Source organism: Miscanthus floridulus, chromosome 13 (assembly GCF_019320115.1).
Source record: "Miscanthus floridulus cultivar M001 chromosome 13, ASM1932011v1, whole genome shotgun sequence".
Lineage (NCBI taxonomy): Eukaryota > Viridiplantae > Streptophyta > Magnoliopsida > Poales > Poaceae > Miscanthus > Miscanthus floridulus.
The window spans coordinates 21,054,931-21,127,019 of NC_089592.1; the positions used below are offsets into that span (position 1 = coordinate 21,054,931).

The 72,089-nt window shown below is 45.4% G+C and overlaps 2 protein-coding genes and 1 long non-coding RNA gene across 5 annotated transcripts; all 3 read left to right on the forward strand.

Moving 5' to 3' along the window:
• Positions 1 to 22,271: 22,271 nt before the first annotated feature.
• Positions 22,272 to 34,043, forward strand: LOC136501373 (disease resistance protein RGA5-like). 3 transcript variants are annotated; one of them, XR_010770244.1, is made up of 6 exons: positions 22,272 to 23,113; positions 24,798 to 26,847; positions 32,702 to 32,815; positions 32,907 to 33,026; positions 33,391 to 33,554; positions 33,844 to 34,043. XR_010770244.1 is itself a non-coding variant. In XM_066496888.1 (5 exons), the coding sequence occupies exons 1-4, from the start codon at positions 22,296 to 22,298 to the stop codon at positions 33,003 to 33,005; spliced, it is 3,081 nt and encodes a 1,026-aa protein (XP_066352985.1). In that variant the 5' UTR covers positions 22,272 to 22,295; the 3' UTR covers positions 33,006 to 33,026; positions 33,391 to 34,043. The 3 variants fall into 3 exon arrangements, 2 of the variants coding, with proteins under 2 accessions (XP_066352985.1, XP_066352984.1); XM_066496888.1 differs by having other exon boundaries at positions 33,391 to 34,043; XM_066496887.1 differs by lacking the exons at positions 33,391 to 33,554; positions 33,844 to 34,043 and having other exon boundaries at positions 32,907 to 33,312.
• Positions 34,044 to 34,061: 18 nt separating this feature from the next.
• Positions 34,062 to 35,212, forward strand: LOC136501374 (uncharacterized). The gene is made up of 3 exons (XM_066496889.1): positions 34,062 to 34,175; positions 34,291 to 34,621; positions 35,068 to 35,212. Exons 1-3 carry the CDS (start codon positions 34,087 to 34,089, stop codon positions 35,167 to 35,169), a joined length of 522 nt encoding a protein of 173 aa, XP_066352986.1. The 5' UTR covers positions 34,062 to 34,086; the 3' UTR covers positions 35,170 to 35,212.
• Positions 35,213 to 46,044: 10,832 nt separating this feature from the next.
• LOC136501377 (uncharacterized) lies at positions 46,045 to 46,577 on the forward strand. The gene is made up of 3 exons (XR_010770245.1): positions 46,045 to 46,119; positions 46,211 to 46,310; positions 46,425 to 46,577. It is a non-coding gene; the product is annotated as an uncharacterized lncRNA (long non-coding RNA).
• The last annotated feature ends 25,512 nt before the right edge of the window (positions 46,578 to 72,089 follow it).

Sequence of the window (72,089 nt, forward strand, 5' to 3'; positions counted from 1 at the left end):
ACCAAGCCTCAACTCCCCACCACCAAAGTTGCTTGCCAGCAGCCGCCACCTGCAGCCATTCCCCGTTCTCCTTAGTATTCAGAGATTTGCATGTCGTTTTGTATTCTGCTTTGTAGTTTGAGTAATGCACTATGGTTTCTAGTCCACTGCCTTCCAGCAATCATCCAACCACTATACTCTACTTCCAACTTGCATGAATAGACAGAATAAATTAACAGAAACTTATTACCGACCAAAAAAAAAAACGGTATTATCTTCCAGCATCTCTGACCAATTAAGCTGAACTGGTTTATTTACCGATCAAAATCAACACTCTCCGTGTATACCACGAGCTTCCTAAATTGCCGCCTCTTCGATTTGTTAATTAGCTTGCTGACAATGCATGATTAGCTTTCGAACAAGTTTCTAGGAAATATGATTAACGGGAACACATTAGTTGTGGTAGGTACGGATTAACTATGTACGGTTTACATGAGTAGGCAAGCGATTAAGATGGATGCATACAAAATAGTGTTTTATGACTGATCTTGGCTACATACATAGCATTAAACAGTTTGTACATAGTAAATTAGTCTTTCCATTGTACGATCTGTCATTTTAGCTGTCTATACACCCCATTCAATGCTCTTACAGAAGACACTCCTTATGTGGGTTGTACATGCCCTAAAGAAAGATTGCTCCTGTTTAACAAATGTTTCTTTTTTGCTGAGAGCAAGTATAATAAGAGGTTGTAAGCAGGCTGAATGCTGAGGTGGAAGAGAGAGGAGAAGCGGGCTGTAAGCTTATAGCCGGCTTAGATACAAGAACCAATCAATCTGTGAGAGAGTTAAGTGGACCATGTATTAATAATGAAGAGCTAACCACTATATGGGTGGGCTGAGAGATAACCTGCACAGATCCTTGCAGCCAGCAGCTGACTATATTATTAGCCTTGCTCCGAAACTTGTGCTATATTAGCATATATGAACTACGCACCCCGGTGTCAGTGTCGGTGTGGACATAACGGATAGGCCCGTTTGAACTAGAAGTATTACATCGTGAATGCCGCCTCTTCCATTTGTTAATTAGCTTGCTGACAATGCGTGATTAGCTTTGGAATAAGGAAATATGATTAATGGGAACACATAAGTTGTGGTAGGTACGGTATTCACGCCAGCGTGCGGTGTATGCAGTGGTTAGCTTAATTAGCTGTTTACACGCTTCGACAATACCCTGGCGAGTTGCCAGTGATTTAATTTAGTAATCATTCTTACACAACTGAGGTTGAAGAAACAAGGAAATGAAGGAAACGAACAAAGCCTCAACTCCCCACCTCCAAAGTTGCTTGCCAAGAGCCGCCAGCTGCAGCCATTCCCCATTCTCCTTAGTATTCAGAGATTGGCATGTCGTTTTGTATTCTGCTTTGCAGTTTGAGTAATGCGCTATGGTCTCTGGTCCACTGCCTTCCAGCAACCAGCCAACCACTATAATGCTCTACTTCCAACTTGCATGAATAGACAGAATAAATTAACAGAAAATTACCGACCGAAAAAATGGTATTATCTTCCAGCGTCTCTGACAAATTAAGCTGAACTAGTTTATTTACCGATCAAAATCAACACTCTCTATGGCATTACCACGAAGCTTTTTGAATGTCGCCTCTTCAATTTGTTAATTAGCTTGCTGACAATGCGTGATTATGTGGGGTCACTCCTAGCCTCTCACCCTCGCCGTTAAGCACGGGGGGAGAGGCCGAGGGTTTCCCACAGGGAGATGACCGGGCTGTGTCGTAGGAACGAGTAAGCGAAGGTACCGGAGGGCTAGGATAATAGAAAACGAGGTGATGGAAAATGCGGATTAAATGCTCATTAACTTGTCGGAAAAGTTTTCAACCTCTTTCTTACACGAGCACTCCGGGTATTTATAGACCATACCTAGAAACGTGGTGAAATTACATTAGGGTTAGACCATAGCGGGTAAGCGCTATACAAGAGCCAGGGGTACGGCGGTAATCTCCTTCCCTTAGCCAACCTCTCCTCGGCCCAGTTGCTGATCGGATGGTCCCTTCCCGTGGCCGGGCGCGACCTTCGCGCGCTACCAGCGAGGGTTCGCTCGTCGTCATCATCCTTGCCTTCTTCTGGCCACACTTTCCCGTCCCGTTTGACCTCCGGGTGCATCACTTGAACACAAGAGGAAAACACCGTGGACAAGAGACCCTCGCCGCGAGGGTTGATACTTGTAGTGAGGTACGTTAGACTAGCTAGCTTTGGGTCGAGGGCTAGGGGGGAGCGGTGTCGGGGGAGTCTCCCCCAACAGATTAGCTTGCCAACAAGTCGCTAGGAAATATCTTACTATTTCTAATTAGAGGCCCCAACTGAGGCACCACGTTAATTCTCATAAGACGCGCTATGAAAAAAGATAAATCATAGAAATTCTCACAATAATCAGAAACATCTGCCCTTTGATTTGGTACACTCTAATCATCATCACCGATCTATTATAGTTTATTAAAAAAAATTACCCAAAACTGCCATTATGAACAATACATAAAGTAACCCCTAATTTTGCATATAAATTACCCACATCTACCATTACAAAAAATAATTCAAAATAACCCCGATATTTGTATATAAATTATCCACATCTGCCATTGTTATGAAAAATAATTCAAAATACCCCCCTAAATTTACATCTAATTACCCACCATGGCCACTATGAAACATAATTTAAAGTAACCCCCTAACGTTGCGCCTAAATTACTCAGCTTTGTCATTATGAAAGATAATTTAAAATAATCCTGTAACTTTATATCTAAATTACTCACATCACTATTGTGGAAGATAATTAAAATACCGCCTAATGTTTTTATAAATTATCCACCTTTATCATTATGAAAGATAATACAAAGTAATATTCTAAGTTTGCATTTGATCTATCCATATATGTCATTGCAAAATATAATATAAGGTATTACCTTTATATTTGTATGTACCTGGATATTATAAAAAATAAACAAAAAAGCTTTGAAATCTACATGTGTATAATAATACATATTATTCCAATGAAATAAATTAATATTTCTAAATACGGACTTCTATAATCATGAAATAAAATAACTATAATGCTATGTTCCACCATGTATATAGGATAATTATTTATTTTAAGAACTTATAAAACATGGAAAATGTTCACTTAACAAACCACGTAGTGATAACACTTTATATTAATACTCTATGATAATAAATTTTATAAGCTATTATTTTAAATAAGTTTATACATTTTTATTAAAACATTATGCCATATCAATATTATTAATTTAGTTGAACACACTCTATGATATATAAATAATACTACACATATAATCCTGAGGTATAACAAATTCAAAATGTTTAGTGTCGGGATGCAAGCGGAGTGTCAACTTATGTGGAAAACAATGCTACTTGGACCTAGACTCTTTTTAATAAAAAAAGGTCGAATAAAAGATAAAAAATACTAGAATTTCAAGTTAACATGTGAGAAGCCAAAAAAAAGGGTTGTATCAAGAGTTTATATATATTAAGACTAAATTCAACTAAATACATATCACACTAGAAAAAAAATACTAGAAATTCTAACTAGAGGTCCCCACTAGAGCTTGCATGTTAATCCTCTCAAGAGTTGACAGGAAAACAAAAATTTTCATAAAAAACAGAAAAATCTTACCATCAATAAGGTATAACATAATCACCATTGATAATAATAATAGCTATTGGATCTATTCTATTTTCTAAATAATTATCCACTTTTGATATTGTGTAAAACAATATAAGCTAACTCGTGACTCTAATTTATATTCCCCACATTTGTGGTTAAAAAACATGATCTAATTGACGTCCTCTTATTATGATCGATAATTTACATAACTCAATTTTCATCCCATTATTAGAAAAATTAAATACAACCACAAATCTACATCTAAATTATCAACATCTCCTACTACATAAAATTTGTTTAGATAGCGAATAGAGCATGCGTATGTTTCAACATTACCCCACTTCTATCAATATTAATATAGTTAGATTTAATTAAAGTAAATATATACGTCGTGCCAACATGCATGAGCAATAAAATACATATATTATGTTTCATCATATAAAAGATATTTTCTTAACAACTCATATACTAATGATACTAACAAATTATTTAAAACCATATTAGTAACCATAACATATAATTTATATAGATTGCTACGTTAGATATATTGATGTATTTTAACTAAAACTAAATCTAACATACAAATAAACTGCACCAGGTTCACAGATACACATAATCAAATTGGCTTCATTAACCTGAGCACAGAATCATGTCCAATTGTTTCCATCAATCATGGTAGCCAGAGTTCATGTTTATATTTTTGCATGTATCTCGTGCATTACGTATTAATAACTCGTCCTATACCAGCCGTTGTTTTGGCATTTTGCTATTACAAGAGAGTCAGTAGGTGCCGAGGACCCCAAGAAGCCTTATTGAGGATCATGAGCCAGTAACTCTGGTAAAGATGCAAGATGATATGCAGGGAGGAGACTGAGCCAAGACATGCTTTTAATATGTTGGGCATGTCACAATAACTAAAAAAAAACAACTCCAGCAACCTAAGACACTGAGGATGACTGGATGAGAAATTAAAGGTTCAGTAAATAGATAGTATAGGTTGTACTGTTTGATTTTCCTACAATATTTTTTGGTAAGCTACTAAGGCAGCAGTCACAATATTTATCAGGTCAACTGATATGTCTTATTGTCTGGTTACAATCAAAATGTGCTCTCAAACAAGCATATGAAATTATGAATTCAAATTTGAAGAATCAAAACTCTTCCTGAATGTACCAATTTTCTTCCCCAATAAGAGGTACCCATGAACGTGCAGTAAGTTGCAAAGACAACACGGGAACAAAACAATATCTCTGTTACCAAACGAAATCGTATGACCCATTCCCCCGGAGCACAATTCGCATGCAGCAGAATGGAAGAATGGAAACTGTACACAGCCTCGCACTCACCTTGGCAACAAACCAAGGCAGGAGCTTGCACTCGGCGATGCCTTCCCCAGTCTGTGCCAGTGGAGGCCAGCACAACAGCAGCATCAACGAGATGTATATAGAGAGAAATCAATCGGGGACGAAAGGAGCACATGAACCTTTGCCGTGGAGCCACGGCGACCGAACCTGCGCTTCCTCACATGAATTCACACGCTGGATCCGCGTGATGCTGCGTTTTTGGCATCCGACGTCACAACTTGCTCGAAACCTTCACAATTTTTTACCACAGTCTCCACATGCGATAACACAATGTCTTGGCAAGTTTCGTGATTTTCGGACTTCGTTTGCATTTTATATAATTTAAAATCACATTTCCGGCAAGTACCTCGACATGTTACGTCAACGAGATGCTCGAGATTTCACGTGAGTTCCTGGATACGGCCTAAACATACCCTAAATATCATGAGTATCAATTTTTGGATGACCAAAGTCCATTATTCCATGTACCTGCAGTTCAAATTTGAAATATCCCGAAAAATTCGACGAAACGAAATAAACTAATGAAATATATCAAAAAAGTCAAAATTGCCCCAAATTTTAAAATAGAGTTTGAAATACTGTCACAAGGCCCGAGAAAAAAATTTGGGCCCAAAATAAAAAAAAAATATTTTGCCGAGTGCCACGGGGGACACTCGGCAAAGTGGGCTTTGCCGAGTGCCGGCCCAGGGGGCACTCGGCAAAGTTGATTTTCAAAAAAAAAATGGGCACTAAAAGCCCACCGGCCCAACCCCCGCGCGGCCCAACCCTAACCACGCCCTCAGCCACGCCCTCCCCCGCGCCCACCCCAGCCGCCGCTGCGCCCACCCCCGCCGCTGCCGCGCCCTCGCCGGCGAATCGCCGCCGCCGGCGAGCCCCGCCCTCGCGCCCGCGTGCGCCCACACCCGCGCCTGCGCCCTCTGTTGGCCTCGCCCGTGACCGCGCCCTCGGCACGCCCAACCTCCCCTGCCGTTCTTGGCTCACCGGTCGTCCTCTCCCCCACCGTTCTCCATTTCCACGCCCTCCTCTCCCCCGCCGTTCTCCACTCCTCCGCCCTCCTCTGCCGCGTCCCCTCCTCCGTCCTCATCTGCCCCCAGCCCCATGCAACGGCGTTTGGGATCCACCAACGGCGGCATGAGCTCCCCCAAGTGGTGGCGCGAGATCCCACTACGCCGGGCACCGACGAGCACCCCCAACGCCAGTGGCATGAGCCCTCCCAAGCGGTGGCGCGAGATCCCCAAGGGGTGGCGCGAGATCCCCGGCGGTGGCGCGAGATCCCCAAGCGGCAATGCGAGATCCCCGGCAGCGGCGCGAGCTCCCCCAAGCGGCGGCACGAGATCCCCCGGTAACACGAGCTCCCCTGGCGGTATGTTAAAGTAAGCACCCTTTCTCCGCCCTTCCTGCTGTGCCAAGCCGAGCACCAAACGAACCCTAGCTTAATCTATTTCGCAATTTGTATTTTGATCTGATCTAATCACAAGCGTATGCACCCTTTCCCCTCCCTATTCTAGCACACTCGCATGTCACCAGGATCTGAATGTTCTGTGTTTCATATGGATTTGTTGTCCTTGCATCATGGATGGAACAATATATGCAAGGGCAGTCCAGAGATTTAATTTATAAAAAGCATACACAAAACTAGTGAGTTTCATTCCCTTCCAATCTTGTTTGCATTCTTGGTATTCCATATTTTGCAGATTTATTTAATAAATTTATGTTAATATTTATCCTTACAATGTGTGGTGTTTATTTCCCCATGGAATTTTGTTCAGCTAGCTCCATGATTTTGCTAACTCCTTTTAGCAAGCTATCCTATTCATTGCTTGTCACTACTAGCTATCTTATTGAGATAAATACTAGTTATACATAGATCTGGCTTTGGCACTGAATTTTTTAGATTGCCCTTCAACATAGTGCTAGAGCATTGAACAATAGACACTGAAAATATTATGATTTGACTTATCAAAATGTTTGTTTACAGCATTGAGGGTACAAGGCTTCAGAGAGACCCTGCCGCAGCCCCTCGATGCGTTCCATCACAAATTGGTTTTTCAACCTAGAAAACACAGAATGAAAGATGTCGAGTTTCTTTCCATATTTTCAGAGAAACAAGATTGAAGCAGCCGCCCTGCTCATCCAGGTAAGAGCAATTGCATAATAAAATCTGCACCTGTGCAACTGGGCTATCCACCTAGATTGATCCAATTTATAACAGCGAATACACTGGTAGTGCGTGGAGACGCAATGACAGCTGCTGCAACATACTGAAGTGTATTGTGAACACACACAATCTATCTGGTTGACTGCCCAAGGGAAGTCCCATTTGATTTTAGAAATAGCAGTGTATGAAGTCATCATTAGAGTGTATTAGAACTAAAAAATGCCCAGATTAGGTGCAATAGAAGTGTGCATAAGGAACCAATACTTATTTTCACTAATGAACAGATGAGTCAAGTCCATCGTCTTATGTCCTTTTTTTTCTTTGTTGTCCATGCAGTTCTATCCGACTCTAGATACATTACATCCACTACCCTAGACCAATTTTCTCCCTACGGCCTTGAGTACTCCCGTCGGTCCCACTCTCCTGTCACGGGCGCTGCGCGTCCTTGGGATCCGGTTAGGCAAGCCCCCTTGTTCTCCCTCTCTCTATCCCCTCTCACGGCTTCTCCCTCCGCTTCCCACACAGTGTCGGTCATGGGCGAGGATTCCGGACGTGGCAGATCCAGCAGCCATGAGCCGGCGAGATTCCAAGGAAGGGTGGCCCAACGCAGGCACGGTCAACACTGCCTTCGCTTCCTCGAGATCCAGCGAGTTGCTTCGCTTCCCTGAGATCCAGCGAGGCGAGCCCCTGCTCCTCCCCATGGAGGTCCATGGTGTTGCGGCCACCCCAAAGGTACTTGACGCCCATGGAGGAAGAAGCCAGGATCTGGCAGATCCATGACCTGGAGGCACCACGCGTCCACGACCCTGGCGAGATCCATCTTCACACTACTAGAGAACACTTTAAAACGATGTCCCAATTTGGTATTAGCCTCGGCATTTTTTGCCCTCGGGACTAAAGGACCCTTTAGTCCCGGTTCGTAATACCAACCGGGACTAAAGGTCCCTACCCAACGGTCGTCCGCGGGGCAGAGATCTTTAGTCCCGGTTTGGGTGATACCCCGAGAATAAATATTAATCTTTAGTCCCGGTTTGGCCACCTAACCGGGACTAATTATGCCAGCCTATACACCGGCTCATTTCTTCCTCCCCGAGCCCGAGCCATTTCATTCAAACTCACTGCCTCTGTTCTTCAGCTTGCTGTTGTTCTTGCTCTCTCCCCCTCCATTGGTGTTGCTCTTCGATTTTAGAGGTAACAAACTTAATCCTCTTATGTTTTATCAGTAGCTTATCTCATTTTGCGATGTAGATGCATGTGTAACTTTATATGTTGGACTTTATTTATTGAAACAACGGTAGATGCATTTTGCGATGTAAATGATCACGTAAGCAAGGTCAACTAGTACGGATGGTTATTTATTGAAACATGTTTTTGAGCTATAATTTGATGGATATTTGATAACTTCAGACCTACAAATGTCATCTACAAATGTTACTATCCTCGGCAACCTAAACGTCCGCGAGCTCGCCGATATCGAGCAGGTCACTTAGAATTATTTTTTCCATAAAATGAAATACTTAGAACTCATGCCTTTTATTTTTTAGAATTAAATTTTTCATGAAATGAAAAACTTAGAAAATAGTTAGAAAATTATAGAAAATCCGTACTAGTTGAACTTGCGGACCGTGTTCATCTCGGCGAGCATGTTCTCTGCCGAGCGGTAACGGACGTCAAGGAGGAGCTTTGATTCTACGAGGGAGAGCGGCAACGGTCGTGGAAGACCGTGTTTCCTTCCTCGTAGAATCGGAGCTCTTCCTTGGCCAAGTACGGTGCCGTCCGGTGGAGAAATGCTCGCCGAGATGATCACGTAAGCAAGGTCAACTAGTACGGATGGTTATTTATTGAAACATGTTTTTGAGCTATGTGATTTCTATGTCATTTTTAGCTCAAAATCACATGATGATTTACAATTGTAAAATCACTTGATAGTTTGGTATTTTACTATTATACATAGTACATATTTCATGGTTTAGTTAGATAAATAAATAATTTTAGTTGTGTTTAAATATATTATTTTAGAAAATGTCAATTTTTTATTTCATGATTTCTATGTCAATTTTTTATTTATTTTTAAATGAATATATATATATATGTATTAATACTTTTCCTTATATTTTAAATGCAAGACTGAATGGTTGAAACGAAGGGTCATGCAAAAAGACCATCTGAAAGCAGTTCAAGAGTCAATAGCAGGATATCTTCTAGAAAAAGTGCTAAATCCCAACGGCGAGTTCTACTTTGATCCTAAGGAACTAATGATGTAAATTAAATGTTTATTGATATCGTTATTTTTGAGAACAAGATTATGAAAGTGTTGTATATATACATATATATCTATAATATATATAGTTTCATACTTTATTTGAATATAATAATGCTCGAGATGAGAATTAGATGTAATTATATGCGTGCGTGTATTTATATTAGCAGCATAGAATACGTACATAAAAATATATTATATATTAAACAAATATGTGTAACTGAACTGAAAACAAATTAAACAAAAAAAAAAGAAAAAGAAAAGGAACCTTTAGTCCCGGTTGGGGTTACCAACCGGGACTAAAGGGTGCGGCCAGGTTTGCTCGGCTGGAGGGCCTTTAGTCCCGGTTGGTAACATCAACCGGGACTAAAGGTCCCTCTTTAGTCCTGGCAAGATGACCCGGGACTGAAGATTCCACCTTTAGTCCCGGGATCGTTGTCCCGGCGCGGTAACCGGGACTAAAGGCCGTTACCGCCCGGGACAACAAGTCCATTCTGTAGTAGTGTCAATGTTCCCCATTCAACAGTTAAGTATATGGCCATATACCTGAGTGAAAAGAGTTCTGTTTAATGATGTCGTAGGCTAGATCGAATTGATTTAGGTTAATACCTTTCTATAGAATGCTAGTACACTGAATTTGGTTTGAATAATCTTGCATGTAACTAGCTTCGTTGCTGTAACATTATCACAGAAAAAGGATGCTGATTATTTTTGTCTAACATAGAAGAGCATGTTTCTTATTCTGAAAAATGAGCATATCCATAAGTGTTTTAGATTGTCCAAACTATTGCAGATGTTTCTTTCTTGGTTTTGTTTAGCTATGATACAGTAGAGAGAAAAGCAGAAGCAGGAGCAGATACAGTAGAACTTTTTCTGAAAAATGGACCCGGCAGCAAGGAAACAATTCAGTGTTGTTTGAAAATCTATCCTGTGAATATTACATAGCAATGCAGCCATTTATATTGGTTTAACATACGAGCAGTTTTGTTTTCTACAGTCTAAACACTTAGGACATTTGAAAAATAGAATCTGGTTCTGCAAACATGGAAGATGCAAAAATAAAAATGACTTCAGAGGTATATCTCATATATTTTGCTTGAAAGTTGGATACCAATATTTTTTTACCATGTGCTACAGACATTTTTGCCTGAGGTAAGTCGTGTGGACCAGTTGTAGAGGGGAAATCATGGTCTGATGTTTGATTGAACTTGCTTCGTCAACTTAACTCTGTTCCAGTGCTAAACCGCTTTCTGTGTTGAGAAATAACTTGAGTGCCTATACAAAAGTTGGTGCCATTTATAGTGTTTGCACAAGTATCAGATTGTCTATACTAAGATTGGTGCCACAATAAATACTGAACTTTTTTGGAATAGTTTTGTTTCAGTGAATAGAATTGGGACGCGAATACTGAAACACATCTAACTTTTTTGTACAGCTGTTATTTAAAATGAGCAGCTTTCTGATGTTCTCATGGGGATTAAATCTGAACATATATCTTGGGATTCTTTTACTCATGTTCTGTGGTGGCTGGGGTCTGCAATTTGTATTTGCCTTCTGGTTATATTTGCCTTCTGGTTATATTTGCCTTCCGGTTATATTTGCCTTCACCATATATAGATATAAGGGAATCCTTTGTTGCAGGTGAAAAGGATCAAACTGCTTCTGCTGGACAAGACACTTTTCAGCTAGATTAGGTAATATTCATCAATCTCAGATTTGTACTGTCAACCTCAGATTTGGAGATTATTGTAGTGTTCATTTATTCTGTACAGCATAAATGAACCCTAATACAGTATTAGGTTGCTTTTCTTTGACCGATGGTTTATTCGTGAATGGAAGTAAATAATCAGATTTGCTTTAGTTACTATATTCCTGGTTTTATAGATATAGCAGGTTAGCTCTTGCTTTCTCAACTTTATTGTCATCATGTGTGGTCATCCCTGCTTGTAGTGCTCTCTATGGTCAATATTTTAATTTGAAGGTTCTGCATGCTTCATGCCTTAAATAAATCTCTGATAACTGTGAAGATGTTATTTCCCTAGAAAATGACTTTGCTATCAATTTTTTTTGGGTACTAGAAGACTAAATTTGAACAATAAATGCCGAACTTTTTTTAATCGTTTTGTTGGTGAATGCCTGATGAGGTGTGAATACTGAAACTAGTATCTAATCTTTAGTTTACTCTTGAACAGAAGTAAATAACCAGATCTGCTTTAGTTAGCTCATCTATGATACAATGTCAATCAGTTTTGCTTAAAGTCCCATGACATATGATGATCTCATAAATGGTTCCATTTATCTTGTTTTGAATGTAGAGAGGGACCAGAGATGTGCAGTAGCTGCTGCATTGCCATCACAGGGCCTGTTAGGTAGTAGTAGTTACTTCTATTTCTTACATTTGTAGCACTGCAGCTTCGCTCTTTGTTCTGACTTTGTTTTTCAAGGCAACTAGAATGTAGAACATTGTACTATATTATGTATGTACAATTTTAAGATATATATGATTATATGTACCAAGACTACTAAGTGTAACATTTACCACTTGTGTGGATGCATGATTAAATGATGATTATTAAAATATATGTAATAAGACTACCGAGTGTGACATGTAGTTCGGGGGCCACACCTGCAGTCTCCGTCGCCGCAGTAGGGATGTTGAACTTTGTGATGTTGAACTTGTAATAATAAACTTGTGATGTTGAACTTTGGTGCATTTGTGATGGATTTTCGATGGATTTATTAAATATGCGTGTGCTTGTGATATATAATGCATGTTGGTGATATAGATGTGATGATTGATGTGTGTGTGTGTGTGTGTGTGTGTATATATATATATATATATATATATATATATATATATTGTCTGTTACAATGGAATGTAAATTTTTTTTTGCAATTCTCGGGGTCTTTGCTGAGTGCCATGGGCAAGGCACTCGGCAAAGATTTTTCAAAAAAGTATATATATAATTTCTTTGCCGAGTGCCTCGCCGCGGTACTCGGCAAAGTATTTTTTTTAAAAAAATTCAGAAATTCTTTGCCGAGTGCCTAAACAGGGGCACTCGGCAAAGAAATTATTTAAAAAAAATAAAAAAAACGTTGCCGAGTGCCTGGGCAGGGGCACTCGGCAAAGTAATTTTTTTAAAAAAATAAAAAACCTTTGCCGAGTGCCTGGGCAGGGGCACTCGGCAAAGTACTTTTTTAAAAAAAATAAAAAAAAACTTTGCTGAGTGCCTGGGCTGGGGCACTCGGCAAAGCAATTTTTTTAAAAAATAAATATTTTTTTTGCCGAGTGCTGGGTCGGGCACTCGGCAAAATAACCGTTAACGGCCGGCGCCGCAACGGCCGAAAATATTTTACCGAGTGCCGCCCCAAGTACTCGGCAATTTTTTTTTATTTTGCCGAGTGCCCCGATAAAAAAGCACTCGACAAAGACCCTTTGCCGAGAAAAATTTTGCCAAGCGGACTTTGCCGAGTGCTACACTCGGCAAAGCCTTTGCCGAGTGCAAAGGGCTCTTTGCCTAGTGTAAAAACACTCGGCAAAGCCGCGGCCTCCAGTAGTGTTGCAATACCCCCTCAATGTAACTGAACATTTGTTCATTTGTTTAGTGGGTTAGGTCCTGATTTGTGCAATTCAGAGAGCATAGCCCAAAGCGATAGATAATTGGGGCCCATCCACCTAACATTCGAGTGCTTAATCATACATCTGCAATTGTCACAATACTTGAATTGTGTGTTATCTTGTTCTTGCTTGAATTCTTTGATTCACAGCAAGGATTAACCTTCTTGGCAAGGTCAATCAGATTGTGACACGGTTGATAAGCAGAGGAGACATGGTGCTAAGATTGTAGGCTTTGGGTCTTTGATCTAAACTCGGATCTGTGTGTCACTCTCCGACCAAATCGTTGTTTATCTTGAACCTAACGGAAGATCGAGAACCCATCCCCATCAAGTGGTATTCAGAGCTTCAAGTATATCATCAGGTTCGCATCTATCCCCTAGTTTAAGTGTTTTGTCTTTGTCCCATAGTCTACCGCCATATTTGTTTCCTGTCCTTGAACCGTCCGCACCATAGCCTTTGCATAATTCGGTTTTAGAGTCCGCTGTGTTGACTTTGTGTCCTAGATCAAGATCTTGTTGCTGGTTTAGATCGTGTTCTATTCTAATTTGTGTTGATCCATCCACCCACTGTCATCCCGTATCACCATCAGTTTGCATCTTTTGTCCATATAAAACCCTGATTCGGACTGCCTACCTTAAAACAATAATAACTTTTGCATCCGAATTCGAAACAGGGCGAATTTTATATCTACAGAGAACCAAAAATTTTTAGATCCATTTCATCCTAGCATAGCTGGGTTCACAAAAATTAGATTTGTAAAATTTGATCAGAAAAATCAAGTTTCCAGGCCCACAAGTTTTGGTATGCTTTTTGGAGCACAGTGCTGATTTTCTATGGACCACATCTTTTATCCAATTGAGCTCAAACTTTTTGTGGTTTGTTCTTGTGTGCTCCTTGTTGAAAAAAACATATCAAAAGGTCAAAAGCAAAACAAGTTTGGATAAAAAAAAAGAAAAGAAAAAAATAACAGTAAAAGAGAAGAAAAGAGAAGAGAAAGGAGCACATAAGGAACACCCAAAAGCTCTATTATTTGTGTTGTCTTTTTCCTTGATCTTGTTTCCATTGCTACCTTTCATACTTGTTTCACTTCTTTTTTTGTCACAACTGGTGCTAGGATCATGTATAGGCCAGCAACTAGGACAAGTGCTCTGGACATTTATTCAATATTGCTATCTGTAACTGACTTGTATGCCACATATAAAATATTTTTCTTTGTGTGCCTTCCAAGCTCCACATATACTTCAGATCGGTACAGAAAGATATCCTTGCAATCTTGGTGTCACGTCCTCATAGGTATCACGAACTAGCCATTGCTTCGCATTGGTAACAACTTTGTAAGCACTTGGTAAGACGTGTGAGAGTGTGATTACACCAACCCGTAAATAGTTGATAGGGCCTTTATTTTGATTGCAAACAATGCCAAACAAAGAGTTTCTTTTTAAGAGTGAAATGCAGGACATCATGGACTGGCTATCTACAAGGATGGATGAAATAATTATAAAAGTTGGCACTAGAGCGTGCACACAATCATCCTCTTCCACTGCTACAACGACGTCATCACTGCCACTTCCCGCATGTACTACGGAGTTTGCACAGCGAGTGCTCAGTTCTCAAATGGAGAAGGTGGAGCAAAACCAGTTCAACAACTTGTTCCAAATATACTTTGTTGTGAAGAAATGGCGTTGTCGTGTTATGATTGAAGGCAAGGCTTGCAACAACCTTGCAAGCTTAGAGATGGTTGAGAAGCTTGGTCTGACCACAAAGCCACATCCACATCCATACTATGTCCAATGGGTAAATTCCTGAGATAAGATAATGGTAACATGCACGCATTGAGTTTTCCCTTGGTCCTTATAAGGATAGCGCTGAATTTGATATAGTACATCAGTTGTTAATTGGTAAACCATGGATACCTGAAAATAATGTTGTGCACAATACGGTTGCTAATAAATATTTGTTTAAATATAATGGTACGAAAATTATACTTATACCTATGACTAGTGCTCAAATTTTAAGAGAAGATCTCATAAGGGCCGAGAGGAGAAAGAATGAGCCTTTTAGAAAAGAATGGGTTATATCAAATGTTACAATACCTTCATCTAAATCTAAATTTTTACAAAATGAAGATATTACTTTGCCTCTGGTTGAAACTAATATTTTGCGGCATGTATCCAAAAAAGAGGACAAGGTAACTGAGAAAGAACAGGTAAATGTATCAGGTAAGAGCTCTCTTGATGTGCTGAATTTTCCCTCCAATGATGCTAATAATTCTATACTAGATCCTTCTATTAATTAACCTTTGTCACATGATGAATGTTCTATTGATCTTTGTGATAAAGAAGAGTTGTGTGATAGTGGTATGAATATTTATGTGCCACAACCAGTGAATGAGAATGATTCTTTTGTTCTAGAACAAAATACTTGTGCTAAAAATAAGAAATTGATTCCCATTAATGCTGAAAAAGATGAGCTAAAATTATTGTCTTCTCTTAGTACTTTGGGTTATATTGAGTTTGATACTCTGTGTGCTCTAAGTAGTTTGAGGGAGAAATTTTTATGCGCTGAATTGCCATGGTTGTCTAGATGTACATATCACTTTGTTGGCAAATATAATTGTAATGGGAAGTATATGGTACATCGGGTTTATATTTGTTCAAATCTAAAATTTCCTTTTGTTGTGCAACAATATGATCAATCAGAGGGCTGCAATAGATATGATCATGTCATGTCGAGATCTCCAAGTTTTGTTATAAAAAAACATGTTAAATTTCAAGAAGGGGAGCAATGTTGGCTACTACCTACAACCTGCCCTCCGACAAAGCTCAAACCGAGGATGGTTTGTTGTCAAGAAGGGGAGGATGATGAGAATATGACACCTTCGGATAAGACCATTGATTATAAGGTGTGCTAGAACTTTCTTGAGTTTAGCTCTAGTCCTCCTGATTAATGCTTTTGGATCTTCAATGTACTTTGTCGGAAGGTCAAAACCGGTCATACATTACCCTGCATAAGATACACAAGTAGACAAAACAAGGATAAGCCTGTTTGAGCAGAGGTCAATGGTTTTCCTCGATCACATCAATAAGTATAAGTTTATCAATACTTCCTTTGCTTAGCTACCTTCCCCGACAATATTGCCAGAAATGCTTGTTGGTATTTAATAACTTGTCACTTGTTTAGTAGCCACTTATTATAAACCTATATCTCCTAACATTACTTTACTAGGTTATCATCCCTAGTGATGATGCCAGAGATGGTTGTTGGTACTACATAGCATTACGACTAGAATAATACTAAGTAGTTCTTTATTAATTTATGTGACTAGGAAGAATATATAAATATATGCATGAAAAAGATAAGATATACTATTGATGGAGAAGTAAACCATAACTAATATTCTACTCATAACAGGGGTAAGTCATAGGAGAAGATATATATATGATAAGTATTGATCATCAATAATGATAAATCACTCAGAGTACTCCTTTCTATGGCATTAGCATGGTCAGGTAGAATATTAGAGGAATAATTCCTAAGTCATTCTTTAATTACAAGTCAAAGCATATATTGATTAGTGCAATTACACCTAGTAGTCATGGCTAAGGTTATCTTTATATCTACACATAAATGATATTATTAAGGAAGATTAAGAACATAGCTTGTTCTTCTTTTGTAATCGGACCCTACTTGCACCTATATTCGGGGAGTGAACTACAAAGGACTCAATGGGAGTGTCACATCCGTGATCTACCACATGACCTAGAATATAGGGTGTATCCACAGGTAAATAACCTATAAGTACCACGCTTACACAATATCGACCACCCACCCCGTGTACTTTAGAGTGAGCGCTATACGAACTTATGCATAAACATAATGATAAACTAGCTATACTAAGTATATAATCAAAGTAGACGTTGAACATTATAACGAAGAACATGAATAAGATGAATACTAATATTGTCATAACAATTGTAACTAGCATATAAAAATAATAGAGGTACAAAAGAGAGGAGGTACAAAGATTATACTAAACCATGCTTTTAACACGATCGAGAATCCAAGCGAAGCCTGGTTGCCTCCCTCTAGACCTACCCTAACAAGCTATGCCCTAGAATATGATGGAGCTCTGAGGATGATTAGGGTTTCCGTCTTCTCAAAAGACTTATGCAATATGCCTCAGCAGCGGTGGTAGGGGCTGGTATATATAGGCCGGAGCGTTCATCGTGAGCCCTTGGATTAAACCGACTTAAAGGACGGCGTAGATGCAACCTAGGAGGCAGTGGAGAACCGACATAACAACGGGGGCTGATAGGTGGGCCCCACCTAGTGCATCTCACCCTCCGCTTAGGTGTGGAGTCTTCTGGAACCTTCTGGTGTCCATTTCACCGCGGATAAGCGCAATTAAATCTGACACCTTGATCCACCTTGATGGTTTGCTCGACAAACCCTGCAAAAAATATAAATTCACCAAAACTTGTGGAATTTATTAGTTTAAACCCTAGACCTTCGTTGGTGATTATATTTATGCCCTTATGCATGTTATATTGAAGATTTATAATGGTTGTTAACTACCGTTAATACCTCCCTTTTCAATTAGAGGCGGTTAAACTAGCACGCTGCCTCTAACGTCGCCGGGGAGCACTGTAGCTCCATGATCGTCGCTGAAAATCCATTTTCAGGAGTGGTTCTATTAAGAAATCTGCCTCTAAAAAATGTATCCATTTTTATGGGCGGTTTCGTTAAGAGAACCGCCTCTAAAACTGCTGATTTTCAGAGCCAGTTGACTAAGTCAACCATCCTTAAAAATAGCTACAGCACAAATAAATTCATATCTTTTTTAAATGAAGTTGGATGAAGACAAAATTTATATCAAAATTGTAGAGCTCGACGAGATTTAAAACTTTGTAGTTGATAAAATTTTTGTTTGAGATCATTTAGGGTTCCAAATATATAAATTAAGTCTCAGATTTTTTATTTAAATTTTTTGAATTACTCAAATTATCTTGGATGGAGAAATGTCCTACATGAAAGTAGTATTGCTCGAAGAGATTTGAAAATTTTCCCATTTAAGGTCGTTTAATAGTCCAAATATTGATTATAAGATCCATACGTATTAGTACAAATGGATAGTATTGTACATCTCAACATAAGTGATTGTGTGGTGTAGTGATAGGGGATGGAGCGCGTGGAGCGAGAGGATGCAAGTTCGAATCTTAACTGCCGCACTATATCGGATGGTGGCAAAAATTAAATTCTACGAGTGGTTGGTTGGCCCTCTAGGCCTCTAGCCACACTAAATATTTTTTTTCTTATTTTTATTAGACTCTAAATAATTTTTAAAAAATTCTAAAAAATATTTTTAGGGACGGTTGACTTAAGTCAACCGCCTCTGAAAATCACTTATTTTACAATTGGTGGCATTATAACGGTTTTTTAAACGACCTCTGAAAACCGTTTTTACCGCCTCTAAAAATCTTTTCTGTACTAATGGGACGAGCCTTCATTCGTCAACCTTAGTTACAATAATTATGTATTTCTTTGCATACACATGCTTACTAAATATAAATTCAACTCATACTACTACAAAATTGATTTTTAGGAGACAAACCATTTCATTAATGGAGGTAGTCACAAAATGTAACTGTCTCCTAAAATACTTGAGGGTTTTCGGAGGCAGTTATTTCATTTATGGAACCGGCCAAAAAAGATACCCATCTCTTGAAATCATTTTATGAAGACGGGCCTCTTAAAAGGTACACCAATGAAAATAGAGGATATTTTCAAAAGCGGACCTCTAAAGAGGCCTATCTCAGGAAACATGCCCGAGGTCCAAGACGCCTGTTACCTATGTTTATGTATATGTAGTGAGTTAGGGTTTGGAGCTCCTTGTTCTCTCTTACACACCCGGCTCTCTCTCATCTCTTGGCGGCGGCATGATGCCCCCTCCCAGCGGCGACGCACGAAGCTTGTCTATGCGGCAACGCACACGCATGGCCTTGTTGGGCGCACGGGGCTCGATCACCTGTGGTGCGTAGGGTGGTGGTAGGGTGCGCGAGCCAAGCCTATGTGGCAGCGCATGCATAGGGCCATGTAGGGCTCCTCTGGGGCGGCACACTCAGGGATCTGGCGGCGGCCGGGGCTCGCGGCAGCAGGGCATCGCAGCGGTATCTCTATCACCCTCTCTGTCTTCTCTCAGGCAGTCAGATCGATGGTGGTTGTTGACGGTCACTAAAATCAATTATAAACTATCAACATAACCTGTATTTATACTTAATTTCATCACCAAACATAGGTATAGGGGTTTAAACTAATAAATTCCACGAGTTTTGGGGAATCTATGTTTTCAGCAGGGTTTATCTAGAAAACTGTCAAGGGGGACCTATTCGTCAAAGAAAATTACGGAATTCCACCGTGAAATCGACTCTAGAAGACTCCAGAAGGTGAATCACTGAAGTGGAGCCCGTGTCTCTGACATGTAGGGCCAGCCGGCCCTACCTAGAGGCCGCCTAACCTGTGGGCCCCCATGTCAGCCTCCCGTTGTTATGTCAGTTCTCCATCGCCTCCTAGGTTGCATTTACACCGTTCTTTAAGTCGGTTTGATCCAAGGGCTCACGTTGGACGCTCTGGCCTATATATACCATCCACTGCCACCCTCCCTAGAGTGATTCTAAAACCCTAATTCATATTCTCCTCGTCAGGATCAAAGCCAACCATCAAGAGAAGATTAGTCCTCTTTAGGATTTAGTCTTATAATTAGAAATAGTGAGATAGAGAGTGAGGGAAGAGTTTTGAGTAGATACCGGCCTGTCGGTGCTCTCTCTACAGCTTGTACCTTGGTGGATTCAAGTTCTATCTGAGCTTGCGTCTGAGATTTCTTCGGTAATCAACTTCTGATTCAAGTAAGCATCTTGTTTATATTGTTCTTCAGGTTCAGGACTCTCTTTTAAGTGCTTTATTTTCTTCCTAGGGAGAGTAGAGTATTAATCGTAAGTATAAGCGTGGTGCTTCGACTTAGGTTAATCGTGGATACACCCTGATTCCGGAAGGTGGTAGATCGCGTGAGTGACATAAGTTCTATATAGCCTGTACTATATAGCTTCATTGATCCTTTGTAGTCCACCTCTCGCTTGTAGACATATGTAGGACACGGTTGCGAAGGAAAGCATCCTCTATTGGTGTGTTTTCCTAGTAATGTCCCCAGTTGAATAGTAGAAGACATAAGCTTACCCAAGTCAGAACAAGAAAACCTTAGTTATCCTCTACACTCCTATTTATCCGAACCTTGTTGCTACCCCTAGATAAGTTAGACCGTATTTAGTCTCACATGTTTCCCTGTGGATACGATACTTGGAATACATTCGGGTAAAAGCTACAGCGGTATCTGTGCGCTTGTGGATTTATCTGTGTGCGTTAAATATACCAACAGTGGTGGCCATGATGGGCTCGATGATGGTGATCCAGATATGAGCAGTGGCAACGGCGCAAGGACAGTCTGGCGAGAAGCGGTGGCGCGTGGGCAGACCAGGTGATGAGCGCGTGGTGGCGCATCGACGGATCTGGCGAGGGACGGCGGTGTGCGGGCAGATCCAGCGAGAGGCGACGCGTCGATGACCTCAGCTGGCCTTTGTGGATGGGCTCAGCAGGCCCATCAATGGGCTCGTTAGTTTTTCTTTGTTTTTTATTTAATTTGTTAACGAAGGCTGGCATTGTCCGCTGTGTAAATCATGATTTACGTGGCATTTTATCCGATGGGGATGGTTTGCTCGTGTGATAACGGTTTTTGACGGTCTGCAATAATACCTACAGTAATAGTGTCAAGAATTCAATTGATGTGGCCAAACTTCTGAAGTGGCCCATATGGACTATCTTACATTTACTTTGGGACCCTAAGCTAACACATTTGACTCACGGTCGGTGACGGTCACGGTCACGGACACAGCACGCACGCCGCTGACGCCTGCACGACTAGCCCCACCAAGAAACGCTCCGCCGTCGGCCGCCAATCGCCCTGCAGGAATCCCGTCGCCGTTGCCGTTGCCGTCGCCGCCCGCTGGCCTAGCGCTCCGCCCGTGATGCACCTGAGATGGTCACCCATGCATCCGCTCAAACTAGCGGCCTCCCGCGAGTTCTCCTCTTCTCTTCTCCTTTGTCGATGTAGTCTTTTTCTTTGATTTGTTTCTTGCTTTTCTGATCTGTTCATCCAGTGAGATCGTTAGGCGCCCCAGGGACCATGCATCTTGCCTACCACACCGACCTGGACCCTGATCCAGAACGATTGATCCCAGGACGCGGATCTCTGCTACGCACTGCGCTCGAGGCACCACCGCACCAGGGCCACACTTTCCCCCGTCCTCTCTCTTGGCTTCTCTATCTGCTTTTATCTCTATTTTTACTATGATTTCAGGTTTCTGACCCAGATCCAAACACCCGCTCACCCAGCGCAGCGGCTGACTATTGTAACTGTAACAAAAGGGAATTTTTACTTCCCCCTGGACTGATTAAATAAATTGAGTAACTAACAGCCACTTGCAACCAAAAGCAAACTGCAAGAAAATTGAATGAATGGATAGAATAAACTAACAAAAAATTGCGAAGCAAAGAAAGTATTTATCTTCCAGCATCTATCTCTGACCAATTAAACTGAAGTTGTTTACCTATCAAAATCAACGCTCTCTGTGTCATTACCACGAAGCTTCGTGAATGCCGCCTCTTGTCTGTAAGGAAATATTATTTGATGAAAGAAAGATCAGTCCATACTCTTCGATTTGTTAATTATCTTGCCGACGAAAATGGGTCATTAGCTTGCAAACAAGTCGCGGCGTCATAAGATTTGTGGGAAAGCATATGTTCTGATAGGTGGTCATGGCAGTGTGCAGTGGTTAGCTCTTTCTAAACTACTCCGATTAACAACAATATTGGTTTGTCTGGATCTAAATAAAACAAAGCAAGTTGTACGACTCGAACAAATTGCTCAAGAAAAGAAACAGGTCATGCTTGTACTATGGTCCTGTTCGTTTCTCTTATAATCTGTCTTTTTGAGCTTGTTTTTTTAGTCAGTACAGTATTTTTCTCTCACAACAAATCAGTCGGAACATTGTTTCGGCTTTTTTCAGCGAAGCAAACGGGGCCTATATACATGAACTGGTATCAACACCCTCTTCTCAGTTCCTCCCACAGCACCACCGCATCCAGCGAGCTCTGCTCACCAGATGGTCAAAAATGGCCACGGCAGCTGTCGTGGGTGTTACTACCGGGGTGATGAAGCCCCTCCTGTCCAAGCTCACCAAGCTGCTGGAAGAAGAGTACGTCAAGCTCAAAGGCGTGCGCAAGCAGATCAAGTTTCTGAGAGATGAACTGAGCGCCATGAGTGCAACGCTCGAGATGCTCGCAGATGCAGAAGAGCTCAACCCTCAAACGAGAAAATGGAGGGACAAGTTACGTGAGCTGGCCTATGACTTGGAAGATTGCATTGATGCCTTCATGGTTCGTGTTGACCATGAGCATGATGGACATTCGGGCTTCATCAAGAGGTTCTTCCGCAAGTTGAAGAAACTGAAACCACGTCATGAGATCGCCAATCAGATCCAAGAACTCAAGGCATCTGTTATAGAGGCAAGCAAGAGGCACAAGAGGTACCAGCTAGTCGATATCTCTTCCAACTCTAGAAGTACTTGTTCTCTTGACCCTCGGCTACCCGCACTGTATGTGGAGATAGATAAGCTTGTCGGCATTGACGGTCCTAAGAAGTATATCATTGAGTGGTTAACCAAGGAAACCAAGAAGGCGGCTTCATCAGAACTTAAAGTGCTCTCTATTGTTGGTTGTGGAGGTCTTGGTAAGACTACTCTTGCAAACCAAGTCTATAAAGATGTTAAAAGCCAATTTTCATGTGCAGCTTTCGTCTCGGTCTCTCGAACTCCTGATGTCAGAAAAGTATTAAGAGGCATTGCAAAAGGAGTTAGTATTACCAGTAACATGTTGGATGATGATGAGAAGGAACTCATTGATAAACTCAGGGAACACCTTCAGGATAAAAGGTAAGCCAGCAGATTATCTATGATAATGTTTGCATGTGTGCTGTAACGTAACGACAGTAAAATTGTAGGGTTGAAATTGGTAGAATATTTAGCACCTATGAAATGAATTTGCAAGTGCTACTCCCTAATTATAGGAAAACTAAAAAGAAACATGTACTGGTATGTTAATTATTATTAGTAAAACTTGCATGGCTCCCTAACATATTTCCTCCTTTGCTAGTTCAACAGTAACCCCACTAAAGTTTACATCTGGATTTAATTCCAACTATTTGCATCTATAAAGAAACCACAGAATTTGAGAATAGTTTCAGAGAACTTAAATATATATTTTGCTCCAATAATTACACAAAACTACAAAAACATTACAAAACTACAGTCACTTTTCTTTGGTTTCCACAATATAAAGCTAGTTTTGCATTATGTGAGTACAATTAGTTAAGTTCTTTCAAACTATTCCAAAAAATATATTTCTTCTACAGTTAGTTAGAAATAACTTTATTTTTCTGGAATTCACTCTTATACAACATTCATTAGATATTTGTTGTTTAGACATTGAAACAAATTGTATGACATTGAAACAAATTGTATCTCCATTTTTAATTGCCATGTTTCCGATCCGTTTCAGAAGGGCTTGATTTTTGTTTGCATGTCCATTAAGGCATTCATTGAAAAGTTAGTGTACTTACTAAAATCTTTCTACCTTCTACATGTACTTCAATATATATTAGCAGATAGAACTCAAGCAAGGATTTGTGATTATTTATTATTCTTTTTTCTCATTCTTGTAACTCCTTTGTCTATGCATACGACACTAATATGCTAAATCGATGAAGTAAAACCTAGCTAGTGTGGGTAGCATACGTGCGCCCAAATGTAGGTATTATTTTAGGGTTATGATATGACAAAGTTCAATAATGTTGTACAGGGCTATAGGACTTGGAGAGCTGTTCCCTTTATGTAGGAGTAATATTTACTGCTAGGATCTAACACCTTTTTGCTAGGAAGAATATAATAAAAAATTAAGTTACATCTACTTCTCCGTCGGTTTCTTTTTAGTGCACATAATAAGATAATAAAAGGTTAAAGTTCATAAAATTTGACCAATAATTGGTAAATTGCAAATCACATGCATGCTTAGTGCATTGAAATTTGAAATTTAGATGAATAAGCAAAAATCTCGAATATTTAACATGGCATTTATTTTGTAGTAATTGATGATATAATAAGATATTTATTTTGTACCCAATAGATAAAATATTATAAGAGAAATATGTGGACGAAGTATACATTTAAAGACATTTTGAAATCCTAATACACCTAATGATCACAACCAGAATCTGCATTCAACATTTAGTATAAACTTTCCCTTTCAAATGCCTCCCAGTGAGGATTCTCATGTGCTATGACTAGTGGTAGTGTTTTATTACTACTTAAATATACTAGGAGAACTCCACCATTTTCGTAGTGGATTGGAGTTATTAGGATGTAAATCTTTAATAACTTAGTGGATTGGAGTTATTAGGATGTAAATCTTTATTACCTCTACAAAAGTATCGCTACTCATAATACCATTCACATAAACCTGTATGTATTTTTGCCACACTTCAACAAAATGTCATTGGCACACACAATATAGCCTTACAGGCTTCAGCACTAACTGCATCGTTGTTAAAATTATTTGCAGGTACCTCATTGTAATTGATGATGTATGGGATGCAAAACCATGGGAGACCATCAAGCTTGCATTAATGAATAACAATTGTGGTAGCAGAGTAATCACTACAACACGTAGCAATGACGTTGCATCATACTTGTCTTCCCAAGGCGGTAATGTTTACCAAATGAAATCTCTCAGTTTTGAGGACTCCAAGAGGTTGCTTTTTAAAAGAGCATTTGGTTCTGAAAACTTATGCTATACTCATTTGGGTACTGCTCCGGATGAGATATTAAGAAAATGTGATGGTTTACCATTAGCAATCATCACTATATCTAGCATGTTAGCTGATCAGCACGCAAAAGGTGAATGGAACAGTGTACTAAATGATATTGGTTCTTCTCTTGCTAAGAATCCTGGTGCTGAGAATATGACGGCCATATTATCTATGAGTTACTTTGATATTCCTCACCATCTAAGAACTTGTTTGTTGTACTTGAGTGTGTACCCAGAAGATTATAAGATTGAGAAACAATGTTTGATCAATAGGTGGATTGCAGAAGGGTTCATTCATAAGGAAAAAGGTCAAAATGAATATGAAATTGGTGAGCGTTACTTCAATGATCTGATCAACAGAAGCATGATCCAACCTGTTAGAGTAAAGTATGGTCAGGCGAAGGCATGTCGAGTGCATGACATCATCCTTGATTACATCAAATGCAAGGCCGCTGAAGAGAATTTTGTAACTTCATTAGATGCTGCAGAGCCTGTATATACATCAGAATACAAGGTTCGTAGGCTTTGTGTGAGCAACGACAATGAAGAAAATGTTACTTTATGGGCAGACCAGATCTTGTCTCATGTTCGGTCAGTTACTATATTTGGAGAGCCTGTGAAAATCTCTTTGTTGCCTTCCACTCCTCTTCGTGTGTTGGACTTAAGAGAACACTATGGCATGCAAAACCATCATCTTGCAAGTATTGGGAAGTTGTTTAATCTTAAGTACTTGCGTCTCTGCTCATGTTTCATAACTGGGCTCCCAGAGACTGTTGGTGAACTACATCATCTACAGACGTTGGATGTGCAAGGCACTCGTATCAAAGAACTACCACGAACTATCACGAAACTTCAACAACTGACTCGTTTATATGTTGATTGGTATACTAGATTTCCAGAAGGAACAATAGGAATGATGCACAGCTTGGAAGAGCTGAGCAGGTATGGAGTCCAAGCCTACGGGCAAGCGAAGTACATACAAGAATTCAGCAAACTCACCAAGCTGAGGACACTAAAAATTAGAAGCGATGTTTATACACCAAATTTTTGGGACTCAGAAGGAAGAAGCCAAGCCGAGCGCATTCACAGTTATGTTGGAAATTTATTATCTTCATGCAACCTGCATCATCTTATATATAGGGTGCCAAATTGGATGGGATCCTTGGAAAGGGGGTACATCCTTATGAAGTACCCGCTGCCGCTACATTCATGGCATCCTGCAGCTTCCTGTAGCATCCGCAAGCTCTGCATTAAAACAATTCCCATCTATAGGGTGCCAAATTGGATGGGCTCACTTGGAAATCTCGGTGTGCTAGAACTGGAGGTCATGTGTGTGCGACCAGAAGATGTTGCGATCCTTGGAGAAATACCCAGTTTGCTTTTTCTCAACCTAGACACTTGGGGGGGCACTAGCGGAAGGATCGTCTTCCCTGGCAACAACGGATTCAGAAGTCTAAAACAATTCTCCCTGTGTATCAAGTTTTGTGGGACCTCGCTGGAGTTTGAAGCGGGATCAATGCCAAAGCTTGAGCACGTGAAGCTTGAGTTTCGTGCGCATGACATGGAGTGCCTGAACGGTGCTTCTAGTTTGGGCATCCAGCACCTCTCGTCTCTCAACAAGGCTGAGATAGAAATTGGTAGCGACTGGCATGAGTATGACGTGGACTACAACCCAGTGGAAGATGATCATGATGACACTGCCCGATGTATTTCAAGAGCCATTAATGCTGCCATCGAGACACTTCCCAACCGTCCCACTGCCAGCTTCAAAATACAAGAAGTTGACTGCAAACATTTCGAATCTGTAAGTTCCCTCACATAACAACATGCATTGATGGTTCCATCAACCTCTCAGTTGCTGCAACCACATACTCCTCTCTTCCATTTAGCAACTACTCTGTTGATCCCTGGCTGCCCTGCACAGGTAAGCAACTAGCTTACCAGCACACATACTCATTATGGCTAGAGGTAGAAGAAGAGATTAAGTACAGCGTGCACACACACTCAGCATAAAGCACCAATGTTGGCCGAAGCCCTGCCCTTTGGTTTGTGGCAACTAAACTAAGTATTCTATTGCCCTTTAGATGGAATATATACAACTCTAACTGTACCTCTACTATGTACATAGTTGTTGGCCAACTACCTACTCCTAAGTACAAGAGTACATCAACTACCTACTCCTAAGGTACAGGGTACACCAACTACCTACTCCTAAGGTACAGAGTATATCAACTACTCCTAGCAGTACAAAGCTTATCTCAACCCACTACCAAAACATGGTTGATGTAATAGCTACCAACTAATATATTAGAGGTGGCCTATTGCAATACTGTTACAGCTACAAGAACTGGTCTGCAGAGCCGATCAGTCCCCAACTCCCAACAGGGAGTGGTCGGCAGAGCCGACCAGTCTCCAACCAAGGAGAGAATGGGGAGCAGTAGATTATGTCTAACAATTCGTTCCCTAATTCTGCTGCTAGCCTGATGCCTTGACCTCATCCATGCCAATCATCATCCTCAGCTTCATGAACCGCAGGCGTCCGAGTGACTTGGTGAGGATGTCAGCAAGCTGTCTGCCGGTCTCGACAAACTTGATGACGATCTGCCCTCCATCAATTCAGTCCCGGAGGAAGTGTAACTTGATGTCGATGTGCTTGCTCCGGTCGTGGAGGACAGGGTTCTTGGCGAGGGCGATGGTGGGCTGGTTGTCCACCATCAGAGCTGGCGGGTGAACTTCCTCGCCGGTCATCTCACCCAGCAGCCGGCGTAGCCAGACAGCCTGGCACGCCGCCGTGGCCGCTGCGACATACTCTGCTTCACACGTCGATAGCGCCACGATTTTTTTGCTTCAGCGACTGCCAGGCAATGGGGGCCGCTACAAAGAAGACGAGCACGTCGGAGGTGCTCCATCGCCCATCAATGTCGCCCGCCATGTTCGCATCGCTGAAAACAGTGAGCTCCGGCTCACCTTCCTTTGCCTTGGTGGGTGCCTCACTGAACACCGTGAGCCTCAACCCTCCCTTGCCGCCACTCTTGGGGAAGATGATTACTTGATCGAGCGTCCCCTTGACATAGTGCAGTAACCTTTTCACTGTCAACCAGTGATCTTCGCGTGGGTCCTCCATGAAACGGCTGAAGTACCCAACCGCGAACGCAATGTCCGGTCGGGTATGAGTGAGGTAGCGCAGCTTGCCGACGATACTCCGGTAGCACATCGCGTCCACCTTTGCAGCAGTGCTGTGCTTGCTCAGCTTCAGTCGCTCCTCCATCGGAGTCGCACACGGCTTGCACTCCGCCATGCCGCCGCGCTCCAGTAGCTTCTCCGCGTAGGCGCGCTGACTTAGGGAGATGCTCTGCTTCCCCTGCCTCACCTCGGTGCCGAGGTAGTAGGAGAGCATGCCGAGATCGCTCATCTTAAAACAAGCCGCCATCTCACGCTTGAAACTATCGATGTCCTCTGCTCGTGCTTCGGTGATGATTAAGTCATCCACGTACACGTCGACGATGAGCTCCTCCTTCCCCCGTCGCGGCGTGTTGAGCGCGTGCTCTGTAGCGCAGCGAGTGAACCCAAGCTCGCCCAAGGTGCCATCGAGCTTGGCATTCCACGCGCGAGGTGTCTGCCGTAGCCCGTAGAGCGCCTTGCGCAGCTTGAGCACCATGTGCTCAGCGCCCTTGACGGCGAAGTCCGGAGCTTGCTTGACGAAGACCGTCTCTGCGAGCTCGCCGTTGAGGAACGCAGACTTGACGTCGAGGTGGTGGACACACCAATCCTTTGCTACTACCATGGCCAACAATAGGCGAACAGACTCCATTCATGCCACCAGAGCAAAGACTTCCTCGAAGTCGATGCCCTCACGTTGCACGAAGCCGTGTGCGAAGAGCCAATCATTGCACTTGACAATGGCACCGCGCTCGTCCCGCTTCACCTTGTAGACCCACTTCAAGCCGATCGGCCTGCAGCCCATCGGTGGATCTACCAGCTCCCATGTGCCATTGTTCCCGATGGTCTTCATCTCTTCCAACATCGCCCATCGCCAATTGGCATCGCGCTCAGCCACTGCGAATGTCAGTGGCTCCTCGTCACTAACAAGGAGCAGCTCTGGATCATTGAGCAGCCGACTTGCCAGGCCTATAGCCCCTGCATTGCCAATGATGTTGTCCAGCCTATGGAACCAGACCTCCTCGCCGTCGTGGAAGGCATCCATGAACTCGCTGATGTCGCTCGGAGGGGAGGTGAACTCGATCGATGGTCCCTGGCTTCCCTGTTCTGCCAGACCGCTTGGCACCACTGCCGGAGTGGTCAGCATCACTGCTGGACTACTCGGCACAATTGCCGAAGTGGTCGGATCCACTGCTGGAGCGGTCGGCACCACTCCTGGAGTGGTCGACTCTACTACTGGAGCGCTCTGCACTGCTGCTGAAAGTGCTCGGCACCCTCTCTGCAGTGCTCGGCACTCCTCCCGGAGTGCTCGGCTCTATTGCTGTAGTGGTCGGCACCTCCTCTCCAGTGTCTCCATCACCGTGGATGACCATACGCTCGACGACGAAGGTGCTGGTGAAGCCGCCAGCTTCCCCCGTGCCCGGACTGTCCCAATCCCAGGCCACCTTCTCATCGAACACCACATCCCTAGAGATCACCACCTTGCCTCTCTTGGGATAATAAAGCCGATAGGCCTTGTTGCCCTCCTCGTAGCCTAGGAGCACCATCGGCGTGCTCCTGTCTTCTAGCTTGCCGAGGTGAGACTTGGTGTTCTTCACATGGCCGACACAGCCAAATGTCCTGAGGAAGGACACATTCGGCTTGCGTCCATGCCAAGCCTTGAATGATGTCTTTCCCTTCAGGGCCTTGGTGGGCGCGTGGTTGAGGATAAACACCGTCGTGGTCACCGCCTCTCCCCAGAACTCCGACGACATCTTCTTAGCTTTCATCATGGATCGAGCCATGCCGACCACCGTCTGGTTCTGCCACTCCACCACGTCATTCTGTGGTGGCGAGTACGGCGTGGTGTGGTGTCGCACCATGCCTTGATCCGCGCAGTACGCAGCGAATTCCACCGAAGTGAATTCGTCGTCGCGATCAGTCCGCAGCACGCACAATTTCTTGCCGCTCTCTGCCTCCGTGCGCACCTTGAACTTCTTGACCGCTTCCGCTGCCTCAGTCTTGCTGGTCAGAAGCTGCAGCCACATGTACTGGTTGCAGTCATCTACCAGCAAGATGAAGTACTTGCGCCTGCCGAGTGTCGCCGGCGTGATCGGACCGCAGAGGTCACCATGGACTAGCTCGAGGGTCTCTGTCGCGTGGTACTTCACCGTCTTTAGGAACGACAGCTTTCTTTGCTTTCTGGCCAGGTAGCTGTCACATAGCTCGCCTGCGTGCTCAATGTGAGGCAGCCCAGTCACCATCTTCTCCAGCTGACCAAGAGCGTCGAAGCTGAGATGTCCATACCGGGCATGCCACAGCCACGGCTCCTCCATGCGCCATGCAGCCAAGTAGATGGACTGCTCCACCTTGAGGTCGAGCAGGTACAGCCGATTTCGGAACCTCTTCACCTTGGCAAGAAGCCGCTGCTCCTAGTCCCTGATCCTGAGGACGCCATCCTTGATCAGTACCTCGCTGCCGCGCTCATCCAGCTGGCCAATGCTGATGATGTTTGAACACAGCTGCAGGATGTAATATACATCCGTTAGTGCGCGGTGCTCGCCGTTCTGGCACCTAAAGATGATGGTGCCGCGCCCTCGGATCGCCACCCTTGAGCCGTCACCAAACATCACCGTGCTAGTCACGTCGTTGTCGAGCTCGGAGAAGGCTGCCTTGGAGCCTGTCATGTGATTGCTGGCCCCGGAGTCCAGGTACCATCGCTGCTCCTGCTCGCCGCCGACACGTCCGAGGTGGACTTGGGCGTGCGGTTCGTCGAGGTTGACAACCTTCAGAGCCTTCCTAGGCCCTTCCACCGCCATCCCCTCTCCCTTCTCCTTGGCCTCAACGTCGTGCAGTGCATAGAACATCGCCATCAGGAGAGTGGCCTCATCATTATCACCAGCCTGCGCCAGATGAGCCTCAGCCTTCTTTTCCTGCTTGCGATTTGGACACTCCTTTGCCCAATGGCCCGTCTTTCAGTAGCGCCGGCAGGCGTTGGGGTCGACCTTTTTCTTCTTTTTCTCCGAAGAAGCCTTGCCGCGGCGCTTGCCATCGCCACCGCGGCTGGAGGAGGCTTCCACAGACTTCTTCTCCTTCATCCGGGCAGCCCACTCCTCTTCTGTCAGCAGCAGCTTGCCGCTGTCCGTCGTTGCTGTGGCCTGCTCTTTGCGCTCGTCCACCGCCCGTAGATGACCTGTCACATTCTCAATGGTGAGGATGGACAAGTCCAGCATCATCTCTATGGAGAGAGCAATCTGGATGTACTTCGCCGGCACGGAGTGGAGGTACTTGGAGACCGCCTCTTCTTCATCGATGGTGATGTCGTGGCTCCTCAGCTTGCTAATGAGCATCTACAGACGGAGGGAGAAGTCCTTCACCGATTCACCATCCTTGAACTTGAGGTTGGCGTACTCATGCTTCAGCAGCTGGGCCGTCGCCTTCTTTGCGCGGTCGGAACCAACGCGCATCGCCGCAATGGCCTCCCACGCCTCCTTAGCATAGCTCTTCGCCCCCAACGACTCCCTGTACTCCGCTGGCACAGCAATGAGGATGGCTCCCAACGCTGACATGTCGTCTTCTTCATTGTCGGTGCCCTTGTCAATGGCATTCCAGAGCCGTCGGACTCTGAGCTTGACCTTCATGGTCGCCGCCCATTCGCCATAGTTGGTGCGAGTCAGCGTCGGCCAACTGGTGCCGCTGACCTCCCGCACCGTGCGCACAATGACCTCCTATCGTGGCTGGGCAGCCACAGCAGTGCCGCTATTGTCGTCCATCTCCAAACCGTCCATCATCGCCAGCGGTTAGTCCGACAACGACCCTTGTACGGCTCTAATACCACTTGTTGATCCCTGGCTGCCCTGCATAGGTAAGCAACTAGCTTATTAGCACACACACTCACTATGGCTAGAGGTAGAAGAAGAGATTGAGTACAACGCACACACACTCAGCACAAGCACCAGCGTTGGCCAAAGCCCTGCCCTTTGGTTTGTGGCAACTGAACTAAGTATTCCATTGCCCTTTAGATGGAATATATACAACTCTAGCTGTAGCTCTACCATGTACATAGTGTTGGCCAACTATCTACTCCTGAGTACAAGAATACACCAACTATCTACTCCTAAGGTATAGAGTATACCAACTGCTCCTAGCAGTATAAAGCTTACCTCAGCCCACTACCAAGACATGGTTGATGTAATAGCTACCAACTAATGTACTAGAGGTGGCCTATTGCAATACTGCTATAGCTACAGGAATTAATCGGCAGAGCCGATCAGTCCCGAACTCCCAACAGGGAGTGGTCAGCCGAGCCGACTAGTCTCCAACCAAGGAGAGAATGGGGAGCAGCAGATTATGTCTAACATACTCCTACTTGGATGTGCAGTTAAATAGTTTATTTCGACTCTCTTGTTTATATTCCGTTTCCACTACTCTTCTAGCTGCGGCCAATGCATACTTCTTTCTTCCATTTAGCATATATATACTTGGCCGTTCAATTGAGCAGTTTTTTTTTTCTCTTTCAGTTTTTGAGGGAGTGGAATCAATATCACGATGGGTTATTCAATGAGTGGCTCAAACTTTGGCAAATTAGAGAAGAGCCGGCGAACCAACCTACTGATGGAGAGACTGAACTAGAGGTATCAAATAAAGGTTCACTAGGGTACCAGTCAGTTTTACATTCATGTGACCCCATTTTCCCCACCAAATTCATCTTCTTTTTCCAAACAGGATGAGACACATGAAAAGGAAGAAGAGGAGCAGACTGATGAGGAAGAGACCAGTGAAGAAGAAGTGGCGCGTCAAGATGACACTGGTAGCAGCAATTAGAATGACATCAGTCTGCATGAGGTAGATGGGTTGGCTACTTTGGTCTTGAGCATTTGACTGATAAATAAACGTGTCTCATGTCTACCTCGAGGTTGAATAAAAAAAAAGCTGTGCCACTTTATGTTTTCTGCGTTGCGCTGGATTGCAGATTAGCTTTGGTGTGGTTTCTACTAGTTGTAAGATTCTAATTAGCTTTCAATAAAGGTTTGGCACATTTACATTTGCTTGTACTGGACACATATTAAGCTTTTGTTTGTATCAGACACACATTTTTTTGTCACTTGAATTTATCTCATCCAAAACGAAATTTATCATACAATAAACCAAAGTCCAGAGGTTGTAAATCCAAATTTTAATTTTACATTTTGATTTGCATTGTTGTCAGAACTCAGAAGGCACTTTTGATCTGCTTTTAAAAAAATTCCTGTCAGAATTATGTGAAGAATAGAGCAGCTCAGCATGGAGATAGCTTGCTATTGTCAGTTTAGCTTGAAGAGGATGCAAGAATAAAGAAAATATGGATCAAGCAACAACGTCTTGATTGGCCATGTAAGAGAAGAGAAACAGGGAGGTGTCTGTCATGTTAGTTGATTGAAAGAGAGCAGGCGTTGAGCTGCTACAATTACGGAGGTGTCTGTCATGTTACACGGTTGATAGAGAGCAGGCGTTAAGCTACTGCCTTGAAGAGCTGACGGAGTACAGACTCCAATCCTATGACCAAGTGGAATCTTTGCAAGAAGAATTCAGTAAACTAACCAAGCCGAGGACGCTAGAAATGTAGAATTTCGTGTCACCCCATTTTCGCCATTAAACTCATCTCCATTTTTCTTCCGAACAGGACGAGTCAGATGAAGAAAAGGAAGAGAAGCAGGCTGATGAAGAGGAAGACGAGCAGACATATGACGACGAAGACGACTTTGAAGAGTATCAGACTGATGAGGAGGAAGAGGCCGATGAAAAGGAAGCAGGGCAGGAAATGAACAGTGTGTAGCATTCAGCTAGGTTTGATGAGGAGAACCAGAAATGTGTTCAGTCTGAAAAGATTGATGGGTTCGCTTGTTCTATTTAGGGCATTCGGCTGATGAAGGTGCCTGCTTCAAGGTTCAACAAAAACAGAGCTTGCCTTGAAGTTTCTGCATTATGCTGGGTTGCAGATTTAGCTTTGGTGAGGTTTGTGCTGATTGCGAGATTCTAATTAGATTCCAATAAAGCCATGGCATGACAAACATTCGTTCACCTTTGGCTGTAGGAGCCAACACATTTGAAACTTTTTTATGTGTTCCAGGCGCAATTTTTTATCAGTTGAATTCATCTACTTCAGAACGAGATTTAGCTATGAAACAGAGTGCAGACAGAGGTTTCGTGTGCATGAGATGGAGTGCTTGAATTGTCCTTCTAGTTTGGGCATACAGCACCTCTCGTCTTTCAACAAGGTTGGGATCATAATTTGGAGCGACTGGCCTGGGTATGACGGAAACAACTATCCAGTGGAAGATGATCATGATGACCCTGTCCGATGTATTTCAAGAGCCATTAATGCTGCCATCGAGACACTTCCCAACCGTCCTGCTTTCAGATTCGAAAGAGCACAGGACAAGTGCATACATTTTGAACCCGTAAGTTCCCTCACAGAACAGCAGGGATTGATGGTTCCATCAACCTCTCTGTTGCTGCTACCACATACTCTTTCTTCCATTTAGCAACTAATGTACTCGTACTTGGCTACTCAATAAAATAGTTCATTTCGACTCTCTTATTCATATATCATTTCCACTTCTCTTCTAGCTGTGGCCAATGCATAGTTATTTCTTCCATTTAGCATATACTTGGCCATTCAATTGAACAACTTGTTTTTTCTATTTTAGTTTTTGAGGGGGTGGAACCAACTCTGAGAGGGGTTATTGAACGGGTGGCTCAAACTTTGGCAAATTAGAGAGGAGCAGGCAAACAAAGCTATTGGAGAGACTGAACTAGACGTAGTATCAAAGGCCCACTAGTGTACCAGTCTTGTGATGTGATCCCATTTTAGCCCACCAAACTCCTCATCTTGTTTCCTAAACAGGATGAGACACATGATATGGAAGAAGAGGAGAAGACAGATAAGGAGGAAGAGACCAGTGAAAAAGAAGTGGCGCAACAAGATGACAGTGGTAGCAGCAACTAGAATGACGTATCAGTCTGCATGAGGTTGATGTTGGCTTCTTCGATTTTGGGCATTTGGCTGATTGAACGTGTCTCATGTCTACCTCGAGGTTAAAGCAAAAAAAACAGCTATGGCACTTTGTGTTTTCTGTGTTGCGATGGATTGCAGATTAGCTTTGGTGTGGTTTCTACTAGTTGTAAGATTCTAATTAGCTTTCAATAAAGGCTTGGCACATTCACATTTGCCTGTACTGGACACATTAAGCTTTTGTTTGTGTCAGGCACCCATTTTTTTGTCACTTGAATTTATCTCATCGAAAACAAAATTTATCATACAATGAACCAGAGTTAGGAGGTTTCAAATCCAAAATTTAATTTTACATTTTGATTGCATTGTTGTCAGATCTAAGAAGGCACTTTTAGGGGCTGTTTGGTTCCTACATGAGCTCCTAAAATTCATGTCACATCGAATGTTTGGACACATGCATGGAGTATTAAATATAGACTAATTACGAAACTAATTGCACAACTTGCGACTAATTTGCGAGACGAATTTTTTAAGCCTAATTAGTCCATGATTTGACAACGTGGTGCTACAGTAACATATGCTAATGACGGATTAATTAGGCTTAAAAAATTCGTCTCGGAAATTAGCCTCCATCTATGTAATTGGTTTTGTAATTAATCTATATTTAATGCTCCTTATTAGTATCTAAATATTCGATATGATATGAATTTTATGAGCGAGTAAAGAACCAAACACCCCCTTAATCTGCTTTTAAAAAGTTTCCTGTCAGAATTAAAGCCGTTGACTTGCATTGTTTTCTTGGAATTAAAGGGTTGACTGTTCAATTACATGGTCCACTCGGTTCTTCTATTCTTGTAATGTTTGAAGCTGAACAAGCAGAGAGCAAACGGAGGGGCATACCATACATAAGGTTTCTAGTCTAAGAGGAGCGCACGTGGGAGCCAAATGTGACATTTGTGGCCCTGTGGTTGCTGACAAGCTGTGTCTGCTCCGTGCTGAATTTATTTACAATTTGAATTGGAATTCCTTCTTACTGCCAGTGGCAGAGCCAATGTTGGGGCCCCACTGGCCCCACCCTCCTTACTAGTGCAGCTCAGCATGGAGATAGCTTGCTATTGTCGGCTTGAGGAGGATATATATAAAAGAATAAAGGAAAGAAGGATCGAGCGACAACGTCTTCTTGTTTGGCCGTGTAAGAGAAGAGAAACAGGGAGGTGTCTGTCATGTTAGTTGATTGAAAGACAGCAGGCCTTGAGCTGCTACAAATAGGGCAGGTGTCTGCCTTGAAGAGCTGGCAGAGTACGGGGTTCAATCCTATGACCAAGTGGAGTCATTGCAAGAAGAATTCAGTAAACTAACCAAGCTAGAAATTAGACGGGATTTTAGAAAAGTACCAGAACCGGATGGTCACTCTACTCACTCGAAAGGAACAAGTCAAACCCAAGGCATTTACAGTTACGTGGGAAATTTATTATCTTCATCATGCAACCTCCATAATATCTGTCTCAGTGACATCCCAACAAAGTACCCAGCGTCGCTAGATTCATGGCACCCTGCTGCTGCCTCCTGTGGCCTCTGTAAGCTCCGCATCAAAGATGATGTTGTAAGCTCTGCAACAACAGATTCAGAAGTCTGAACTATTTCTCCCTGCATATCAGTAGCTGTGGGACTGCCCCGGAGTTTGGAGCTGGATCCATGCCAAAGCTTGAGCACTTCAAGCTTAAGTTCCATGATGATCATGATAAGTGTATGAATGGTCCTTCTAGTGCTCTCAACAATGTTGAGATCAAAAGTCGTGGTGACAGGCATGATGATGACAGAAACTACGATCCTGTGGAAGATAATCATGATGAAGTTGTCCGATGTGTTGCAAGAGCCATTAGTGCTGTCATCAAGAAACTTCCCAACTGTTACCGAGGAACGAGGGAACCCAACGCAACCCTTACATAAGCAACCGAACCAAAGCAAGAAGAGAGAAAAGGGACGGAAGGAAAAAGAACCCTCCGCCACACAACTCTAGCTAAGCAGGCCTGCAAACGAAAATACATCAACACAATGGTCGCCAACAGAGGCGATGAAGCCATGGTGGCAAAGTATCCACCGAGAATCCAGCAAGAACGGCGGCAAAGCATCTGCCCGAGATGACCGAAGCGGCAACGCTCACGGCAGCAAAGCATCTGCCATAGCATTCCAAGCAACACGGCGGCAAAGTATCCGCAAGAGTGGAGCGACATTGGCGGCAAAGCATCCGCCCAGGCAGCAGCGACGGCAAAGCATCCGCCAAGAAGAGCCTGCGAAGAACCAGATGACACCGGCAACACCAAACAACTGAGCTGGGCAGACCAAAGCGATGAAGGAGCTGAAGTAGATGCAGGCACAGCACGGCCAAGGCAAACTCCGGCGAGAGAGGCAGGATGGCTGCAGGAGTGCTCCAACGAAGCCTGAAGGAAGGGAATGACATCCGCAGACGCCAACAACGTTGAAAGAAGAGCACAAGGACTTTCGTCCTTGAGCCACCCACAACAACCTGTGCGACGAACAGAAGCTTCAACGACGCCTTCAAGAAGATAGTGGCACAGACTGTACCACCGCCGTCGGCCCGAAGCAAGGCACCAGGCAGAGCTTTCACCCAAGCAACAACTGTTCGCCGGATCTAGGTCGTCCTACACTGCAGGGGCAGGGGTAGATCCTCCAGCGTCGGCTAGCAGGCAGCCAGCCAGCAGGTCCCGCCCGTCTAGCATGCCAGCAACGGCCGGCGCTGGATGGCTGGGAAGGCCCGACCAGGCCAGGACCGGCCGCCCAGACGTGGCCGCCGCAAGCACCTCGACCGCCAGATCTGGCCGTCGCAGCCCGCGAGCGAGGCTAGCATCCGCAGCATCGGTCGTCCGCCTGGTGCACTGGCCGCCATGGGCAGGCACCGGCCACGCCAAGGCAGGCAGGCAATGTCCCTGGCCAGACTAGCCAACCGCGGGCAGGCGCTCGCGACCCCATAGGGCCGCAGGCCGCCGGCACCGGCCCGGATCTGGCCGGCTGTTGAGTGAAGACCCAGAGAAGAAGGGCCGGATGCACTGCCTCACCACGCAGAACGAATGGAGGGTGTAGGCGCTAGATCCGGCCCTAGGGGGGCTGGATCTGCCCGGGTGGCCATGTTTCCTCGCCGGAGAAGAAACTGATGGCCGGAGTTGAGGGGGGGGGCATAACAAAACTAGTGGATGACATCATGATTTCTTGTGCAGCCATTAAGTAACATCTTCTGCAATGCAATCACTTCCTGTTACAGTGCGCAGTGAAATCCGGCCCAGCTTGCTATACCCATGAGCCGGCATCTCTCGGGCCTTGGTTCACCGGAGCCCACAACATACCTAGGCATTAGGCCTAATCAACCCAAAATACTAGCCTGATAGGTGAGGACTACCCCCACCTTATATGTTATGCTCCCCCACCCTCAATTACCGATATGGGTCTAAACCAAACAATGTGACCCCTGAGATTCTGATGTGGGACTAAACCAAACAATGTGACCCCTGAGATTTTATAGGTTTTTCCGACCATGGGCTTCGATACCACTTGTTAGAGTGCATAGTGGAATCCGGTCCAACAATCCGGCCCAGCTCGCTATACCCATGAGCTGACGCCCCTCGGACCCTGGTCCACTGGAGCTCACAACATACCCAGGCCTTAGGACTAACTCAACCCAAAAGATTAGTCTGATTGGTGAGGACTACCCCGCCTTATATGTTGTGCTCCCCCAGCATCAATTACCGATGTGGAAATAAATCTAACACTTCCTGCCTATCGCAAGGCACGGCTTTCCTTTGACCTCAGTTTCCTATTAAGAGGTTCAGTGGCAGAAATAATACAATAAAGATTGCAGGATGAATATCACAATATAATGAATGCAGCAAACAGAGCTCACCTGTGGACTGTGGAGATAGATGGATGTCTTTGCAGCTGCAGGGTTGTGATTTTCAGCCCCACGGCTCCAGTCATAGCAGACCTATTTTCCAGTAGTGATGGTTAAACATGGACAAAAGGACTCGTAAAAGCTAGGATGGGCATTCATCAAAATTCAAAAAACTTGTTACAGCACTAATAACAAATAAAGAATAGCACATTTATCCTAGTTTGTCTGTGGCCAAAATTTCTCTAAATTCCTAAAATATGTTGAGGGGCTAACAGCACTTCGTTCCATGGACATAATAAGTAGAATAAAACGATAAAATTTGTTCAAACATAACAAGGGCCCAAACTAGTACGGGGTTGAATAAAAAATGCTCTTTTGTTAACAAGAGGTGCTGATATTTACTGGATAATATGGCATACAAGGAATGAAATCATTTTTGATAGATGTCACCTAAAATTTTTGTAGGTTTTATTCAGGGGAATGCATTGGGCACAACTGGAACGGTGTGAAGAAAACAAAAACGTTGGAAGCGGTGGCTTTACAATTCTTCACCTCTTCTGGATGGTCTTTTGTTGTTAGATTTAATCTTAAGTTTGGCCGGCTTTCTGTTTTGCCCAACGCTTGTAATAATTGGTTTGATTCCCTTCATTTTAAAGGGATGAAGCCGAATTTTATCTATTATCTAAAAAAAAATTTGTTCCGAGAAAGAAAGATTTGTTCATACTGTGGACGGGACATGCTTCTTCACTTGGTTAGTTAGCTTGCCGACAATGCGCGAAATTATTGGCCTTCAAATAAGTTGCTGGGTCACATTAATGGGAACGCATACCTTGTGGTACGTATTCATGGCAGATTCCAGTGTTTAGCTCTTCCTCTAAAGAATTCGTAGTGACGACAATAAATGGATTTGCCTGGATCCAGAGGAAACCAAAAAGCCATTTGCTTTGAAAAAATTGCTCAAAGGAAGAATTTTTAAACAAGCTGTGTCATGCGTTAGGTAGGAAGGTGGCGGTAAGCATACAAACTTTTTGACGCTCTTGCATCCAAATTCCACTGAGAGGTTGTCACCACAAACAAGACCTAAACATTAGGTAATTCGAATTATATCCACAGGAAGTGGCGTGGAAAGCTCGTCAAAGCGAAAGCATCTGCATAATGACAATATACCGACTAATAATTAGCAGAAGACACGCACGGTGTTTGGTTGGCTGCATCTTCTTCTTCATCATGGCTGGTGGATTCATATAGCCCAAAAAACTGTTTGATTGCGACCTCCTTCTAGCCTGATGGATATGTTCAAAATAAGCTTTACTGGTCATACTAGCACTAGTAGAGAACAGACCTTTGATCCGAGGCCAAAATGGGCTCTAGTCCCGGAATTTTTTGCGCCCGGGACTAGAAATACCTTTAGTCCCGGTTGGTGGCTCCAATCAGGACTAAAGGTCCCTGCCCAATGGCTACTGCGCCAGACAGAGGTGGCAGGGACCTTTAGTCCCGGTTGGAGCCATCAACCGGGACTAAAGGTATACTTTTACTCCCGGTTGGTGGCTCCAACCGGGAGTAAAGGTCTACTCCCGGGCCGTGGCTGCGCCCGGGTTGGAAAGTTACCTTTAGTCCCGGTTGGAGCCACCAACCGGGACTAAATATCCCCCCTTTATATATCGGCCATCTCCTTCTTCCTCCCCGAGCCCGAGCTCAGCACATTTTGAAGCTCACTGCACTAGTGTTCTTGCTTCCTCCCTCCCTCCATTGTTCCTCCATCCATTCTTCGATTCCTCCGTCGATTTCTTCGATTCCTCCGTCGATTCTTCAGTTGTAAAGGTTACCAATCTCATACTCTTATTTTTCACCATTGTCTTATGTCATTTTGTTCACTATATATATATGGTTCTTTATTGTGGTTTTTTCATTTGTAAGCAATTTGAGCTCAAAATCACTTCAAGCTTGCATATTTACATGAAAGAAGGTTAAAGTATATATAAATATAAACTTAGAAAATAGTTAGAAAATTATAGAAAATCCGTACTAGTTGAACTTGCGGACCGTGTTCAGCTCGGCGAGCATGTTCTCTGCCGAGCGGTAACGGACGTCAAGGAGGAGCTTTGATTCTACGAGGGAGAGCGGCAACGGTCGTGGAAGACCGTGTTCCCTTCCTCGTAGAATCAGAGCTCTTCCGTGGTCAAGTACGGTGTCGTCCGGTGGAGAAATGCTCGCCGAGATGATCACGTAAGCAAGTTCAACTAGTATGGATGATTATTTATTCACATGTCCTGATATCGTCGCAGTAGTCTATCAATCACAGTACCCAAACGTAGTATATATATAAATATAAACTTAGAAAATAGTTAGAAAATTATAGAAAATCCGTACTAGTTGAACTTGTGGACCGTGTTCATCTCGGCGAGCATGTTCTCTGCCGAGCGGTAACGGACGTCAAGGAGGAGCTTTGATTCTACGAGAGAGAGCGACAACGGTCGTGGAAGACCGTGTTCCCTTCCTCGTAGAATCGGAGCTCTTCCTTGACCAAGTACGGTGCCGTCCGGTGGAGAAATGCTCATCGAGATGATCACGTAAGCAAGGTCAACTAGTATGGATGGTTATTTATTCACATTTCCCGATATCGTCGCAATAGTCTGTCAATCACCGTACCCAAACGTAGTATATATAAATATAAACTTAGAAAATAGTTAGAAAATTATAGAAAATCCGTACTAGTTGAACTTGCGGACCGTGTTCAGCTCGGCGAGCATGTTCTCTACCGAGCGGTAACGGACATCAAGGAGGAGCTTTGATTCTACGAGAGAGAGCGGCAACGGTCGTGGAAGACCGTGTTTCCTTGCTCGTAGAATCGGAGCTCTTCCGTGGCCAAATACGGTGCCGTCCGGTGGAGAAATGCTCGCCGAGATGATCACGTAAGCAAGTTCAACTAGTACGGATGATTATTTATTCACATGTCCCGATATCGTCGCAGTAGTCTGTCAATCACCGTACCCAAACGTAGTATATATATAAATATAAACTTAGAAAATAGTTAGAAAATTATAGAAAATCCGTACTAGTTGAACTTGCGGACCTTGTTCATCTCGGCGAGCATGTTCTCTGCCCAGTGGTAACGGACGTCAAGGAGGAGCTTTGATTCTACGAGGGAGAGCGACAACGGTCGTGGAAGACCGTGTTCCCTTCCTCGTAGAATCGGAGCTCTTCCTTGACCAAGTACGGTGCCGTCCGGTGGAGAAATGCTCGCCGAGATGATCACGTAAGCAAGGTCAACTAGTACGGATGGTTATTTATTCACATGTCCCGATATCGTCGCAGTAGTCTGTCAATCACCGTATCCAAACATAGTATATATAAATATAAACTTAGAAAATAGTTAGAAAATTATAGAAAATCCGTACTAGTTGAACTTGCGGACCGTGTTCATCTCGGCGAGCATGTTCTTTGCCGAGCGGTAATGGACGTCAAGGAGGAGCTTTGATTCTACGAGGGAGAGCGACAACGGTTGTGGAAGACCGTGTTCCCTTCCTCGTAGAATCAGAGCTCTTCCTTGACCAAGTACGGTGCCGTCCGGTGGAGAAATGCTCGCCGAGATGATCACGTAAGCAAGGTCAACTAGTACGGATGGTTATTTATTAAAACATGTTTTTGAGCTATAATATATTAAAAATGAGTATAGAGATATAGATAATTTTATAGTTTCTTAATTTTATTTGTTTATAAAAGGAGAAATTTATAGTGTATTAAATAAAATTAGTATAGAGAGTAGATGGCAACTGCTTCCGGGTCCTCGGCCTCTCATGGGTTTCCAAAGCGACTTAGGTCGGGCCTCCCTCTCATTCCATGCGGCAAGTGTCTTGATGAGACGAAGATTGTGATGGAGTACCGAGTGAAGAAGGAGGGTCCCAACAAGGATCGTATCTTCTACAAGTGTCCGGATCGCAATGTGAGTTATTTTATCGTATTTAATGATTATGGTTAGTTTATACCTATTTTCATGATGGTTATGATTAAAGTTCTAATTTTTTGTTTTAATTTCAGTGGGATGGCAGTGGACGATGTTCAGGCTTCTACTGGGAGGAAGAGTATGTTGAACTCGTGCAAAAATATCTTGCACAACAGGCAGATACGGCGGCTAATGAGGCAGTGATCCAGCCGAAGAAGCCCAAAGATGTTGCACAATTGGAGGATCTATCTGTTTTAGTTGAGATTGGTCGCGAAATCCTTGTGCTCCTAAAATGTATTTTAGCTTTAGTTCTTTTAGTGGTAGTTGGGATTGTCTACATTGTAGCGATGCTTTCATAAATTTATATCTTTTGTGGTGGCACGCATGTTGTATAAATAATTAATTATGATCTAGGTTTTAATATGGTATTTATGTCATGTAATGCAGATGAGCCGGCATTGGATGTATAATGCTGATCGCCGCTCCCAAGAGTTCATTGACGGCGTGCATTCTTTGTTACGTGCGGCCGAGGCAAACAAACACGGCGGTTTCATGTGCTGCCCATGTGCCATATGTAAGAATACGGTGGAATATCCTTGCTCAAGGACTCTTCATTCACACTTGTTCAAGTCGGGTTTCATGCCAAACTATATTTGTTGGATGAAGCACGGAGAAACCGGTGTTGTAATAGAAGAAGGTGAAGAAGAACAATGGGACGACAATGATATTATTCCCGATGGTGCGTGCTTCAATGATACTGCAATGGGAGAAGCTGAAGAAGAGGTAGCCACAGAAGTTGGAGGAAGCGGTGCGTGAAGCACAGGAGCGGGAAAAAAACCTTGAAGCGAGAATGCAGGAGGAAATCAGAAGGCAAGTGCAAATAGCAGTGAGTGCAAGCAAGCAGGCATCAGAGCTAGGAATCAACATTAGCCAATCTATTCAGTTGAAAAGCAGCTGCGCTTCCACGGAGATACCAAATCAAGGGGACACAGGACTGCGCTTCCCTGTGGATGACGTCACTGAACCTTGTACATCGTGTGAGCTACACATTCCGAAGGGGAATTCCACAATCAAGGTGGCTATCGGTCTTGTTAATCCTATCGACCGAACCAAGACACCAAGGATTCATGGGAATATAATCCAAGAAGGATATGCTACCATCTCGGTAGATAAAGCTGAAAAAGGTTTTAGTGATTTGCCTCTTGACATTCCTGGAGGTGACGGCGAGAAGACTCTAGGAGAAGCGGAGAAGACATTCATTCTATGGCGCAAGCGCTACATCATCATTCCCGGGATGTCGGCTCCACCTCCTCCTGAACTACCTCACCATAGGTACGTGTGGATGAAAACACTACATCATTAATTTGTATTGGCTTAAATAATTAACAATCTGCTCATAATAATATGTCATTCCTTTTTTTGTAGTAGATCCTCCCCCAATCTAAATCCAATTGTTCAATCGCCAGATCATCATAGTGCTCTGTACGATGACATTGTGTTGGAAGGCGAGGCTGCATCCACACCATCTCCAAGGAGGTCTCCAACGCCGCAGCCGCCACCTCCAAGGAGGTCTCCAACGCCGCTACCAACACCTCCAAGGAGGTCTCCAACGCCTCCCCTGCCCCCGCCTACCAAGAAGCCTAGCAAGAGGCCAGCCCTGCAAACGAAGAACCAGTCCCCGCCGGCAAAGAAAGCCACCGTGAAACCAAGAGCTATTTCCAAAATAATATCTGAAGAGAAGGAAGAAGGAACTGATGCATATAAAAAAGATATGTCTAGATTCTATGACAAACTTAAAAAGAATCAAGAAGCAAGAAGAAACCCGGAGAAACCGTACTTCTTCGTAGCTCCAGATATTCTAAGAAAAAGGGTGGCTTCTTACCAGCAACAACAGCGGAAATCTCGTAAGCCGTCCAAATCAACGTTATCGGACTATGACCGCACACTCACCAAGTCAATTGAGGCGGCACAGAAAAAGAAGCGGGCAGGGAAAGGAGTTGCCCAACTCGGACAACAAGCGCACCAATCAGTCCCCCCGCTAGTTGTTGGTAATGAATATGGTTCGAATTTAGGATTAATGCATCAGGCAAACATACCTCCGGATGTCGATTTGGATCACCTTGGTGAATTTATTGATGAGACTGGTCTCGACCTTTACCAGATGTTTGGTGATGGAAACATTGAGAGTGCGGCGGAGGTTGATATTTGGAAGAAAAAATTTGTACTAGGCCAGAGTCTATACAACCTTCAAGCCTTATCTGATCTGGGGACGCAAATGTACCTGCTAAACAAGTGGTACATGCAGGCGTCTACCGGTGGAGACTTCTACATTGGTGTCAGAATTAGAGATGAACATTGGTTCCGTGGCGATGATGTTATGTATGTTGACTTTGCAGAATTTCATCAACTATGCCACCTGACCTCTCTGGACAAAGTTATCATTAGCTGCTATTGCATGTAAGTAATAATTCTTTCGATCTATTATTAAACTCATCATATGTGTGTATATGCATATAAATTATCCTAACAAGTACTATATATATGCAGATTTACAATGACAGAGCTCAGAAAAGAAGGCTGCAATGAAATTGGTTTTGTTGATCCCCATATAGTATTCAAAGACCCAGTTACTTCAAAGACTAATTGGAAGTCTGAGTCAGAGAGTAACCTCATGAACTTCTTAGTGAACCAACGCCACAAGAAGGATATACTCTTTCCCTACAACTTCAAGTGAGTGTTAATAATGTCGATCATCCTTAATGGCTCATATGTTGATTCTAGTTAATTAATGAGTGTTATGCGTTATATCCTATAAACACATGCAGCAATCACTGGATATTGATGGACATCGATCTGGTGAAAAGTCACTTGATAATCTATGACTCGATGAGAAAACCACAACAAGACTACCAAGATATGATAGATATTATCCAGAGGTAATTTCGGTATCTCTAGCAACTATATATACACACAAACATGATGATTAACTATATCTGATGACGTGGCAAATTTTTTATTGGACAGTGTTTGGAAAACCTTTATTGAGAAGCAACACATAGGAAAATGCAAAGCGCCACTGAATATAATCCCTTTGAAAGTAAGTCCCCTAAATCGCATCATCTTTATTAATTAAACATATAGCTTTCACCGGATCACCAGATTGGATGACAAATCTTTTTCTCGTAAAGTGGTGTCTGAGGCAGGAACAGGGGGAACAACTACTGTGGTTACTATGTTTGCAAGTTTATCAAGGTGGTCTCCCAAAGAACTCCTACAGAGAGACTCAAAGTACGTTAAAAATACACTATATATTTATTTAATTATTATTGTTGATTGTGTTACTATGTCTTTATATATATATGTACATATATTAATTTATTTTCCTTTAATTCAAACCTGTAGACTTGATGGTTGGAGGAAAAGGTCATACGGCAAGACCAAATCAAAGCAATTCAAAAGTCTATAGCCGGATTTTTTAATGAACAGGTCATCGATTCCAAGGGCGAGTTCTACTTCGACCCAATACTGCCATGGAAGCCAAGCTAGAGGATGAGAGAAAACTTGTTATATCACAACAACTGTAATGCAATCTTTTTGTAATATATGCACATGAAATAATATAATGTAAAATACACATATGCATGCATGCATGTAAATATATATATATATATATATATATATATTTCTATGCTTGAATTGTGTGATTTAATACGTTCATTGTGCTTGAACCAAAACATACTATACGCGCGTATAAATGTATAATTTGCAGCGTACAATACGACTTCGAAAACCTATTTTGAAAAGAAAACAAAAAAATGAAAAGAAAAGAAAAAAAGAAAAAAAAACCTTTAGTCCCGATTCGTATTACCAACCGGGACTAAAGGTGCCGGCCATCGTGGCATGTTAGGAGGCACCTTTAGTCCCGGTTGGTAATACGAACCGGGACTAAAGGTCCTCCTTTAGTCCCGGTTCCTGACCCGGGACTAAAGGACCCTCTTTAGTCCCAGATGCTTGCTCCCCGGTGGGGAATCGGGACTAGAGGGGGTTCTCCACCGGGAGTAAAGCTCTGTTCTCTACCAGTGTAGCTTGGTGAATGCAATGCATTTTGAGCTGGCCCACACATCATCCTTTATCTAAGAGACTCTGTATATACCCATATAGGCACCGAAACATCTTCACAGGGTTATTACATCCGCAGAAGCAAGATTACTATATCCATAACCAACCAAATATATATTTTTTTGGACTAATGCATCCACTGAGTCTGCTTAGCTTCCGCACATGTAGAATATATGATATACGCAACATCGTGAAAGCAACCAAGCACACCCATAGTGAGCATATTGCGACATGTGTTCCATCTATCAGTCGAGTAGCAGGCTTGTAACAGAATTGAATTTCGAGTGGTGAATACACTTAGTAATTTGAGAAGACGAAAAAAACAAATTTGCACGGGACATGCTTCTTTGCTTGGTTATTTAGCTTGCTGACAATGCATGATTGGCCTTCAAACAAGTTTCTTAGGTCACTGTAATGGAAACGCATAGCTTGTGTACGTATTCATGTTGTGTCTCGCCCAGGCTCCACAAAAATTCTAGCTCCGCCGCTGCTTTCTCAAAACAATTCCTAGTGACGACAATACTTTGATTGGCCTGGATCCAGAGGAAACCAAAAAAGCCATTTGCTTTGAAAAATTTGCTGAAAGAGAAATTTAAACAAGCTGTGTCATGCATTAGGTAGGAAGGTGCGGTAAGCATAAGGACTTATAATTACAAGGTGAGATTGACATCCCAAGCAAGACCTGAACATTTGGTAATATAGAATTATATATCCGACTTATAATTACTAGAAGATACACGTACGGTAAGGTATTTTCTGTGCTTGAAATTTTTGTCAAGTTCGCAATTGCTTGCCCACAATTAGCCGCTCCAGTCAGCTGCCATCCTTCCAGCCCCTCCCCCGTGCAGCGTTGCTTCCTCAAGTCCTCCACTACTTTCCGCTCACTCGCCCACGGGGCGGACCCAGAAATGGACGAGGCTCCAGGCTGAGCTCCTACCTAATCCTCTGAGCAACCAAGTGAATCAGTTCACAACAGCTTAGCCATTTATTTTATTAAGGGCTAATTTGGAAACTCAAATCCCCTTAAAATCCCTGACTTTTTCTAGCACTACTACATAAAAACTTAAGCAAGGCGTTTGGCTTTTGGCCTCGGAGGCGGGCGGGCCGGTTGCCCGCCTCCGTTATTGGGTGTCCAGGCAGCCGGTCCAGCAACCGCCTCCGTTAATCATTAACCGAGGCGGGCACCGTAATCCAACCGCCTCGGTTAATTCACGATTAACAGAGAGTTAATAGATTAACTAAGGCGGGCACCATAAGCCAAACGCCTCGGTTAATCGATTATTGCGTCTGCCTCCGTAAATCGATTTACGGAGGCGGACGTCTTAAGATGTTTGCCTTGGCTAACGATTACAACAAAAAATAATTCATAACTTTTTCATATGAACTCGGATGAAGACATACTTTACATCAAAATTATAGCCCTCGACGAGATCTACAACTTTGTAGTTGAATTTTTTTTTGAATTGAAACTGTTTAGGGTCCCAAAATATTATTGAAAGTGCACAGATTTTGAAATTTTAAATTTTAAATTATCAAATGATCTCGAATGTTGACATAGTCTACACAAAAGTTATAGTTCTTAATAGAATCTACAACTTTGCAGTTGAAAAGTTTTTTATTTGAAGATGTTTAGAGTCCCAAATATGTGTTCAAAGGTTATAGATTTTGAAATTTAAAATTTTGAATTCCTAAACGATCTCAAATGTTCACATAGTTAATACCAAAGTTCTAGTGTCCGACCTGATCTACATATTTGATATTGACAAGTTTTTGATTCAAAGTCACCTAGAGTCTCAAATATGTGTTCGAAATTTACATGCTCTGAGACTCAATTTTTTGAATTTTTCAAACTATCTCTGATTGGGATGCATCCTATAGCAAAGTTGTAGTACTTCACAAGATTTAAAACTTTGTAGTTAAAAGTTTTTTCATTTGAGTTCATTTAGTAGCTCAAATATGTAATATAAGATTACAAAATATTGATATAAAAAGATAGCATATTATATATAGATATGAATGATTGTGCTGTGCGGTAGAGACATGGTAGTATTGAGTGTCAGGTCGTGGGTTTGATTCTCCAAAGTTGCAAGTTTTTTTCATTTTCTTGTTTTCTGGAGAACATTAACGGAGGCAAGCATTTTAAGACGCCCGCCTTGGTTAATGGGATTAACAGCCCGCCACAATCAACCGTGACCTTTGGACGGAGGCAGTTGCAATGCCCGCCTCCGTTAATTAAAAATGCCCGCCTCGGAAAAGATTTGCGAGTAGTGTAGGGTGAGAAATCGATAGTGGTGCAGGGTGAGAAATCCATTGCGATATCATTTGAATAACCCATTAAGTTATTCATATAGGGTTTTCTATCCTTGGGTGTGCCTCCCCTTATGTCGGGTTCATAAACCCGGGGTCCCTCGGGGACCGGCTTCCACGCCAGGGCTCGGCCCAGGAGGACGGCCTTTTCTTCTTCTAGACCGGCCCAAGAGTCTAAACTCAACAGACCGGAGCACTCGCTTCAGGCCCTGGCCGCCTTCGGCCCATCTTTCCGACCGGAGCACTAGCTCAGGCTCAGGCCAACTCCGAACGGCCTCTCCGATCAGAGCGCTAGCGTTAGGCCCCGGCTGCCTTCGCACGGCCTCCACTCGGAAAGCCTGACCCGAGGACCGCCTCCGACTCCGACCTCGTGTCTCCGACCGGGGTTCATAGAAAACCCTGCTCATCGCTATTCTCTGACTGGCGCGCCAGAACTGACTGGGGACATCCGACCGGGGACGCCTGCTCGGAAAGAACCAGAAGGCGCACGAAGGAAGGCAAGACAGGGCTCGCAAGTCAAACCACTACACCAGGGACCATACCCTGTGGAACAGTACTTTACAAATGGCCCTGCCACAAACAGTATTGTAGGCGCCAACATTTGCCTCTACAGTATTGTAGGCGCCGGTCAAAACACCCGTACGGTAAGACCCCCCATGTGCCTCTAGGCATCAACAGTATTGTGGGCGCCAGAATTCACCGTACCAGGTGAACGTGGTACAACCATGCCCCCAGTCGGCGAGACAGTATTTTTGCAGGTATCAACGTCCTCCAGTCTAGAAGAAAGCAGCTCAACCTCCCACATGTACCTGTCATTCTGCGATGACATCAATAGTATTACGGGCGCCCACCATTGTCCCATCCCTGTCGGCGTGGGCAACAAGGCTTAGAAACGTCCGTACTCTCTCTCCCTCTCACTTGTAAAGCCATCCCCTTCTTCTATAAAAGGGGATGTGCTCCCTCCAAACACAGGGAGTTAACCCAAGTCGACTTCTTCAAGCTCAAGTTTAGGGTTGGACACTTCGTTCATAGCATAGCTCCTGTCGATCTCAGCCCTTCCAACCGGACCGACTGGACACCCCATCTCTCTCCCTCTCATTTGTAACCCCACTACAGACTTCGAGCACCTGGGCTCGGGAATGAAGTCACCGACTGACCCACACTGGACGTAGGGCACGTTGCCTGAACCAGTCTAAATCCCATGTCACTGAGTGCTAGGCCACCTCCGATCACAACGTATAGCAAAACTACAAATATTTACTAGTTGGTCACTTTCTGTACCGACAGTTGGCGCCGTCCATGGGGAAGACGCTGTACGTTCAACACTTTTTTGGTAATCGGATGGCCCATTTCTCTGCCACCCCCGCCGTGGCGGGTTCGGGCGATACGATTTGCTTCGGCTCGATGGAATTTCCTGCACTCTCGCCCACCGGGATGCGGGTTCCACCCGTCTTCGAGCCTTCCTTGGCCTTCCACTTTGGAAGCCTAGACTTCACCGCCGACCGGCTCGGCGTACTCCACCTCCACGAGGAGACTCGCGACCCGGCACCCGTCAGAGGGACGTCCTCCATCGACTATGGGACAAGCGACTCCAACGGCTCGGCATCTGCGCTTCATTCCGAGCAAACTCTCTGCTCAAACCCCGCTGTGAGTAATATACATGCTGTTATTTACTTACTACGTTCTATCTTCCACCGAATACCTGGTGGGTTACCGTTGTCCCTGTCACAGCCGCTATACGGCCGGTCCCCCTATGGCCTCGTGTCTCCCGCGGACGCGTACGCCCGGGGGCTCCAGCGGATGCCGGTGCCGCCCCCTCTCACGTCTGAACTCGTGGGGATGGCGGACTACGGTCCCAGCTGTCTCAACTTCATGGACGACGACGTCGGGAGTGACGACTCCAGCATCGGCGATGTGGCACCAAGCCACCGCCCGTCCCGTGAGTGCGCTATGACAGACGCTCCAGAATGGCCGCCAGGGGTAATGGAGTCCGCACGGACTCGTGCCCCTCCAGGCCCTCATACGGAGACCCCCGAGCTCACGCGTGAGCACGGGGAGGATCTACAACGATAGTGGCCGCATCGGCCACCAACTGCACCAGCGCGCTCGGCGCACCACGTTGCGCCCCGTGCGCATAGACCGGCGAACAGCGCCCAGGGTCGCACCTGTCGGGTCCGGCACAACACCCCATATAGGGGAACCGATCCCCCGCAGTTCGCTCCGGCCAGCCAGAACATTGCCGCCGTGGCAATGCTCCTGCGCAGCTTGTCCGAGCCGAACGACCCTCGTGAACAGGCGATCCACTGGAACCTCCGGGCACTAGTGGAGACCACCACCATTCAACAAGCGGATACCTCCATATCGCGACGCCGACCTACGACCTTGCTCCCCATCCGGGGAACAGAGACGTAGCAGATGAGGCACTACGCCCTATCACCGTCACAACCACCAAGTGTGGCACAGGAAGCCACAACGGCACCTCGTCTTGACTTGACGACCGCTCCATGCCGACTGCCCATCTACATGCGCCTCGGACCGAACTGAGGCACACGTGGCGTCGACCGGAGTCCCAGCCCTGATAGCCCGGGGCCACCGACCTTCGCCCAACACCTCCAGCAAGCGTCGTTCCCACTGCGCTTCAACGGAGGCCACGACAAAGGAAAGGCCAAGCGCCAGGATCAAGACAAGGGCCCCTCCACTCAGGGGGGGAAAAGAATTGAAAGAATCACTGTCAACCGGCCAACTCCGCATTGGTCGCCACGGCTGATCATGCGGGCACGCCGCCCCAGCAAGGCCCCTCCGGCCACTTCCACGAGCTCATGGACAATCCATGCACCAACCACGACTACCCCGTGAACCACCTCTACAAGGACTGCCTGCTCCTCAAGCGCCTGCTGAGGTAGGCTGGTAGGCCAAGAAAAGAAGAAGGGGGCGCAGTGGACAAGGATCTAGACGACTGAAGTGATCCAACCGGACGCCTACCGACTGAAGGATAACGACGACGACGCTCTCACCGAGCACCTTGGAACAGCTAGGTCGTTTTCTTTTCTCCTAAGTTTTAGTCTTACCATTATTTACTTGACGTATGCTCCTGTAAGAGCACCCCAACCCGAACGTTTTTTGGCTCGAGGCGCTCGGGGACTCCACTAGGGGGCACTACTACCTCCCTATTTTATTTACTGTTGTATGGAGAAATTCCTTCCTACCCTAACGAAGGGGTAGTTCATTCCTTTCTTTTACCTTACGTAGCTTTGCTTTAAAAATTCTGACTGATCGCACCCCGCTCTTTCCTATGGTTACGAACAGCTGAGCCTCGCAGGCCACGCCCCGGGCTCACAAGGTCGCAATCTACGGAACAAACGGGCATGTACAAGAAAGAAAGAACTAAAAAAATTATGCTAAGGGAAAAACTAAGGAACGAAGGGGAACAAGCTTCCTCGAACAGAGTGACTCCATCGCAGAAAACAAAATACCATTATAACTGTTAAGCACACGAACGTTTTATACGCGGGCTTCCCTCACAAACTTAAAACTATCTACTTCCACTAAACTACTATTATTTTTACATGCTACTGAGCTAGCCCGGCGACATCCGACGATGGTGCAACCGACAAAGGCGCGAGCTGCTCACCTCCCGACGTCACGACATCTGGCTAGGCCAAGACCGGGGTGACATTCACCTCCGACCTATTCTCCTCGCCATCCGTGAGCTCTACAGCATTCTCTCCACGCGCGCTTTTGGCCAGGTCTTCACGGCGGACGTCCATCACCCACTCGGCAGAGACATGGTCTACCACTAACCGCGCGTACGGCAGCAAGCTCTCCCCGATGGACTGAATGTCCGCCATGCTCATGCCCTCAGCGTATCTGCTACAGATGGTGGCGAAGTCCAGGTGCGGATGGTGCGTCCCCACCGCGGTCAGCACCCCCGACGCTCTGTAGAACAGCCCAGACCTGATAACATCCCAGACCTCCCCCGGGACCTCCGCCAGCTAGACAGCGGGTGCGCTGGTGCTCGGTGTCGACCCAAAGATCTCCAAAACGACGTGATGGGCAACGTTGCGGATCTGGTCAAGATCCCCCTCAAGAGCACGACACTCCTCACGGGACTTGGCCAGCTCCTCCATGTTCCGACCAAGCGTCGCCTTGGTCGTCTCCAGGTCCCGCTCCAATAGCTCCACTTTTCCACCTAGCTCTGCGAGAAGAGCAACGAGCTCAGAAACAGGCTGAGGGAAAAGCCAGCACAACAAAAAACAAAAAGGGTATGTACTGACGTGAGAAGCCTCAAGGGTGGAGAGATCCTCCGCTTGCTGAGCCACCTGCTCACGCAGCCGGGCACTCGCGTCCTCCGTCTCCATCACCCGGCCCTAGAGCGCGAGCACCTCTCGGTCCGCCTCTGACTGGGCCCTCCGCTCCACCTCTAGGGCCTTCTCCGCCGACTCCAGGGCGGCGCCCTCTGGATCAAGGGCCGCAAAAGCCTCCTAAAGCGCCACCTCGGTGTTCGCCAGGGACGCCCGCAACTCCGCCTTAGTCTCCGCCTAGTGGGCCCTTGCTGCCGCGAGCCCTTGCTCCGCCGCAGTCGCCCGCTCCTCCGCACGCTGCCCCTCCGCCTGCGCAGCGGCCGCCTCGGCCGCCCGGTCCCAGGACTAGCGGAAAGCGAACTCCGTCCGATGCTCGAGGTTGGCCATTTGGGCGTACTCCGACTGGAGGAAGTGGGACTTGCCGACCACGTCTGCCCCCGGCGCCTTCGGCTCCAACAGCAAGGGCGAGCCGTGCGACCCTCTACCCGGCAAGGCAGGAAGCTCGGTATCCCTCACCTCCGCCGCGAGAGTCACCTCCAACGCCACTGTCACCATCGGCACTAGGATCGCCGCTAACACCGACACCACAGCCGCCGCCTCATAAACAGCCAAACCGGAGGGCACCATCCCCGGAACAGAAGGTCTTGCCGCCGCGACACGCTGCAGAATGGGCTTCCAGGTCTCCTGCACGGTAGTCGGGGCAATACTCATCCTCGGCATCCCCAAGCCATTGACGGAAGGTATGGGTCAATCACACTCTGACAAAAAGCTCAACCAGCAAAAAACCAAAAGAAAACGGAGAAAGACATACCGGGTGGCGAGCGGCACAACTCTAAAGGCCGACCTCGACGCGCCTGCGCGTCGAGGACCGCTCTCGGACCGCAACCCACGCTCCTTTACTTCGGTAGGGGGCAAAGTCATCCCTACCAGCTCCTGCCCGACCTGTGGGTCATCCCGACCCCTGGCTCGAGAATCCTCGACTGGAGCAATAGGCGCGGTATCCTCTGACTGTGACTCATGCGGCACACATGCTCCAGTCCGCCCCTCATTAGACCTCCCGCCTTGCTCCGCCATGTCCACGACAGGTGGGGACGGGGTCGGCGACGCTGCCAAGGGGCGTGGTGACCGCGTTCGCTTCGGCACCCGCTCACCGACGACGTCCGCGCTGGCTGCGCGCTTCCTCGACGAGGGATCCGCCGCACGACGTGCGGCCACCAGCTCATCACCAACGGACGATGTCACGATATCAAGGTGCTCCGCCGAGATTGCAACGACCTCCCCGCTCTCCTCCTCGTCAAAGAAGACCATATCATCTAGATCCATAGGATCGTCTGACACAAGTTCAGACTCGACATCGCTCCCACGTTTCCCAGCCCTCGTGCGCCGGGTGATCTCCTGCTCCTTCTCCTGCTTCTGTAGGATCTCCTTATTCTTTTTCTTCTTCCGAGCCTTGGCCGCCTTGTTCTGAGCGGTCTGCCGAGCCACGCCCTCCGATCCCTTGGGAAGGTGCGGTTGGGACTTATACCTCCAAAGCCCCTACGGAATGAATGAACCAGATCAAAGAAATAGGAAAGAGCAGAGAAGAAGCATGAACAAAACAAGGGAACGCACCAATGTGGACGCGATTGAGGCATTGAGCGGTATGGGTTTTCCCGCGATCGTCTCCCTAGGCCTCAGCTACAGCACCTGGCCGATGCGACTCCAGACCTCATCGTTCGGCAACTCCTCCGGTGACGCATAGTTTGGGTCCGACCAGCCGCCGTACTCCCACAACGGCTGCGTCCTCTCCGCCAACGGCGCAATCCGGTGGCGGTAGAGGGTGTAGAGCACCCGCACTCCATCAAGGCCGTGCCTCATGAGCTTCCAGAGCTCCTCTTCGATGGTCTCCACCTTGTGCCTCTCCTTACGGCCGCAACCCCATGACCAGCTTTCCCGCTCCTCCGGCCTCCTGCCGATAAACGCCAAGAACGGCACAGCCTCTGGATTCCTGATGTAGAACCACTCCCTGTGCCACCCCCGGTTGGAACTATAGGGGGTGTACGCGAGGTATGAACCTCCTACGCTTGGCTTCCTCTGAAGGGCGAAACCCCCCACCGGCGCGACCTCAACCGAGCTCCCTGCTGTTAAGGTCCTCCCAGAGAAGAACCGCCAGAAGAGATCCGTGTGCGGCTCCATCCCGAGGAAAGCCTCGCAGACGGTGATGAAATCGGCAATATGCAGCACCCCCGTCGGATTGAGGTGTTGCAGCTCCAAATCCCACTCATTAAGGAGCCCACGCAGGAACCAGTGCGTGGGGTATCCTAGCCCGTGCTCATGGAAGGTAAGGAAGGACACCACCTCGCCGGGACAAGGTCGCGGGAACTCCTCTTCTCTGGGGACCCTCCAGTGTGCCACCTCCTGCGGCGGTAGAAAACCCTTCTTGACGAAAGACTCCAGCACCGACTTCCTCACGATGGACGACCTCCAGTCCGACATCTTGCTCCGGCTTGCAAAAAGGATCAGTGAGTTCTCCTCTTCCCCCCTTGCTCTCTCCCCCTTCCTTTCCTAGAAACCTCCGTAGCTCTTCGAGGCACTCTCGACGAAGAGGAAAAAGAAAGGTGGCGGCAGCAGGCGACGAATAGGCAAAAGAACGAGGCAAACACCCTCTCTCTTCTCCTACTTAAAGGAAGGGGAGCAGCGGTTAGGAAAGGACGTGTCAATCGGGAAGGCGAAGCGGCGGGGCGAGAAACTCTCTCTCTCTCTCTCTCTCTCTCTCTCTCTCTCTCTTCCATTTAATGCAGATGGGACGCCTCCTAACCGACGGGACAGGCCTAGCGCGACAAAACGGCTCCTAATCAGGTGCGATGAGACTGGGACATGGCCCACCACTACCGCACGACCAACCACTACCGCACGTCGGGCACTAAAACCAAAGCGCCATCGCACGCAGACAACTCCCTGTCTCCCCAGGCCAGACCTAGAGAGATCCAACAGCGAAATCTCCACCAGGAGAAATCAATCGGCCTCCGGAGTTGATCGATTCACTTAGGATAAGCACCTTAGATACAGGTCCCGGTCGAACATTTCTGAACTGAATCTATCTGAACCCCGTCTCTAAGGTCACCAAGGTGAGCATGTGTTCATTAAAACAAAATTGTTCACACAAGGGCTAACCTACGATTGACAAGCGCAGGTACCAGTCGGACATTTCTGACTGGAACTCTTTGAACCCCGTCACTCAAGTCGTGCGGGCACCACCACACGAAATCTCCGCTGAAAGACCAACCGGCCCCCTGAGTCGATCGAATCGCTCAGTATCCACACCTGAGATATAGGTAGGAAGTGAAGGGGCGCCCCATGCGGGCCACGCCGACTCCATCTCGAATGACGAGCACGGGTCCCGGTCGGACATTTCTGACTGAAGCTCTCCGAACCCCATCTCTCAGGTCATCAAGGTGAGCATGTGTTCATTAATACAAAACTATTCACGCAAGGGCTAACCCAAGATTGATAAGCGCAGGTACCGATCGGACGTTTTCGACTAGAGTTCTTCGAACCCCGTCACTCCAGTCGTCAAGGTAAAACACTATCAAAGCCCCTCTATTTCAAATTAAAACATTCATACATCCATATACGTATTCATCTCATACGCCTGAACCCCCCGGACGGTTAGGGCATGAACCGCCCGGGGGCTTGGGAACTAAGCATCGCACGTGCAGCGAAATGCACCAGAACGTTCCGTGTTGTGCCATGAAGCGGCGGCTTGCCTTGTTCAATATGAGCAACCAAACAGAGCCAGGGGACAAAACCATAGATGAGCACCGTGCGGCCTTCGCTCGGTCTAGCAAACCTGGTCATCTCAACCTTCTCGTTCGATCCTCAACCTCCATCGAGGGGAGGCCATTAGGCCACCCAGGTCGGTCTCCAGAATGACCTAGGCATCTGCTGGGCTATAGGTAAAGGAGTAGTGGAATGCCACAAGAGGGCTATGCTGACCCCGTCATGAACGACGGACCCAGATTCCTCTCGATCACACCCGTTAGCAAGCTCATCTAGCTAGTCTTCGAGCCCAAGCAATCCGGATAGGTGACGAAACTCAGCCCCTCCGGTTGTGAGGAACCGGATGGGGTAGCGCAAAACAACTCACACCAACCCCCACGAAGGCCCGATAGGGCTCAAGGGCTCAAAAGCCAAGGGACCGCGACTCCGAACTCGCGTCGACTGGATCGGCGACATCCGGCTATGGCTCTTGGGACCATGACTCCTAAACTTGCATCGATGGGATAGGCGACATCCGGCTATGGCTCTTGGGATCGCGACTCCTAAACTCGCATCGACGGGATCGGCGACATCCGGCTACGGCTCTTGGGACCATGACTCCTAAACTCACGTCGACGGGATAGGCGATATCCGGCTATGGCTCTTGGGACCACGACTCCTAAACTCGCGTCGATAGGATCGACGACATCCGGCTACAGCTCCTAGGACCGCGACTCCTAAACTCACATCGACGGGATAGGCGACATCCGGCTACGGCTCTTGGGACCACGACTCCTAAACTCGCGTCGATAGGATCAGCGACATCCGGCTACGGCTCCTAGCACTGCGACTCCTAAAGTCACGTAATGGCTTCCTAAACTAACTCTCTCTATCCACGGCGTGCACCGACGCCTGGGTCCATTCGCAAACTCCGCCTCACCCGATCCCGCGGCGCACATCGACGCCAAAAGATCAGTGAGCTCTGACACAACCAAACCGAGCTATCTCCACCCACGGCGTGTACTGACGCCAGGGTCCGTTCATAACTCCACCTCACCCGATCCCGTGGCATGCATCGACCCCAAAAGATCAGTGAGCTCTGACACAACTAAACCGAGCTATCTCCACCCATGGCATGCACCGATGCCAGGGTCCGTTCATGACTCCGACTCACCCGATCCCACGGCGCACAACGACACCGTGGGTAAACAAAATTCTGTCTCAAACTAAAAAACACACATACACGCCTGCTGAGACAACACCCCCAGCCGGTTCGGCCCGAACCACCTAAGGCTCGGGGGCTACACCCGCGGGTGCGCTCGCGCGCACCCGCCGACAAAACAGAAAAACATCCCCCGTTGACAAACTCAGAAGCACCCCCAGCCGGTTCGGCACGAACCGCACGGGGGCTCGGGGGCTACACCCGCGGGTGCGCTCGCGCGCACCCGCCGTCAAGATAAAAATCCCCTAGACGATTCTGCCCGAATCGCCCGGGGGCTCGAGGGCACCTGTCGGGTTCATAAACCCGGGGTCCCTCGGGGACCGGCTTCCACGCTAGGGCTCCGCCCAGGAGGACGGCCTTTTCTTCTTCTAGACCGGCCCAAGAGTCTAAACTCAATAGACCGGAGCACTCGCTTCAGGCCCTGGCCGCCTTCGGCCCATCTTTCCGACCGGAGCACTAGCTCAAGCTCAGGCCAACTCCGAACGGCCTCTCCGATCGGAGTGCTAGCGTCAAGCCCCGGCTGCCTTCGCACAGCCTCCACTCGGAAAGCCTGACCCGAGGACCGCCTCAGACTCCGACCCTGTGTCTTCGACCTGGGTTCATAGAAAACCCTACCCATCGCTATTCTCCGATTGGCGCGCCAGAACCGACTGGGGACATCCGACCGGGGACGCCTGCTCGGAAAGAACCAGAAGGCGCACGAAGGAAGGCAAGATGGGGCTCGCAAGTCAAACCACGACACCAGGGACCATACCCTATGGAACAGTACTTTACAAATCGCCCTGTCGCAAACAGTATTGTAGGCGCCAACATTTGCCTCTACAATATTGTAGGCGCCGATCCAAACACCCATACGGTAAGACACCCCATGTGCCTCTGGGCATCAATAGTATTATGGGCGCCGGAATTCACCGTACCAGGTGAACGTGGTACAGCCATGCCCCCAGTCGGCGAGACAGTATTTTTGCAGGTACCAACGTCCTCCAGTCTAGAAGAAAGCAGCTCAACCTCCCACATGTACCTGACATTCTGCGATGACATCAACAGTATTGCGGGCGTCCACCATTGTCCCATCCCCATCGGCGTGGGCAACAAGGCTTAGAAACGTCCGTACTCTCTCTCCCTCTCATTTTTAAAGCCATCCCCTTCTTCTATAAAAGGGGATGTGCACCCTCCAAACACAGGGAGTTAACCTAAGTCGACTTCTTCAAGCTCAAGTTTAGGGTTGGACACTTCGTTCATAGCATAGCTCCTGTCGATCTTGGCCCTTCCAACCGGACCGACCGGACACCCCATCTCTCTCCCTCTCGTTTGTAACCCCACTACAGACTTCGAGCACCTAGGCTCAGGAATAAAGTCACCGACTGACCCACATTGGACGTAGGGCACGTTGCCTGAACCAGTCTAAATCCCGTGTCATTGAGTGCTAGGCCACCTCCGATCACAACGTACAGCAAAACTACAAATATTTACTAGTTGGTCACTTTCTGTACCGACACCTTGCTTCCAAATTAGTCCTAAGGGTGTAGTTTCTTGTCTGCCACTTGTAATTTTTTTGAGGAATCTGGAGGGGCCCAAGCCCCTACAGCTAATTTATTAACCAACAGAAAAGAGTTCAAAAGAAATGAAGGTTACAGTAACAGAAAAATCAAGAAACAAAAAACATTAGAAGCAGGCAGCAGTCTATCCTAGGTTTTGAGTCCATAGCTCAAACGATTGGCAGAGGCTTGACTTTACCGCTACACCACAACACTAAATTGCCGTCTGACGTCGGTCGCTAAAAGTTGACAATTATGGTCGAACAGTCGGTCGCTAAAGAGTTGCGTCAGACCTTCGGTCGCTAATTTAACGTATTGCGATGGCTTGTCCGTCACTATATCTACTTTAATTAACTGTTGGACAGTCTGTCGATATATCCTAGTAATTGGGTCGAACTGTCAGTTGCTGAAGGAGAGTAGCATCAGTTCTTTAAAGAACAGGTTCATGCAATCTTGCAATAGTCGCACCCCCTTGAAGATCAGATCATTCCTAGCTGTCCATATTACCTAGCACATGAGGACTAGCGCCAACATGAAAATTAAAGTTGTGAGTGGAGCTGATTTTTGAAAAAGGAAGCAACTTCTGGGAACTGCCGTTCATTAGCACATTTAGGTTGATGATCCCCCAACACTTCTTTGCAAATGGGCAGTCAAGAAAGAGATGTTGTGAAGTTTCTTCTACTGACAGACTACAAAGTTCACAAATATATGAATCTAGATTCATGCTTTTCCTTCTTATGATATTTCTGGTGCTTAATCGATCCTTGATCAAGACCAAAATAAGACTTTTATGTTTTGGTTGATATTAGCTTTTCCACAACCATTTGAAAGCAGGGGCTACCTCAGAATGACCAACTAGGGCTGATACTTATCTATTTGGACTTCCTTTGTTGAGCTAATTAACCACTGAATACCCAGTGAAAGAGGTAGTAGGAACTACAATGGCTGGACCCAGGCTGCAGCACCCCTAGCCCAAAACTACTACAAAACAGAATATCCTTGAGGGCTCAAAAACTGTTGTTAAGAAAATTATTCTTGGCATCCAACACTCAAGGAAAGACCATCAAGGGTAGAGAGCAAGAGAAATAGCTATTACCTTGGGGCTGGCCGCACTGTCACAAAGTTCCCGATTGGATTGGATTGAGAAACAAGGTACGTGGATTGATAATTGTTCCCTGTTCGAAGGGGTTATACCTCTTCAGGAAGTATGGACCGAAACATGGAACATCAACCAACTATTTTCATGTACGATGGGCTAGGACACTAGTACAGAAAAGATTTTTAGAAACGCCCCCTGTTGGTATTTATTAAGTTGTCACTTGTTTAGTAGCCACCTATTATAAACCTATATCTCATAACATTATTTTACTAGGTTGTCATCCCTAGTAATGATGCCAGAGATGCTTGTTGGTACTACATAGCATTACTACTAGAATAATACTAAGTAGTTCTTTATTAATTTATGTGACTAGGAAGAATATATAAATATATGAATGAAAAGGATCTGCAAGCTCACAGATAATTATACTATTGTAGCACTTCACCCGGGAGTATTCTAGGTATTGTTATTTATATTTTTACCATAGGAAAGGTCTAGCATGGACATGTATTGATAAGTTATACTATTGATGGAGAAGTAAACCATAACCAATATTCTACTCATAGCAGGGGTAAGTCATAGGATAAGATATATATATATATATATATATATATATATATATATATATATATATATATATATATGATAAGTATTGATCATCAATAATGATAAATCACTCAGAGTACTCCTTTCTATGGCATTAGCATGGTCAGGTAGAATATTAGAGGAATAATTCCTAAGTTATTCTTAATTATAAGTCAAAGCATACATTGATTAGTGCAATTACACATAGTAGGCATGGCTAAGCTAATCTTTATATCTACACATAAAGGATATTACTAAAGAAGATTAAGAATAGAGCTTGTTCTTCCTTCATAACTAGACCCTACTTGCACCTATATTCGAGGAGTGGACTACAAAGGACTCAACGGGAGTGTCACATCCATATCTACCATATGACCCAGAATATAGGGTGTATCCATAGGTAAACAATGTATAAGCATCATGCTTACACAATGTCGACCACCCACCCCATGTACCTTAGAGTGAGTGCTATACGAACTTATGCATAAACGTAATAATAAAACTAGCTATACTAAGTATATAATCAAATTAGACGTTGAACATTATAACAAAGAACATGAATAAGATGAATACTAATATTGTCATAACAATTGTAGCTAGCATATAAAAATAATGGAGGTACAAAAGAGAGGGGATACAAAGATTATACCAAACCACGCTCTTGACACGATCGGGGATCCAAGCGAAGCCTACTTGCCTCCTTCTAGACCTAGCCTAACTACCTATGCCCTAGAATATGGTGGAGCTCTAAGGATGATTAGGGTTTCTGTCTTCTCAAATGACTTATGCAATATGCCATAGGGGGTGGCAGGGGTTGGTATATATAGGCCGGAGCGTCCAACATGAGCCCTTGGATCAAACCAACTTAAACGACGACGTAGATGCAACCTAGGAGGGTGGAGAACCGACATAACAATGGGGGGCTGACCTCCGCTTCGGTGTGGAGTCTTCTAGAACCTTCTGGTGTCCGTTTCGCTGTGGATAAGCGCAATTAAATCTGACATCTTAGTCCACCTTGACGGTTTTCTTGATAAACCCTGCAGAAAATACAGATTTACCAAAACTTGTGGAATTTATTAGTTTAAACCCCTAGACCTTCATTGGTAATTATATTTATGCCCTTATGCATGTTATATTAACGGTTTATATTGGTTGTTAACTACCGTCAACAAACTCCCCCAAGCTTAACCTTTGCTAGTCCCTTTGCAAAGCTAAACTTAGTAAATAGATCAGGAGTTGCGTCGATGCTTTCACTCCTCAAGAGTACATATGCGTTCAAACAAGAATTTTCCTCCAGATTGGAATAAACCGATCTGACTTTCAAACTTACCCATATTACCTTCACTTATGGGGCTTCTTAGCCTTCACTTGGGTGAGCAATTGAAAGACAGAACGATCAAGTCAAGCACTATGTCTCAAGTTTTTTGCTCAACCATTATTTCGGAGTTTTTTTATAGATTTTTTAAAATAAAACTCAAAGCTTCCTTTCTATGACACTCTCAAGTCTCTCAATATATGTGGTATTTGTGGATCCTCGGCAATAGCGGTGTTATGCCTTCCTCTTCCTACAACTAAAGCTTATGTGGAGCTCATAGGAGTGGAAAAAGCATGAAAGAGCATACTTGCAATACATATATTGTAAAGTCAAACCTTGGATCTAAAGAGAGTTGAGTCATACAATCAAATCAAGATGTGCATGTATGTGGATGTATGGTGGATATATTTGGTGGCTAACCTAATTCTACTATACTCCTTGAAAATATATCTCTCTTTTGAAACCTGAAAACAACTTTGCAAGAAAACATGGGCTATCTTATTCATCTTTTCTTCTTCTTTTTTTCTGGACGGGCATCTAAGTACCCATTGTTTCAAATATCTCGGACACTCGTCCATTTTTTCTCATCTTTCTCTTTTTTTATGAATAACTTTTGCATAGCCACATGCTTCTTTTGTGCAACATAACTTTTGAGTGATAGCAACAAGAACTTTGGAGCATTTATTTGGTGCATATCCTATCAAGAATATTTTTGGTGTTTACTCCCAGTGTAGGAGTAAAACATTTTTGGGTGGATCTAGATGGAATGGCATATTGTTGCGCCTTCCCCCAGTGTAGGAGTAGTGCATATTTGGGTGGTGTGTACGTGATCTTGATTTTAAGAGCATGACAGACCTCTCACAAGGGTCAACAAAGCTTGACTAAACTCAATGCAATGCAAGCAGCATATATGAGTGGAAGTTTTCCTAATCTAAATTATATGGCTCTGGTAGGAATTCAAGCTTTGTCATACAGGAGCTCATCAAGTAGGATTTTTATGTTTTTTAAAAGATAAATCTCTAGAACTTTAGTGTCACTTAGAACAAGATAAACAATAACTCAGACCTTCTCATATCATATCCATCAATTACATAGACTTAGATCAAGCATATGTTACCCACGAATTTCAAGTTCAGAGTAAATTCTTATATCAAAACTGTAACACCTGGTTTTAAGGACAAAACTAGATACACACCATATGTGATCCTAGGAAGTCAAATCTCAAATATAGCTACAAATAAGGGTAATATCAAAAGACAATGCTTAAATACATAGCGTATTAGTATAAAGAATATAACCTCAGAGTATAGACCGTGGAAAGACAACTCCGATCTTTAGACGAAGACTCTAAATCCACAGGGACAACTGACTGGTTGATCACAAGCCTAACTTCTTCAAACTCTAGCAATCTGGTACCCATCCGGGATTTTTATCCAAATATGTGAAAAATAAAGCAAGCGTAAGTACATGTCGTACTCAACAAATATAACATGGGGTTCATGAGGCTCAAAAGGCTGACACTAGTTTAACTACGATTAGCTTTTAATTGTCATAATTTTAGCAAAGGAGTAGCAACAAGTTTTTCCATAAGCCCATAAACACATGATCAGGTAAACATGAATAATGAATAGCATAAACAGTAATCATTAGTGAGCATCTTCATCATCCATATCATTAGTGTTCATCATCTATTCCATAAGGGTTATCGATATCTTGATGATCTTGGTTAAACCTCTGTTGAACCTTTAATCAAACCTCATTGAGACTCTAAGTTTCTCCCACATCTTTGGGTACCACCACGCTTCTGCTACGCAAACTAGAACGTAGGATACTTCATCTTGCAAATTCTTCAACTTGGCTACCCCCCTTAAGAAAAATCAACTAGGGGACACTAAGTATCGATGAAATATGGTCGGCAGTCTACCTAGGGGTATGCCCAAGGTAGTAGATTGTCGGTAGACAGATGCGCAAGCTACAAACAAGACGGTGACGCAAGACAGACACGAGGTTTTATCCAGGTTCGGCCGCTGTGAAGGCGTAATACCTACGTCCTGCGTCTGATTGTATTGCTGTATGTCAATGAGAGAGATGTTTTTTAGAGGGGTCCCTTGCCCACCTTATATAGTCCGGGGGTAGGGTTACAGATCTGGAAACTAATCCTAGCTAGTTACAATTGCCATAGATGGTCGGATAAGGATTCCTATTCTAACCAACTAGGATCTTGCTTGATCTCCAAATCTGCCTTGATTCCTTGCGTGGGATTCCGAACAGGTTGGCCGGGCCACGTGTCGTCTTCTAGTGGACTGGACCCCCTGATCCAGGCCAGCCCAGGCCCAGCCATAAGGGTATAGGGGTTAATACCCCCACAGCTAGTCCCCGAGCTCCATGTATTATGCTACGACACGCCGTTCAATCTCCTTCGACTAATGCGATATGTCTTCATGTCATCTCCAACTGATTGGAACATTGACCAACCGAATGTCCCAGCATTCTGGTCAGAACAGAGAGCAGTAGACCACAATTATAGCCGAAGATTCCGGTTGTCCAAAGAATGCATGGTGCTCTTAAAGCAAAAAGAAAAATATTTCATCCCTTATCAAGTGTGCCCACTTGTATTTCTGATAAGAAATGTAAGTGACCCTTGGACAATAATAATTCTAGCAATCAGTCAAAGCGTAGGGGTCGATAAGATAAACACATTCACTGCAAGGTGAAGTGTGCCCACTTTGTCCCCGAGCCTAGTAGTAGGTGACGTAGGCACGTGGTGCGAGGGTCTAAAAAGAATTTCTACTGAAGTTAAGAATCCAATCATCGTACAAGCAATACGAGATGCACCGGAAGGTGCATCGTACCGATGTAGTCCCCGAGCTTGCTGGAAGGCAAAGTATAAGCCTTGTAGCAAGGTCCAAATAAATGCCTCTCAACTGTATGTGAGTACAAATCACATGTAGCCGAGGAGAGCGGTCACCAAGCAGTGGTCGGAACAGTCCCCGAGCACGGAAGTGGTCAGAGCAGTCCCCGAACACGATAGCAGTCTGGACAGTCCCCGAGCACGGTAGTGGTCTGGACAGTCCCCGAGCACGATAGTGGTCTGGACAGTCCCCGAGCACGGTAGTGGTCTGGGCAGTCCACGAGCACGATAGTGGTCTGGACCATCCCTGAGCACGAGTCGTGCGGCGAACAACCAAATGCCACTTGTACTATTATTTGGTGTATTTATTTATCTTCTTACTCTGTCAAGTCCAATCTAACACGTCTGGTAAAAAAAGTAGACGGGTATAGCACGTCATACTGCCTTCTTGTCCTTTCAAGCAAACAGTCACTTGGCACCTATAAGGAAGGTGCGTTAGTGTGGGCCCTCTCACACCAGTAACGAAGAGGCGCATACACTGATAACAAAGAGGCGCATATATTGGCATAGATCTCGAGGTTGTGAAAACAACCATCTACGGTGTGTGCGCACGTCTCCCAAGAATCTCGGGCAGACGAAATGGTGGAACTCTTGGCTATTTATAATATAGAATTGGTAAGTTACTTTTTACCGAACCCCATTACCATTCGCCGCCGCAGCCTTCTTCTTCCTCTGGCCAACCCTAATACCTCTGAAATCATCACCAATCACTCCTCCATCGTATCAACTTTCATCAGCAAGGCCGGATTCATGGCGAAGGGTGATGCCCAGAAGAAAACCGGAGTCATGGCGAAGGAGTGGTGGAAGTCAAGAAGCAACGAGCAGACCATCGAAGACCTCGTCATCATGGGAGTACTCCACAACAAGGAACTCGCAGGATGGCACGCGCCAGAGGCGAGGGGTACCCCGATCCACAACCAGGTGAGATTGCGGTTTTCAAAGATTTCTTCAAGTGGGGTTTTGGGGTTCCCATGCACCCTTTCCTTCAGGGGCTCTGTCTGTATTACGAGATTGGGATTTGCAATCTGCATCCCAACTTGATTCTTCTTGTCTCCACCTTCATTCATCTTTGCGAAGCATATGGCGGCTTCTAGCCCCATTTCGACTTCTTTCGCCATCTTTTCTGTCTACGGAAGAAAGGAAGCGATGGCTCGAAGATTGCCAGAGGTGTGTACCTCAATCTTCGTGACGGGATGAAGGCCCAGTACCTACACTGCCCTTGGAACATGTCACTTGACGACTGGTACAAGAAGTGTTTCTACATCCATGAAGAGCCAAACACGATCACACTGTGCGACGTGGGGTTCATTCTGGAGAAGAAGAACATCTGGTCAGAGAAGCCCGAGCACTTGGAACAGATCCCAGAACTTCTTGGGATGATCCCATGGAAGAAACTGGACGATTCGAGCGTGGTCGAGAACTTCATCAGCCGAAGGATCTAGCCCTGCCAGAGGAGGGTACATCCCAACTACGAGTACCAAGGTAGCGCAGATCCAATGAGGACAAGGTAGGAGGCGCTTGACAAGATCGAAATCAGAGCCAGAATTGGAGAGCTATTCAACTTAGCTGATCCAAATTATGTTAGATTGAGCGCCATCGAGCACGCTTTCAAGCTCACCCGACCTCCCCTAAAGGTAACTCAACTTGCTTTGTACCCGTAGTCTCATATTGTAGTAGAAACTTACTGTGTGATTGCCTATTTGTTTCCTAGGTTAATGGTCGGGATAGAGCGATAGTGTTTGTGTTGCCACCCCCTGGTGTAGATTGGCCGCAAGTTGCTGACCCGACCACCCGGACCAGCATCGGGGGCGGGGACGTGGACTGGGCCGTGCTCGGAGTTGGGGAGGAGGCAGCTGCCAGAGTTGCTGGACAACACCTGTACAGGGTACGCCATCAATGGGTCAGCTGGAAGCGCAATCAGTTTTAAGCCAGCCGACGAAACCTGCGGTCTCGACCAGCCAGGCATCGACGGGGCCATCTTCTTCAGCTCGACCAGTACAAGAGTCCTCGGGACTCGAGCACGATGCCAGACCCAGCGAGCAGCAGGTGCCGTGTGACCCGACCAACCAATAGTATAGGCTGTAGCTGTAGAAGAAGATGTAGTTGTGTTATTGTAAACTTGGGCCTTTTTAGGCAAGCTTGTAATAACATAACCGTATCTCTCATAAGCTTGTTTGTTTTGTATAAAATGTATTTAAGCTTGGAACTCGTGTTGGTGTAACTAAGTGAGAATATGTGAGCGTTCTATTTAGTTGTACCAGTTTAGTCGACACGTCATCCTGATAGGTTTGTATGGACCTAGTTTGTCCTATGGTCGGAGTGTGAGGTGCGTAGCCTGTGCACACGTAGACGCAGATAAGTCAAACCAGAGGGGACCTGCCGATCACCCATAGCGTAGAGAGCAGATCCCATGCACGCGTTGGGAGAAACCGGAGACAGGGCCTACTCTAAAAACCCGAGAAGGAATGGTGGTCGATTTTGACTGGTTGAGTTAGAATAACAGTAGACTTCGAAGTGACACATTAGAGTGGTCGAAGAAATCATAACAGCTTTATTGAATTAAATCGAAAGTACAAGGGGATACATATCTTAGTAGTTAAGCATAGAAACGCCTAAGCTTGTCGATGTGCCATGAATTGGGTACGTCTGTACCGTTCAGATGAGCTAACCTGTAAGACGTTGGTCTTGTAACTTCCTTGATCATGAAGGGCCCTTCCCATGGAGTTGCGATTTTGTGGACACCAGCCTGATTCGTCTTCCACTTCAGTACCAGGTCTCCGACCATGAAGGACCACTCCTTAACGTTCTTGTTGTAGTACCTATACAAAACAGCACGGTATTTGGCTGTACGTACGCAAGAATCGAGCCGCTTCTCTTCTACACTATTCACTTCTAGCTCCCTCGCTTCATTGGCCTTGTCCTCGTCGAAGTTCTCTACCCATGCTGATCTGAAGGCTATATCTGTAGGGAGCACTGCCTCAGCACCGTAACCCATAAAGTATGGTGATACGCCGGTATTGCGACTAGGCTGGGTTCTGAGGCCCCAGACCACGGCTGGTAACTCTTTGAGCCATCTTCCGGGAGCTTTGTCATTTTCTCTATACATCCACTTCTTAAGTGCGTCCAAGATCATACCGTTTGCCCACTCGACCTGTCCATTAGCTCTAGGGTGTGCCACCAAGACGTATTTTACCACTATGCTCCTTTCATCGCAGAAGTCCCAAAAAGTGTTCCCGGTGAACTGAGTACCCAGATCAGTGATGATGCTGTTGGGTATGCCAAAGCGGTGGATGACCTGGTCGATGAAGGTGGCAAATTTTTCTGAAGATGCCTGTACCAGAGGCATGTACTCTATCCACTTAGAAAATTTGTCGATCAACACAAAGACACATGTAAATTTCCCAGAAGCTAGAGTGGATTTGGTCCAGGAGATGTTCGCCATCCTCCTGGGTTATACACTTCATCAAGATTTCCTCCTTTGTGTTCTTGCGCCACAATTTGCCATCGACGAGCAGATACTGCTTACTACGCCGCATTAGGCGTTCGTTTGCTGTCCGATCGGTGTAACCGCTACCATCTGTCAGGTACTTGATGAAAGGTACTCTCCAATCAGGCTTCTTAGTGGTCAGAGGTGGTTCGATGGTGTTTGACGCTGGAACTATAGCCACCAAAAGCTGGTCTGGAGGCTTGTCGACCGTGGGATCTTCCTCTTCGATGGAAGGCACGAGCAAGTCTTGAACAAATACGCCATGTGGGACTTTAGCTCAGGATGATCCTAACTTTGACAGCGCATCTGCTGCTTGATTTTTGTCCTGAACCACATGTGTGTACTCGATGTCGTAGAACTTGCCTTCCAGCTTTCTGATTGATTTGCAGTATGCATCCATCTTTTTGCTGGTCGTGTCCCAGTCCTTGTTGAGCTGGTTGATGACCAGAGCCAAGTCTCCATAGACATAGAGACGTTTGACACTGAGCTCGACCGCAATGCGCAAACCATGTAGGCATGCTTCGTACTCGGCGGCGTTATTAGATGCTGGGAAATGAATCCTAAGGACGTACCGGAGCTGCTCCTTGGATGGTGACACGAAAAGGACTCCTGCTCCTGCACCGTCAATGTTGAGAGAGCCATCGAAGTACATCTTCCAATACTTATCGGGCCCCTGAGAGGCAGGTGTGCTTAAGTCTGTCCACTCGACGATGAAATCGACAAGTGCCTGAGACTTGATTGTATTTCGGCTTGCAAATTCCAACGAGAAAGGGCATAGCTCCATTGCCCATTTGATGATGCGCCTGTTCGCATCCTTGTTGCTAATGATGTCTCGGAGAGGGTACTCAGTCATGACCACCACACGGTATCCGTTGAAGTAATGTTTCAACTTTCAGGATGTTATTAGTATGGCGTAGATCAATTTTTGAATCTGTGGGTACCTAGTCTTGGATTCATTGAGTACCTCACTAATGAAATAGATTGGTTGCTGTACCTTGTAGACGTGGCCGGGCTCATCGTGCTCGACCACCATGGTAGTGGAGACCACTCGATTAGTCGCCGCAATGTAAAGCAGGAGTGTTTCGTCTTCTCTAGGAGTAGTGAGGACCGGAGGTGACGTAAGGTATTGTTTTAGCTGTGTGAAGGCAATGTCTGCTTCCTCCGACCACTCAAACTTCTCGGATGTTTTGAGTAGTTTAAAGAACGGTAATCCTTTTTCGCCTAATCTTGATATGAAACGACTGAGAGCAGCCATGCATCTGGTAAGCTTCTGAACATCCTTCACCTTTTTGGGCGGCTTCATGTCCAAGACAGCTTTGACTTTCTCCGGGTTAGGGCGTATGCCGTGATGACTGACGACGTTGCCAAGTAGTATGCCAAAAGGAACACCAAAGATGCACTTCTTTGGGTTTAATTTCCATTGGAATGTGTTAAGGGCTGCAAAGGTGCGTTCTAGGTTGTCAACAAGGGTATGTGCTTCCTTGGTTTTGACAACTACATCATCAACATAAGCCTCGACGAGGTCGTCTTTTATCTCGTCTTTGAGGCAGGCCTGTATAGCGCATTGGTAGGAAGCCCCGGTGTTCTTGAGCCTGAATGACATGGTCGTGTAGCAGTAGGTGCCGAAAGGCATGATAAAAGATGTCTTGATCTGGTCGTCCTTTTTGAGAGCGATCTAGTGATAACCAGAGTAGCAATCGAGAAAGGAAAGCAGCTCGCAACCGGCTGTTGAATCTACGACCTCGTCTATGCGAGGTAAGCCAAAGGGGTCTTTAGGGCAGTGTTTGTTGAGATCAGTGTAATCAACGCACATTCTCCATTCATTATTCTTTTTGCGTACAAGAATCGGGTTGGCTAACCACTGCGGATGATACACTTCTTTAATAAATTCGGCTGCCAAAAGCCATGTAACTTCTACCCTAATCGCCTCTTTTTTGTCACGAGCGAAACGTCGTAGCTTCTGCTTGATAGGTTTGGCCTTGCCGTCGACATTTAAGGAGTGCTCGATCAAGTTCCGAGGTACACCGGGCATGTTAGCAGGTTTCCATGCGAACACGCTAACGTTGCTCCTCAAGAACCTGACAAGCGGGTCTTCCTATTTAGGATCCAGATTGGCCCTGATAAGGGCCATTTTGCTGGGATCACCGTCGGCCAGCTGGATCATTTTGTGCTCTTTGGACTTGACGTTCTTGCATGGGGCCTCAAGGTCTGGGATCTCCAGGTGGTCGGCTGGGGTCTTCTTGGCATCGAGCGTGGTCTCAGCCATGCGAATAGAGAGGTCGTGAGCCTCTGCTATTTTGAAGCTATCATCCTCACAGGTGTAAGCTACGTACATGTTGCCCTTAAGAGTTAGAACCCCCTTCTCAGTAGGCATCTTGAGCACCAAATACCTGTAGTGAGGTATGGCCATGAACTTGGTGAGCACTGGTCGACCAAGGATAGCAT

Excerpts from the sequence above, each read along its gene's own strand:
- LOC136501373 (XM_066496888.1), top strand. The coding sequence starts at position 22,296 with ATGGCCACGGCAGCTGTCGTGGGTGTTACTACCGGGGTGATGAAGCCC. Across the intron at positions 23,114-24,797 it reads GAACACCTTCAGGATAAAAG|GTACCTCATTGTAATTGATG; the intron begins GTAAGCCAGCAG and ends AATTATTTGCAG. Across the intron at positions 32,816-32,906 it reads ATGGAGAGACTGAACTAGAG|GATGAGACACATGAAAAGGA; the intron begins GTATCAAATAAA and ends TTTTCCAAACAG.
- LOC136501374 (XM_066496889.1), top strand. The coding sequence starts at position 34,087 with ATGAAGGTGCCTGCTTCAAGGTTCAACAAAAACAGAGCTTGCCTTGAA. Across the intron at positions 34,176-34,290 it reads GCAGATTTAGCTTTGGTGAG|GCGCAATTTTTTATCAGTTG; the intron begins GTTTGTGCTGAT and ends TATGTGTTCCAG. Across the intron at positions 34,622-35,067 it reads AGTGCATACATTTTGAACCC|GATGAGACACATGATATGGA; the intron begins GTAAGTTCCCTC and ends TTTCCTAAACAG.